General features: G+C 35.9%; 6 protein-coding genes across 11 annotated transcripts in view; 3 read left to right on the forward strand and 3 right to left on the reverse strand.

Annotated features, from left to right (window-relative positions):
- The window catches only part of LOC113506657, a 13150-nt gene extending 11050 nt beyond the window's left edge, over positions 1–2100 (forward strand). For 2 of the 3 annotated variants that reach the window (XM_026889494.1, XM_026889502.1), the window contains one exon: positions 2003–2100. In XM_026889494.1, the coding sequence (XP_026745295.1) occupies positions 2003–2038 (36 nt within the window). In that variant the 3' untranslated portion in view covers positions 2039–2100. Of the gene's footprint in view, positions 1777–2002 lie in introns of those variants that run through there. The other variant, XM_026889488.1, reaches the window with a different exon arrangement.
- LOC113506677 (exocyst complex component 7-like) lies at positions 2059–9692 on the reverse strand. Its single transcript, XM_026889511.1, has 16 exons — positions 9455–9692; positions 8994–9159; positions 8657–8784; positions 8409–8483; positions 8213–8330; positions 7660–7871; positions 7473–7537; positions 7284–7384; positions 6807–7000; positions 4888–5191; positions 4277–4372; positions 3917–4023; positions 3529–3635; positions 3317–3410; positions 2518–2712; positions 2059–2189 (listed from the first exon to the last, which is right to left on the reverse strand). The coding sequence occupies exons 1-16, from the start codon at positions 9500–9502 to the stop codon at positions 2148–2150; spliced, it is 2052 nt and encodes a 683-aa protein (XP_026745312.1). The 5' UTR covers positions 9503–9692; the 3' UTR covers positions 2059–2147.
- Positions 9693–10232: 540 nt separating this feature from the next.
- Positions 10233–12382, forward strand: LOC113506724 (protein transport protein Sec61 subunit gamma). Its single transcript, XM_026889558.1, has 3 exons — positions 10233–10349; positions 10444–10541; positions 12160–12382. Exons 2-3 carry the CDS (start codon positions 10448–10450, stop codon positions 12270–12272), a joined length of 207 nt encoding a protein of 68 aa, XP_026745359.1. The 5' UTR covers positions 10233–10349; positions 10444–10447; the 3' UTR covers positions 12273–12382.
- Positions 12383–12776: 394 nt separating this feature from the next.
- On the reverse strand, positions 12777–20137 carry LOC113506686 (glycine N-methyltransferase-like). Of its 3 annotated transcripts, none has more exons than XM_026889535.1 (6): positions 19989–20137; positions 17212–17426; positions 15578–15705; positions 14841–15100; positions 13954–14060; positions 12777–13587 (listed from the first exon to the last, which is right to left on the reverse strand). In XM_026889535.1, exons 2-6 carry the CDS (start codon positions 17418–17420, stop codon positions 13419–13421), a joined length of 873 nt encoding a protein of 290 aa, XP_026745336.1. In that variant the 5' UTR covers positions 17421–17426; positions 19989–20137; the 3' UTR covers positions 12777–13418. The 3 variants fall into 3 exon arrangements, with proteins under 3 accessions (XP_026745336.1, XP_026745322.1, XP_026745328.1); XM_026889521.1 differs by lacking the exon at positions 19989–20137 and adding an exon at positions 18626–18701; XM_026889527.1 differs by lacking the exon at positions 19989–20137 and adding an exon at positions 17807–17895.
- A 1153-nt stretch (positions 20138–21290) lies between these two features.
- Positions 21291–30265, reverse strand: LOC113506645 (zinc finger matrin-type protein CG9776-like). The gene is made up of 14 exons (XM_026889476.1): positions 29779–30265; positions 29306–29504; positions 28050–28243; positions 27788–27921; positions 26456–26584; positions 25977–26080; positions 25631–25749; positions 25203–25509; positions 24986–25109; positions 24561–24650; positions 24162–24277; positions 23735–23871; positions 23066–23223; positions 21291–22774 (listed from the first exon to the last, which is right to left on the reverse strand). The coding sequence occupies exons 1-14, from the start codon at positions 30133–30135 to the stop codon at positions 22309–22311; spliced, it is 2634 nt and encodes an 877-aa protein (XP_026745277.1). The 5' UTR covers positions 30136–30265; the 3' UTR covers positions 21291–22308.
- A 101-nt stretch (positions 30266–30366) lies between these two features.
- On the forward strand, positions 30367–35165 carry LOC113506709 (bombyxin A-1 homolog). Of its 2 annotated transcripts, none has more exons than XM_026889543.1 (3): positions 30367–31266; positions 33068–33272; positions 34432–35165. In XM_026889543.1, exons 1-3 carry the CDS (start codon positions 31231–31233, stop codon positions 34599–34601), a joined length of 411 nt encoding a protein of 136 aa, XP_026745344.1. In that variant the 5' UTR covers positions 30367–31230; the 3' UTR covers positions 34602–35165. The 2 variants fall into 2 exon arrangements, with proteins under 2 accessions (XP_026745344.1, XP_026745349.1); XM_026889548.1 differs by lacking the exon at positions 30367–31266 and adding an exon at positions 31689–32524.
- The last annotated feature ends 36924 nt before the right edge of the window (positions 35166–72089 follow it).

Here is a 72089-nt window from a genome sequence, read left to right on the forward strand (position 1 = left end):
GATGAATTTGTATCGATTGCCGGGTCACGCAGGCCCGACGGAGAAGATATTGGGAATAACGAGGATGTGCTGCTGTCTTGTAAAACCGAATAAAAAATAATACGATTTAAACAGTCAAATTCTGGCAGAACGAATTTTCAAGTATATTTTTTGGCCATGACCAGTATAATGATGACTATTTTTTTTACTCATTTATATGTCCACAATCCACATTCATTCATTAATTCATTTTCATTTTTTATTATTTTCTTCGTTATGCCAGAACTGAAGTACCAAAGCAAATAAGACACAGAAACAGGTATCTAAGTGACAGTTTTTATGTACTATCCGTTTGAAATACAGTACCTATTTAGGTTTCGATTCATTTTACCGGGACTTCATTTATCTATGATTATTTTTATCATCACGATCATAAAACTTAATGAAAAATAACTTTTTTAAATAAATACAGCAGATGCTAAGCTTCCCGGACTTCCAGTGGCGGATTTATACCAAACAGCGCTTGCATGACGTCTGTGTTGTGGCTAATTATTTTCATTTAGTTTCTTAATTCTTTGGTCACACTGAGATTCAGTCCTCTTGTCAGAAGGAGTAATATTATATCAAATTCACTCCTTCAAATACTTAATTTTCATTTCAACGATTTTTTTTCTACAACTTTGTTTTTGCAATACATTAACCTGATTTTATCAGGTTTAAAAGAATGAAAAAAGGTGTTTTTGTGTAGTAAATTGCTTCATAAAGAATGTTATTGCGCTGGCTTCGCTTCATAAGTATGTGCTCTCAAAATTGACATGTTGAAATATAATTCTTCTGATATCATTATAATATCTTTTACTTCTAACCGAAATGGTAAATCTAACGGCCACGTGCAATAGTTATCAGCACGTACTAGAGAAAAATGACCTTTTAAAACTACTATAAAATTACTCTACGTTCTCAAACCATCTTTAACGTTTAATCTAAATACCACAATAACGACGGTAAAATTACCTATAAGAGTATCAAGTGTAGATGATTTTTTAATACACAAAATATTGTCAGTGTTTTATTCCGCTTTAGTGCATGGCGACAAAAAATTATATAGTACGATGAAACTTTTTGACTGAAACTGTTTTTTATTGAGGCTGATTGACGTTTAAAAAGAAGACAAACTGTAGTCTAGTCTGCATGAAATTTTGGAGGCAGTCACTTTTTATTTAAAAGTAAAAGTGTTTAGACCTTATCTTGTGTTAAGTCTTACAGCCCTCTCAAATATAGTCTCTAATTAAGGGTCCGATTTATAGGTTCCTTTTAATATCTTTACCTTTACTTATATACGTATATCGTATATCGACAAAATAACACGTATCTGATTAATCGGACCAGTTAAATGAAGACCATGTTTGAACGGGGAGTTATATGAATACGAGTGTTCTATATTATGATTTTACTTATGTCTGTGTGGGGCTGTCAACGTTTCTGTAGGTTTTTTATTTTTATCCAGCTTATGCGGTACCTATATTTTTAGGTAGATACTTGAATACCCTCAAAATCCGCCATTGTAATGCCCCATACCTAATATCGGAATCAAATGAATATGTTAAGATTCCTCCATTTCTTGTGTTAGGTAACGATAAATTAACGATAAACTTTGACTTGGTTGCTTGCGTTAACATTTTGCTGCTGAGCAAACTCATGATTTATTTAGCAATATATTATTTGAATAATGTTTAGCACTGTAACATAGTGAATTAAGTAGAATTATTCAAGCTCCTAAAATGGGGGAGTTGAAAAGGAGAAAAAGAATTAAGTAATACATAAAATGTGTGCTTAAATCAATAAACGCACACGACATGGATGGTTATAAGAGGCCTGTGCCCCAGGGGTGGCTTATCAAATCCTATGAAACTATACGACTGGCAATTGATATGAACACAGCATAACAACACATGGTAAAGCAAGCCAAAGTTTATCACAGATCATGGCGACATTGAATGTTACGAAGATATTTTTGTTTCAGTGGCCGGTCAGGAAATCGGGCAGGAAGAAACGGTGAACGAATTAAATAAAAACAAATGTTTTTCAATCCTTTAATATATAAATCGGTGATTAAATAAATAGTGTCTTTGCAATTTATTCCTATTCTAGTTGATACCTTTACATCATTAAGCAGCTTCGTCGAAGTAGCCATCAAGTTGTGTTGCGATCTGTATAAGGAAATATTATTGTCGTAAAATTAAATGGTATCAAGGCAACTCAACAGAGCAACCTACTTCAGTCCAGTCGTAATGACCTGTATGTTTTAAGCATTTTGGAAATCAATTGTGATCTTGACTTATATGTCATCAGTTTTTTTTAATCACAGGATAAAAAGAGTGCCATAAGCAATTACATATTTGAAACTCAAGCAGTTATATAATTATGTTATTTTACCATTACAATACTAGTTCCTGAATATACCATACGCAGCATTACGATAAGTGGGTAGTAAAATCTCAGGATTAAATAAAAATACTTGTAGTAAAGTGTACGTACCTGCAGCGGCGTGTACTTGACGTACTTGTCGGGGTTCTTGGAGAAGGGCAGCGCGGCGTAGGCGTCGTAGAAGGCGCTGTAGCGCGGCAGCAGCGCCTGCTTGTTGTCGCGCTTCAGCGCCTCGCGCAGCTCCGCGTCCGGCACCGCGTAGCCGCGCTGCAGCCGCGAGCACTCCTCCCACTCGCGGTTGAACGACTGTCGCACGGGGACATACATACGACTTTATGGATGACTAGCAGTTGCCCGCGACTTCGTCCGCGTGATTAGAAGATATAGGTTATGACACCTTGGGTTACAATATCGTAATTTTCTTACGGAACCCTAATATTTTGAAATGAATTATAGCCTACGTTCAGCGGGGATAGTGTAGCTTCTCAACAGTGAAATAATTTTTCAAATCGGACCACTGGTGTCAAACAAAAACAAATCTTTTCTCTTTATAATATTAGTATAGATTAGGTACACACGTTCAAAGGCACACGTGATGCACTACGACATCATGCTAAAGCCCAGGTAGAATCTGTTGATCGTGTCAACTATTCCGACTAATCCTGCACGATCGGTGTCGTAAGAGGTGAAAAGTCTTTCAGACAGCTGTAAAACCAGCTTATACATAAATAATCGGTAATATAAGACTGCAAATAGTCAGATTGAACAAACTGCAATAAGTAAAAGTCAACCAAGTAGCTGTTTACACAACTTGGGGCTATTTGGGCCCGAATGGCTGGAACGAGATATTTTGTTTCTTCAAGTTACTTTAAATTTCTTATAGAAACTGAGTGCCTCAAACAATACTTACGGCAAACTTATCCTTGAGTATTTGCCTGTCTTTGTCGCGTAATTTTGCTGGCAGCGGCTCGTCTAACACTGTATGTGCCAGTAATTTGTTCCAACTGCAAATATAATAAAAATGAGTACCTGACAAAGGCAACAAAAAATTCAAAAATCAATTTTCAACCTTAGATCAAAGTGCGTAAGACTCAAAATAAATTGACAATTTTAGAGTCAAACCTCTGTAGGTATGCGTTCTTATGTTCCTGTATCATGTCGCGGTAATTTGTTTCGCACTCCGGTTCTGCCAACATGAGGATGTCTAGGAGGCCGCTGCGCTGCAGACCCTGAGGTAAGAAAACATGTGTAAGTAAATATACAGGGAATGGTCCATTATTGACGAAAAAAGACTTGAATCTTATAAATACAAAATTCCAACATTAAACAGAGAATAATATTTTTTCGGTCACCAGTTACTGCGTGATTTTAGAGAAGGTTTTCACCTTTTTCAGTTGATATATTAATAAATTACCTTCAAAATGTCACGAAATATATAGCAAACAGGTTATAATACAAAATCTTATTCGAAACACCTTGGCTAGATATCGTAAAATGACTGGTTCCTTACTTGTAGCAAATAATGAGTGTTGTTCAACAAAAATATTGCTTTCAAAGCGTCCGGGTATTGCTCGCTTTTGTTTCTAAGCGCGAAGTTGAGCTGAGCCAGTACTTTTCCTGAAGTAAAAAAAAAAACAAACAATTGAAAAAACTTTACGACTTGATGTCAGCTTGTTTGTCACATTAACGAGTATTATTTTTTCTATCTGAAACCGTAGTACAGTCCTGTCGCACAAGTGTTATTCACTTATCCGAGTGTCAAACTTACGTAATAAATTCATTCATACCTTCTATATGGCAGTCACAAAAACCACAAGCTACATATTATCGACTTGCAACTTAGCGTTTTAGATCATAAATATCTACTTACTCATGTAAATAGCCAGCATGGCGGCGTTCCTGTCTTGTACTCCGAGCAGCTGACTAGCTGCGCGAGCATAAGATGGTTCTGTAGCCAATGCTGGGCCTGTTTAAAATAAATGAAAAATCTTTTTAGTGGGACGAATGGTACTAATCGAAGAACATATTCCCATTCGTCCCCTTTTGAATTAGGATGGGGACGATTGGGAACAAATTAAATATTATTTTTGTAAATTCCCGTTCGTCCCCATCGGGGGACGGAATCGAGGGGACGAACGGGAATACGCGCATATTCCCATTCGTCCCCTCTTGAATTGGGATGGGGACGATTGGGAACAAATTAAATATTATTTTTGTTATTTTTGGGAATACACGTGCACAACGACATCCAGTCTCAGAACAAGCATTCGTGAATTACACAAATACTTGTCCTACGCGGGGATCGAACCCGCGACGCGTACTGTGGGTTTGGCGAAATAACATTAACAAATCGGCTATCCATGCAGTCGTTACGCAGTTAGTAATTATTAAAACGTTTTTAAGCGCCTGTTTCAGCTCTATCAGGAAAACTTTGAGTTTGTGCATAATCATTTGTTTAAAGAGTAGTGTGTGTGGTCTCACCGATGGTGTGCATGTGCGCGGCGAGCGCGTGCACGTGCGCGAGCGCGGCGGCGGCCAGCTGGTGCACGGTGCCGTCCACGGGCCCCGCCGCGCTGTCGCCGCGCACGGCCTCCAGCCACTCGTCCAGCGAGCGCACGCAGCTGTGCTGGCAGTGCTGCAGCACCGCGGCGAAGGGCGCGGGCGACGCGGGCGCCAGCGCGCGCTCCAGCTCCGGCGCCAGGCGCTGCAGGCGCGCCAGCACCGCCCAGCCGCCCGCGCCCCAGCCGCAGCGCGCCGCGCCGCGCCGCGACCGCACGCACGCGCGCTGCCGACACACGCGGGGGACACGTACAGAGCAGGCGACACACGCCGAGTTAACGAATTTCGGTTAAGTAAAAGGTGTTCCAAAAGTGGCTACCCTTTAGTGGGGAAGAAACGGTAAATAAAGTGTTCGCAGAAACTGAAGAGAAACCAACGAGGTGCGCTATGATTATATACATACAGCCCTCATCAGACCAATCATCACATTAGGAGTGGCAGTGGTGGCCCAGAACCAAACTAAGTACCGCCATTGACAAACTACAAAGCTACCAGAGACTAGCATGCTGTGCTTTGAAAAAAACCAACAGCTGCCCAGGAAGTGCGACCTTTTAAAGATCGAGTTATCTGCACCCGCGAGTGCGTAGCTATTACCCAGGCGGATAGAGCTATAGAAAGGAGAGGGGTCGAGGACCAAGCCATCAGGATTCTCTCCGATACCATGGCGGTTCTTAAGGCCTTCAATATTACATCGTCGCTGATACAAGAGTGCCACCAAGCTCTCGACCGATTGGGCAACGCTGTGACCCTACAATGTATAAGGACCACAGCAGATCCCTAGGAAACGATGCTGGGATAGAGGATGGGACACGCGGCATCTTTGGCGACAGACCACAAACAACCACAACGAACACTGGGCTAACAAGAGCGGCTGCAGACAGTCAAGGGAGGCGGTCCCCATCATTGGGCTAAAGCGCATCGGCTTACGAACAGTGGTGGGCTCGCTGACCGGCATTTCACTTAACAAACACCTATTCACCATCAATGTTACAGATAGTCCACTATGTAGGGGCTGTCTGCAGTATGAAGAATCAGCGGCTGACGTGCTCCTGGAGTGCACGAGGGTCGCGGAATCTTCGGTACAGGGATCTTCGGTACACCGAGCTCCGTCATAGAAGCATGCGAACGTCCCAGGAGACTTCTGCGCTTCTGTAGGGAGTTGGGATGGCTGGACTGACAGCCTCACAAAGCCACCTGACGCACAATTTGCCGACTTGGAGCCTACGTGCGGAAAAAGGAGCCCATTACCAGTAACCAGTATGGGCAATGAGAGCATAACAGCCACTACAATTTGGATTTAGTTTCCTTATCAAAAGAAAAAATACAAAAGATCATCATCTAAACCCGCCATTCGCGGCAATCTCGCCAAAAGAATATTTTTTATGTCTTATTAAAAATCTGATCAGCAGACGAAATATAACTTCTATGGCAAATGGACATAATTCTTTTTTTCTATCTTTTTTGAAAACGCAGATAATTTCATGCCCCGTCCTTAATGCAACAATTCAGTATTATTATAATTTGGGCCTCTGGTCATAACAGTATTTTTTTCAAGTCTTAAAAAAAATTTCTATCGCTTCACCAAAGAGCTCAAGCGAAATCATCACCTTTTCATAAACGAGAAACAATTTTGAACTCTCTCAAAATACCAAATATCATCATCATCGACCTAGCCTCTTCCAATTGTTGGAGCTAAGCTAAGTACCAGTGTTTTACAAGGAGCGACTGCCTATCTGACCTCCTCAACCCAGTTACCTGGGCAACACGATATCCCTTGGTAGACTACTATGATACCAAATATCCCATAGTCCTTTTAAAACTGAAGGCAGTAGATGGCGTACCTCGACGTCGGCCGCGAGTATGGCGAAGCAGTCCTTGAGCACGGCGGCCAGCAGCGGCGGCAGCCGCGGCAGCGGCACCAGCCCCAGCAGGTGGCGCTGCTCGTGGCGCGCCAGGCGACACACGGCGGCCGCCACGTTGCCCGCCAGCTCCGCCTCCCACTCGTCCAGGGCCTCGCTGCTGCTCTCCTCGGAGTCTACCACACAAATATTATTTTAGATCTTCTGAAATTTTACTATTCTAGCTCAATTAGTATTTTTACACGACTTCTTTGCCTAGAAAAAAGCTTATTATTATTAGCTTATTAAGCCAGGCCACATGATATTCCTGGCTATATCCCAAAACCAGGCAGTTAATAGTTTTTACACTTTTTTTTATTAAAACGTTTTAATTATTCTAGTTAAATAGTCAACTTCTGCTCGTAACTATCAATAGGAAGAACGCGGGTGACAGAGGGTAGGTATTAAGTATGTACTCACATGCTTCAGATATAGACTTCCTTGGGCCAATAGCAAGCCCAGTGGACTGTTCTAATGTCTGAGAGGCCTTCATCATAATCTTGTTTGCACGTTTCTCGATACTAGGTAAATAAAATCGACAACATTTATTCCATAATAATTTGCAAAAAATCTCATTAGTAAGTTTGCTGGATTGCAATAAATACTCACACTTTCTGTAGTTTACTTGTTCTCCTCTGCGTGCTATCCGACCGATGAAGTAAATTTTTGGCTCTCTGAAATATAAATAATACTATTAAACAGGAAAAAAATTTTTTTTCCTGCAGGCACACTTTATTGTAAATTTAATTTTTAAGTTATTATTTTGAACTTAAGTATTAGTGTGATCCCCGCTCACCATGAGTGGCGAGGCGGCCATGGAGCGCGAGCGCAGGTAGTCCTTGAAGGCCACGAGCGAGGCGCGCGCGGCGGGCGCGCGGATGGCCAGCAGCTGGCTGGCGGGCGGCACGCCGGCCGCGCTCAGCCACGCCGCCGCCGCGCGCATGCTCTCCAGCGCCGACACCGACGTGCTGCCGCTGCCCGACACGCTCACACTGTCCACACTCGAATCTACAACATACATCATTATTATTCTCTCGGAATGCGGCCAATGATGTGAACCTGTCACATCATTGGCATTATTTAAACACAAAATAAAAAACTGACAGCAACAGTAGCTTTGCTAAGTTTGTCACACATCAACAACAACAACCAATATCCAGAATGGTTGAATAAAGATTAAGTGCGAAAAGGTCCAAGAAAATTATTCACAGGTAGTAGCTTTAGCATGATGCTGAAGTTGAGCTGCTTTGTTCTATGTATTATTTTTTTGTTATTTTTGAACTTTCTTCTCTGCATCAATTGATTTAAAAAAATTATTTAAACAACAATTAACCACAAGAAAATCATACCTTCTTCTAAAGCTATCATGTCCATGAGTGTAGTGGGTGACAGCGGGCGAGTGTTACGGCTCAACAACTCTTCAAAAGCATTCTCTAACTTCGAAACTCCAGTATTATACAGCTGGTTCTATTTAACAAAATGTATTTTTTAATTTAATTTCTTTATACTTATAAGTCACAAATACAGTTACATAAATATACTTACAATGTTTTCTAATTCAACACTCTGTGGATTATTCTTGTTGAAATATCCTTGTGCATCTGCTAATTTATCCAGTGCCTGTAACAATAGCAAAAGTAAAAAACCCCCTCCAGACATTTTGCAGACTTGCCAGACTTGCCAGATGTCTGTTATATTATTAGATCAGAGAAAATTATTTTGTTTTGTTCCAATATTGTGCTAACTGATAGCATTGACATCAGTATAACATTGATAAAGCAATATGAACTTACTTCAAGATAAACATTGAGAGACTCAGTGGTGGCTGTGTGAGGTCCGGCCTGTATGAGGTCAGCTAGCTCCCGGCTCACCATGTAGTAGTTTATCACATGGTCTAAGGAACGGACTGTGCGCTCCATATCTGAAATAAATACTTGAAGTTCAGCACACAGTTTTCAAGCTAAAGTGTATGTTAAATAAGACAACAGAAGGTTATTAAAGTGTAGTATGATTCTCCATAAAGAACAGGACCAATTTTTATAAATTTTGGTGCATAGCTTATATCACAGATTTTCCAATAGATTTAATCAAGGCTTGTAGGTACATATTATAAGTTATTTATTGACATACTTTGATGTATATGCTGCAGCCTGGCTGTATCTCCATACAGAGGCAGCACAGCTGTCTCAAGCTGCTGCAGGCGCTGCTCGCACGCCCCCAGCACGTTACAAACATCACCAGCAAGAGATGAACTCCGATTTGCTGCTGCCTTCAACTCCTGGATGTTTGTCATCTCCTGCAAATAACAATAATTGGGAGTTTTTAATAAATTTTGATACTGAATATTACAAAAAAAACAACTAGTGCAAGATTAAGATATAAATTTTGATAAAACATTTATTTTACGTAGTAATTAGTGATGTAAACAAAATATTTGACACGCCCCCAATGAAGGTAAAATTGTTATCTCTGTTTTGGCTTACTGCCCAAAGTTATGAGCTTGTCCTAAACAATCATGTGTTTATCCTAACACTGTATAAAACGTAGATCACTAACAAGTAACACTTTAAAAATACGTAAACAGAAAATACCTTTCGTAACTTCATCTCTATTTCAAATTTCTTCTCTACCGCATACATGTTGGCAAAAATTCTGGATGCTACACAGTCTTAAAGAGCCAGCAGCCCTCTACATAAATCGTCTGCTTAGATTTTCGTGATTATATCAATTAATCTTGGAATTTTTGATTAAATTTTCGACTTTCGCCTACGGCATTTGTCATCTCAGAAATCATACTATATAAGTGACACTAATGAAGTTAGTGACAAGACTTGTCTCCTCAGCTGACAGTCAGTTTAGATCACAGAGTACATTCTGTTATTTTCAACCGACTTAAAAGGGAAGGAGGTTCTTAAATCGTTTGTATGTTGTATTTTTTGGGTTTGTTACTTCAGAACTTTGGACTGGATAACCGATATTGATGATTCTTTGAAAGTGAAATTGGAGTCATTTGGTTCCAAAAAAAATTATATAGTCAGTTGTATATTTTTGTTTTCAATACAATATTACAGAATACTAGAGTTAAATCGACTTTTTGCATTTTTAAACATTGATAACATTTAAGTGTTTGTTGAAAAATGCTCAGTGTTTTGCTTAATTCGAGACAAAATTTGCTATCTAAGAACATTTTCTTTAATATATGTTGTACCTTAAAGAAAATTTACCTAAGTGGTTAACATAAATAAAACAATTTTTAATAATCATCAAATATTAAAAAGGTGAAGACCAAAGCGTCTAAATTTTTAGAGCAGAATATCCGAACGAAAAAAGTATGGTGACGTGCCGTGAATCTCGAGACGTGGCTGACGTTTGCGTTGTTTTGTCAGTCTGCTGTCCGTAATTTCTAATATCGGTTGCCGTTGATACTACGCTAAATTGTGATTTGCTTAGTATTACAGTATAAACCTTTATTAAACACATATCAACGTAAGTAGTGAAGATTTATTAGACATTACTTGATAATAATCCAATAGGAAAGGTTGATTTTATGTTCTCTAACTGTACTGTGTCCTATTTCTAGAATAATGGATCAAATCGCTAAGTTCGTCGAGCCTGGCAAGCAGTTCGCCAAGGACTCCATCAGACTGGTCAGAAGATGCACAAAACCAGACAGGAAAGGTGAGTTTATCATAAATAATATACCTTTATTATGTTTGTGTGTTGGCACTTTTCCATCAACTCAATAAATTCTACTTGTGTTTTAATAAATTATAATGACTTAAAACTAGCCTCACAAGCTGAACTTTCACTGTAATTACCAGTTATTTAGGTAATACTGGTTAGGAATGCTGTAACTTTGGGCATATGTTTCAGAAAATTATACATAATTTTCTAATAGGTTATCTTTTGGCAAGGAACACCTACGTTTTACGTTGTTGAATGAAAAGCTGCTTTAATATTTAATATGTGATTTGAAAGTAAACATTTAGGAACTTCATTTTATGCAGAGTGTACAAACAACTTGACACCTCATCATTATTTAAGTAAAAGGTCCAAATCTGTATGTCAAAGTATCAACATATATTGAGTCTTAAAATATATTAAGTACATACACAAAACTTCTATTCATCATGATAAAATTAAGGAGTTTTTATTGTCTTTAAGTATTTATAAAGAAACCTTATTAATTTGAAATGGGGTCTTGAACCATTTTTATCTCATGTATTAAGTACAGGAATAAAATACTTCACCATATTTAAGCAGTATGCGAATGGACTTCAAAAAGTTTAAACATTTTTCATACAATTATTATTTGATTCACAAAAAGATGATCATCGATACAGTATATTGAATCCTAGGAAATTTTATGGTGATTTAAATAGATATATAATTTTATAGAATATAATAGAACGGAACAAGTATTAAACTCTAAGTAAAAAGTGCCAAATCACACTTCACTTTTTGAAATGATACTTGCAACATAGATTATGCATGACTTGATGCAATCAACCTGTTTTCTTAAAATACTTTCAATTACTTGCAAGTCTTATGAATGATACTTTCGCTTATTGAAATCAGGTTCAGAATATGTAGGCTGTTGTTACCTATGTCTTATCTTACAATGTTTGTAGGCATATCTTATTTAAGCCTTTGACTGAAAACAATGTTTAAAATAAACAAATCATTCCCTCTTAGAGAATCTTGGTTATTTTTAATTAAGCATTATTTTTAATATGAATCTGCTCCTGGAGACAAGCTGCTATGTTTCTTTATAATAATTTATTCATGTCCTTTATATAAATGTGACATTTTGTGGTACCTGGCTAAACACCACTCACATATGTTACTCATTATATTTATAAGAAGTTGTACTCTATTCGAGCTAAGTTGACCTTTTTGACTGGTTGTTGAATGGTTCATGAAGTGACAGGCATTTGCTACTGATTTGATTTCAAGTTTTTTTTTGCATTAGTTAATGCATCATAGTTTTAACTAATATGCATAGTATTCTAAATTTTTAGTGTCAAAACACTATTCATCTGCAGCTAAACAAAATAGATTTTCTTATCATAAGTCTTTGTAACATTTCTCACTTCTGTAAATTAAGTGTTTAAATCTGTGTGTTGTCTTGTAAAACAGACAAAGAGAAGAATATAGTTTTCTCTAATTTCCTAGAAAGGTTTTCTCCCACATACTCACTCATTGCCCTGTAGTCCCAAAATAGGAAAAGCCTATCTAGACAAGTCATAAGAATACTATATTAACATACCTAATAACCTTGTTTGTTTATTTCCAGAGTTCCAAAAGATCGCGATCGCCACCGCCATCGGATTCTGCATCATGGGTTTCATTGGCTTCTTCGTAAAACTGATACACATTCCCATCAACAACATTATCGTCGGATCATAATTATAGCATAGTCTTAGATATAAACTACATGTAAGGGCCCCAACAACTCTAAGTTAACTGTCTAACTTCCACATCAAATGTTTTTTAAATAAATTATTTTCACTCCTCAATTTATTTTATTTTTTATTGGCAATTAGTGGTTTTGTTGCGATATGAATGAGAGCTTGTATATTGGAGTTTGTTTTATGTGTAATATATTGCAATAAATTATGTATTTATTAAATATATTAGACTTAATTGAATTGGGTTTTTTCTGCTGTACTGGTTGACCTCTGATGAGCTAATTCATTATTCTAATTAATCCTTAGTAACAATTGATTGACAGTAATTTACGAAGTTAAATACTTTTCAATTAAGTGTAATTTGCAAATTATATGCACTTTCTACCTCGATTTGTTGGTTCAGTACCACAATAATGTGCAACAGCTTAACAAGACCCAGTAGTGCTACCACATATAGGCGACATTATGCCTATTATGGCAGTCAATGAAAGAAGTAGTTTAAAAAAACAAATAACAGTTTTATTCAATAACAAATTATAATTTAAAATTCTATTTTATTACATTACATTAAACAGTGTTTTATTGCATACATTGGTTGAGTACAATTTTCAGAACAATAAATATTTAATTTATAGGTGCCTTAGCACCTGTTCACACCGACAACAGTAAAAATGTAGATAATCTTCTAATTCATTATAGAGAGAGTATAATTGGTATTTTAACGAATTAATAAGTTAATAGATTACTAGTGAAACTAAAAAATGGTTGAATTCCATTACAGGAATTGCATTTTTTTTCAAATAATATTCTATTACCTACTTGTATCTTCTATTTTTACTTTGGCAATAATTGTCAAGTAAAAAAATTGGTCCTTTATTCAGTTTATGACTCGTTATCAAGGATAAAAGAAGACTCGTCAAGCAAAACAGGAATGGTTGACTTCACCGCATAGAACGAAACAAAATGTTACTATTTTCCTGTTCACATTAGTTACTAAACATTAGTAAAATTACTACATCAAACAAAACCATAGTCTATAGGACCTTGAGCTCACATTAAGTCCTTTAACCCTGTCTGTCAAAAATATTTTACTTCGTTTGAGACCAATGTAGGTACGTGATAGCTAAAAATAACAATTGTATTATCAGTTTCTTGCTTTTTCTAAAACGTGTATGTAGAAGCCGGGTACGGGGACCTCACTCAGTGGCTTGAAGTCGGCATAAATGTGGTGTTTGGCACTGTTATCGAACGCTTCATCTAACATTTCCGTGAACTTAGCCAGTTTGTGGGGGTAGTAGCAGAGACGGAATTCACTGAAATATTAAAGTAATTTGTCAAATTCTGATTAAATACATTTAGAATTAGGTTTATCGAAGAACGGACAAAGTATATTTTTTGCAATATGCAGAACTAACAGATATATTTTTAAAATGATTCATATTTTGAAATGGCAACTTTGATGAAAAGTTAGATGGGGAATTACCATAAGAAAGTTTTAAAAAAATGCCACAGATGGCGCTCGAAATGTACAATCTTGATGGAGATAGCTGATGGCGATACGATGATGAGAAAAAAATTATATCATAATCTCAAAACAAAATGTCTTGTTTTACATGCAGTATCACTTGTCAGTAGGTAATTAAGGACAGATTGAAATTACAGAAAATATTAAATCTTACCTTGTCTCCTTGTTTGCTTCATCTGTTATGCAGTAGTCCAATGCGACGAGTTGCGGCTTGCCGCCCACTACCAACACGGAGGTCTTAATGTCTACTGGATATCTGCACTGTAATCAATAAATAACATTTTGATATTAACCTGACAATTCAAAAGTTTTCAGAAATAAAAGAAAAAAAAAACCAGTTATTGAACTGTCAATAGATGGCGCTACGGTACAGTACTCGTTACCACTTATTTTAATACAAACGATTTTGAGCTTTAGCCTTTTAAGAATTAAGTCACAATCACAGTTAATATTGTTAAAGATAAAGAAATCATAAATTACATAAAACGAGATATCCTTGACCCCTACAAGTTCACTTAGTTTATTATAATAGGCATGTTTGTCATCATCCGAACTTGTTTATCGTCTTGAAGAGATAAAATTAAAAACTCAACAACAGTCTATTTGATAATTTTATCTCAAAAGAAGGGATAGATAACCATGCTATTTGTTAAGTATATTAATTAGTTGGTATTTTAGTAAGAGACAGAATAGCGCTTATATGACTGTACAAAGTAGGTAGGTAGAGGTACCAACAAGCCTATAATTCGATTTGGTTGTAACTGGATTGTGAACTTGGATATCGATAAGAATAACACGTTTATGTTTCTAGTTATCTAAGCGTAAACATCGATTTAGTCACACATGTTGGAATGTTAAAAAGAGAAGTCATGAAAGTATTTTCACACTTATCAAAGCCGAGAGTTTCGGGGGAAATCCCTTGGGACTCGGTTTTGGGTAGTTGGTTTTTTGGACTCAAACATTAAGTAATTCTAATTTTTATCCATTAGCCTTATCTGACAGTTTAAAGATACGTTCCATAATATACGATTCATAACTTACGTTGTAATAAATAGAATGTCCGGGAGTTGCTCCGCTGTCAATCATGGCGTCGTAGTTCCTGTGGTCAATGAACAACAGACCGCCGGGCTTCAGACACTTGGCGAAGTTCCTGAGGCACATCTTCTGTACTCTCTGGTCTCCATACTCGTCCAGAAGATGGGCAAATGAGTTTCCGAGGCAGATCACGGCGTCGAACTGAGTTCCCGGCAAGAAGGACTCGATGTCACGTGATAAAGTCTCCCAGTTCGCTTCTTCAATGACTGAAAAGTGATAAAATAATAGTTTGTTAAGTTTAATGTCAAATCGAAATTAAAATAAAATAAACGACCGAATAGATCACATACACAAATCAGAAATCCATTCACCTAATACATCGTTTGTCAAGAAACATGATAGGTCAGTACGAGTAACTACTACAGAAAACCATAGTTACCGTAGGTTTACATAACCTTCAGGTAGGCACTAAGCACAATATTATTACAAGACTTCCGTCGACGGGGTCAATTAAAATGATTCACGGGAAATTTGAGTAAGCAATTTATATTTTTCCTCCTTATGCATTTCATCCTATGAGAAGCCATTTATTATTTAATCCTTTCTTTTATTACCCATTAAAAAGATTATCAACAATTAAAAAATACTTTATATCTATCTCTTCTACGTGTTGAGGGCTACGAACCCAATTCTTTTATTTTTGGTAATTATGCGAAATAAATATCGTTATAAGAAGTACTTACTCCATTCGTCGTATTTGGAGTCTTTTCTCTTCTCCCAGCGAGCCTTGAGGGCGTGTTTCAACATCTTGTCTGACGCGTCCACTGACACCAGCTTGAAGCCTTCGTTCACCAACATCATAGAGTCAATCCTGGAAAATAGGAAACGCAACAGTTAGTTAGGTAAAAAGGCTTCGTTTTTTGAATATATGAGAGGGAATGAATGTGTGAGTCAATTCTTCTTCTTCTTTCCGTCTGCCCAAAGTTGGTAGTTGCATCATACTTCTTGCACTACTCTTGCATACTTATCATCACTTCTTGCAAGGGAAAAGGAGAACTGGGTACCTATGAGTGGATTGGGAAATTCATAATCCACAAGATAACAACAAAGTAGATGAGTATAGTTTTAAACGCGTGAAAAATATCTGTACTTAAGTTTGTTGTTGGGGAATCCCTAATCTGTCTTACAGGTTAGGGTCTAGGTAAATAAACATGAGCTTGTACCTACTGTGGCAAAATTAGTGTACCACATTTATGTATAAGTGTTTATCTATTCAATATAGGCTGTTATCAAACTAAGTACTTGCTAACATGATGCGGATATTTATCTGAAACTATTGTGTGTTATTAAAAGACTCATACATACGGATAGTTTCTTTGGATGAAACCACGGAATTTATGTTATTCTTACTAAAACTCAAACTCTACTATACTGGTACTTGGTAAGTCCAGGATAGATCATTCTTCATAGACGTTTCATATAATATAAAAAAAATATTATTCGGATAATTTTTCTATGATTTGAATTGGGCGCACCAAAATAATTGTCATTGATTTTGTCCATTGCCATTGTTTCATAAATTACCATGCAAATTGATGTACCTAAGTAAATCTAATCGAGTAAAATCAAATTTGAATTACATACATCCGTCATTGATTCAGAGCTGAATAAACCAGAATTCTTAAGTTTTATCTTGAATCAGACCATCCAAAGTCAAAGGTTGGACTTGTTTATTACGTGGTGTAGGTAATTGATAATAGCAGATACATCATATTTGGTAACGATAACAAAATGACGCGATAACACTCGTTACGTGTTGACTGTAAGCAAAACAGCTGAAGAGGGTTGAAACCTATGGATGTTGGCATGCTTAAGTAAGATTATGGACAGAACTTTGCAAATATCAGACAAACCTAAAGCTTTCGATCCTTAATTAACCCGAAAAAAAAGTCCGTCAACCGTTATTTCATTGATATTGGTTTGAGGTAGAGCGGGATAAGTCTTTGCCCCAAAGGTGAGGAAAGATGACTTCGGGAAGCGTTAGTGGGTAATTATCAGTAAAAAATACATAACTTGAAGATGTCATTATCCTTCCTTTTTAACCATTTAGGTCTTCCTTTAATCATATAGTTACTCTAACCATTTAGGTTAAAATAACTGTAGTGGTTAATTGTATTTATTCTTACTATATCTAAGTATTAATAGTCGTCGTACTGTACGAGCTTAGACACAGAATAACATCTAATCAAACAATTTGCATTATCAAAAGTGCAGCGAGAATAATGACGTTCTTAACTTGCGTAACTTTTTTCCTGAGAATTATCCTTGTCCAGCAGCGATAGTAAAACTTATAAGAAAATAAGCTAATGTAACATACCCAGTCCCGCAGGCGGTATCCAGCACAGTCTTGCAGCCATTCTTCTTTAACAGTCCGATCAAGAAGTCCTTGTAGTTCTGGGTCCTCTGGTTGCTGTCTCCGATGAACTTGTTCCAGGTCCTGGCCGCCTTGCCGTCCGCGTACTGGTCCTTCACTCCCTCGGAGGGAATACCCTCGGATCTCGCGTGAAACACTTGGTCGGCTGACATGGTTTACTGAGGAACGAAGAGTTAAGTAAGGTAGAGCGTAAAGGAATGGTTTAGTCACAGGCATACGACTCTCTCCTAGAGCAAGTCTATCGCAGCTGTGCAAGGATGGCAACGCATAGCGTCGTTTTGCTTCTAAAGCCTATCTATTAATTGCTTTATTTGAACCCTAAATCACAGGTTTGGCGAGAATGTTTGAGAAACTATTTTTATTTGATGTTCGTGAATATTTAAAAAAAAATATAAAAAGAAATATGATGATCCTGGGATCCAAGAAATTCATTAAAAAATTATCATCTAAATTGCTGATTATAAACTACTTATAACTGACAAAATACTTTAACTGAAGTCGTCTCTTAGTTAAAATCCAATGACTATAAATTTCTTACCCCAACACCTACACAACTCCCTAACTCAATATAAACTTGTACTATGATAGGAAGATGTTTCTATCGACATGTTATATTCGATTTCATTCACAGCTGAGAGTGACGCGAGATGATGCAAGCGTGTTTTGTTTTTCTCCTGTTATCAACGCGATAACGGATCTTTTACGGTAAACACGAAGAACATAGGTTGATGTCACTTGATAAACTGTGGCATAATATAATGTTTTGGTTGTTTCACTGTTTTGTTATATCACTGGGATCGTGTTTAACAGTACCTACCTACTTGGAGTAAATAGAGGTGGTCAGTATTCTAAAACGAGTGTCCTTCGGTGTAAATAAAACTAAGTTTTTGAATCTCCTATAACATCGTCCACTAAATAAATTTTCATTAATTATAGACGGATTTAACATATTAAACAGTTTAGCAAATTGAATAAATTAATATGTTTACAATCCAATAGACACACATTTATCAATACTTCCGTCTATCAGACACAGACTTAAGATCAATGTATACCTATTAATTACATTAACGTAAAGGTGTATTCACACATGGTACACGCAACATAAACAATCTGTTACATCACTATAGTTTTAGCTAAGTTATGCCTAGCTACAGGCAGTATTTTGGCATTTTGTCGCATAGACATAGACTAAATTAAAATACTAACATATTATAAGTGACGCAAGTATTCAAAAATATACAGAAGATTTTTTTTAATCTTTACGTCTCCTTTAGGAACCTAGTATTCAGCGCTAGAGCAAGAACACACGTGTCAATATCACGTAATATTAATATTATAGCGTCTAATAACTTACGAGTTTGAAATGACCGCTCGCGTTGGCCTCGCGAATCAGACTGAATGCTGTCGGCAGACGACGCGAATTATAACTGCTATAAGTCAAGACTTCAACGATTTTTTTAGAGTATGTGGAGTCTGACTCTTTGTATAATGCCATGTCATAGTATGTTACACTTATAGTTGTTGGTCAGCGCGTAGTTAGCTCGAACGACACTGCAGAAAAGATTGCCATTTTATCGAATGGTATACGTCCTTGCGGGTTTGGTTCCTGCGTGATTTAAGTTAATATTTATTTAACGATTTATGTGCCCAGTAAATAAAGAGAGAAACAAGATATGAAAATATATGTACAAAGGTACTGCTGATGTATTATTATTTTGTATTGCTTATTTATTTAATTTGCAAATGTTCGTTATTGGTATAAGTGACAGTTGCGTTGGTTTTTTTAAATTGTTTCGAGACCTAGTCAAATACCTAGAGTTAAAAAGACTTAGTGTCTACTAGCGATTTTTTTTGCGAATGCATTTTTAACCATCTTTTCGTTTATGTATACGTACGAAGATTTGTTGCTACCTTTTAATTTTGATTCGAGATACGTTTGTTAAAAATCTTACATCACGAAGTATTAATTAGTTTGTAACTTAGAACCTAATGAAGAAGTTAATTTTGTACAATACTTGGTGTTACTCGACATTGAATTTTAAATCTTTTGCCATGAACACAAGGCGCATTCTGCCATGTTATGATTGTTTTCGGGAGATATTGTCGAGTCATATTGTGTGTCACGGAAAACTGTTTTCCTCAGTTTATGCAATTCATTGTACCATAGCTTAGGAAGTTGAGTTAGATGATGATGAATAATCAATATTTTTTTATATTTTCCTTAAAAAATACTTAAGTGTAGGCATCTAGGTAATCAAAAATATTTGCTTGCATCGTGGGGGTTTCACATATACCTACCTATTCAAGTGAATTCATTAATACTACGATTGATACAAAAATACAGCCAGACTCGGATCAGAACAAGCGTTAGTGGGTAACACAAATGCTTATCCTACGCAGGGATCGAACCCGCGACACGTCATGGACGAGAGGATTTTTCTTGATAACACTTGACTATCCAAGCAGACTGTACCTTTATTCAGCCGCACATAATCTTAAGACTAATAATAGCAAATTCTCTTGATCTGTTCGTCGAAGAATTCAGTAGATCTATCTCCAGTTTATAATATCCATATTTAATGTTAATGACACTTAAATAACAGTTATGCTTATTACTTATACTGCGAACCGACTTGATGCTAGCCTTACAGCATAACCTCTATAGAAAATTGCAATCAATTACTATTATGAGAAAAGGCTTTGACAGTTATACTAACCTAGATAAATACTTAAGACGTCTTCCTCTGCATAACAAGGGTTGTTTGCATGATAGGTACGTAAAAACTGTAAACAATTACCCACATTTTCGTATCTGTCTAAATTATAATTGTACCTAAATAATAGGTAATAGGAGTAACTTCAAAACATAATAAAACCAAAGCTAATCTCCACGGCAAATGGAATCCTATTATATCACGATATTAGTCGGGGATTCCCTGAGTTGGAACAAAATTTGAACCGATATAGCACTGAGAATTTAATTTTTCTTTGCTTAAATAATAATTGTTACTTGTCAGGATAGTCAAACATTAATAGGTCAGGTATGGTTCACATTATATATAATTATTAGATTTAATGGCCATACTCAAATAAATATCAGCAGATGATAGCTTTGAAGGGACATGGAAGTGTAGTTTAGTTCTATTTTAATGAATTTTAATCTGTATTATTAATCATCTGTGCAGAGGCATGTTATCAAAATTAACCAAAATAGATTGGTTGATTCGAATCGATAAAATCAAATCAATAATTAGTTATTAGATAAACATAACACATCCACTATCTAGTCTTTCTTTTTTATTTTAAGCTAGATTTATGTCAGAGAATATAAAAAAATACAAACCATTAAGGGCATTGCATTGCGATAACAGTCATAATATATCTCATTGTCTAACTCAGTTCTAATACAGCAAAGTCATTGTTATGACGTAACACGAGATGATATTGCCGAGATGTGTTATCGACAAATATTAGGTCACGTTTACGATTAGACGTGTTTTCGTTACACCGGGGATGCGTGAACCCCGCCTTATCATTATTATAACAAACGTTTGGTACAATTTAGAACATTTTTATGATCAAAATCCGTGACCGTTATTTCAAGTGCAATTTAAATGACAAGGTTTTTTCGTAATACTACATGTATTACGAAAACATACGGACATAGCTAAAATAAGTTTGAGTGCCGATACAAGAAGGCAGCATACCATGGGTCCCCAGTCAAAAACTTTAGCTGTTGTATTTTATATTTTAACAAAAAAATCATAAAACCGCCTTCAAATCAATACTATTAGGCCAAAGCTGATGACATTATTATACCACAAAATAGTAGTTTCTGTTATGTTAAATGAAAAAAGAAAAAATAGACGAATTGAGGACCTTCCCCTATTTGAAGTCGGTTGAACATAGAAAATACGACTATTGGTAGAGTTCTTTTACACTTGGAATTTGGGAAAGGAAGGACATCAGAATTTGTCACGGGCCTCAAATAATTTTACTATCAGAATAAAATACAAAAATATAACCATGATGTTTATTATCATGAAAAAATACAGTCTCCACTTAATAATAATGATTTGTTTGTGGATACAACCACTCTAAGTCAAACTGTTAACAACGTTTTTGTCAAGAAATTACTACTATATAACGCATACAATGTATAGTGCCTATTCATTTTACCTTGTATTAGTCACTTGGTTTAAATTTTACTACTTTTTAACACAATATTACCATAATGCAGAATTGTCCTACAAAAGTAGCACAAAATGTGTTGTGAGAACAAAACATAATTTAATATGTTTCTACTGTAGCCAGCCACGTTATTTTCAGAATACAAACTGTAATAGATGGCAGCACTTAAACAGCACAGCCAATAAGAAATTGTATAAATCATAAATAACAACGCAGGAACATCTACTGTAGATGGCGCCATTGTTGTACCAAATTAACGTCTTTGTAGTTCACAGAAAATTAAATTACAAGTTATATTGTAAAGTCGTTCATTATTCTAGCAAGAATATTGGCACATGGTTAGACCTATGTAACAAAAAACTACTAAACTTGACATTCTTATGTTAATTCTAACAAAATTTATTTATCAGTAGTCAACCAGCTCTGTAAAGCTTTCTTTATCGACACTAAAACCTTAATTTAATTATTGCTTAAGGAATACCTACATAGATAGACGATAACCAATGCAAGAAAAGCTGAAGTGTAAGTGTTTAGACAGAAATTGATTAATTTAGTTAGTCATGAATGAAAAATACAATAAGTTCTAATTGAATAACTACAATACCGTGTGAGATAAAAGCGGCTGCTTTTGATATTAGTGTCCGCGTAAGCACTTGTCACTTCCCGAGGTGAGCTGCAGGAAGGAGGCAAAAACAATGACCAACATCGTGAACGTTTTGTCAATAGTCAACCCTCCCCCTGTCTTACCTCTCAAATACCTTAGAAGGTGAATAGTATTTGCGTGCACACTAAAACCAAATTATTTTAAAATGCTGTATGTCAACTGTCTTTAATTTTTCTTGCCAGTTAGATACCGGCACCAACATCGGACGCGTCGATCCCTAACATGGCTAGGTCATCCATTTCTTCCTTCTTCCGAGCTAACTGGCTGCTATCCTCAGCAGGCTTTGGTGGTTCAGGTTTTGGCCTCACTTCAGGCTTGGGTCTGTTGTTGTTGTTCTTAGGGCGCGGCCTTGGTTTCGGGCTCGGTACTAGGGGCACATGAGTGTCGTATAGCTGAGAGCGCGGTTGGAAGAGAGGTGCGTTGAGGTCGAACCCAAACATCTGCGTCATTTGTGTCTGCATGAGCGGCAGTGGTGGGAATGGGTTCATGAGGCCCGGTATGCCCGGGAAGCCTGGCGGGAGAGGGAACAGCCCGTCTTGTTGCGTCATGTCAGGGTTCTTGACCTCCGTGGGGAATATGATGTCCAGGGCGTCCTGGAAGTCCTTAGGCAGGTTCGGCTGCTGTGGCGGCGGTTGAGGTGTTGGTGGTCTAGAAAGTAAATATTATTCAGTATTTAAGGTCAATAATGTATAACATGTTTATAGTTTTCAATTTGAATCCATATTCCTGTCTGTCAGTCTTGTCGGTATTTTATATTGACAAATTTCTGATTCAGTCGAAGTATTTGTTTTTTAGTTTATCTGAAGTGAACCTAAATTGTGTTGTCGACACCGTCAACTGGAATATAAGCACAATAAGCAGTAGTATTAGTGCTATGAAGAAGCATGTGGATCTAGTTCAGGGTTGTGCGTGTGTGGTCGCTATGCAGCGTGTACGTACGGCGGCTGCGGCTGCAGGGGCAGGGCGGGCGCCGCGTACTGCAGCGGCGCGGCCAGCGGCGGCGCGCCCAGCAGCGAGCCCGGCGCCGGCAGCTCGGCCTCCACCTGCGCCTGCCGCTCCAGCTGCGCGCGGGCTATCTTCTCCTTGAACTCCGCCACCTAGGAAGATCCCACGGACGGTATAAGTACGGCATAAATATCATAACATCATACGGTGTAAATCAACGCAACGCGACTAACTGCGGAATAATTAAGGGCTGCAGCGGCCAGCTGTACGTCAAGAACTATCGCGCAGAGACCATTTACCGAGGCCACGAAACTCAACCAACCAACAATGTGATTAAACGAATAAACTATTAGGTTGAGACAAATGCAACGTTGCAAGCAGGCACTTTGTCGAAGTGTATGAAGGATTGCAACGCATTGCCATATACCGACACAAAAATGCAGATGACGAGGAGTGGGTGTTCGTGAGGATTCCCCCGCCTGAACAAAAAAAAGTTACTTTGTCGGCGGGCGGCGCAGGCAACACGTCACGCGGCCATGTTTCTGTTGAGCACGAGCCGGGCCTTGCCGGGTTCGGCTACTAACGGCTAAGTTACTATTTCAAAACATCAACACAATCAGACACGATCACATTTTTACAATAGTAAATTGATGATTATCTTACCTTTTTCTGTATCTCAGCATCCATTTCCTCCCTCCTCTTCTTAGTAACTTCTTCTTCCTCTTTCTTTTTCTGTTCTTCTTTCTTCTGTTCCTCAGTTTTGGGGTTCTTTCCCAAATGCTTGTAAACAGGCATTTTTCCTATAGCAAATTCATTATACAATATTGTTTCTCCACAAAAAAATGTTAAATTTATCATTTATGGTAAAAACTACAAAGTATATCGTTTAGTCAATCAAAACGAAAGTTCATGGAACAGAAAGTTGTTGGGTGGTTTTGAATGACTTGTTGTTGGGATGCAGAGAGGACTCTTATTAGGCAACAAAGTGCTAATTTGCAAGACTTGCACATTTTCATTATTCGATTGACAATGTTGATATAGCCGATACACATAGTCAAACGAATAATATAAATGCTTGTTATGTAGTTACCGATGAAGGGCATCTTCCGTATCTCTGGCTTCTTGGCGTCGAGCCTGGGCGTGGTCTCGCGGTCGCGGCGGCGCGACGAGCGCGACGGAGAGCGCGGGGAGCGACGCTCCGGCTCTCTGCGAGTACGGACAAATAGACCTCAAATTTTACATTATGTAATTAAAAATTATGAATACACATAACATGCTTGTTTAATTGTTCTTCTGGTGAGCACATGTAGGAAAAAAATTGAAGCAAATCACACGCTTTCTGGGTTAGTAAATAAGGCTGAAGACATTTAAAATCAAGTAAACTTTTGGATTAAATTCTTAAAAATACTCCTTGGCAGACTAATTCCCGTCGATAATTCCTATGTCACTTTTCTATTTAGCCAGAAATAGAAACTGTATTCGGCCTTACCTCGCTTTCCTCTGTTGGTCTGACGAAGAGCGTTCCCTTTCACGCTCCGGCGATCTGCGTTTTTCGTCTTCTACTTTCTCTTTCTTGATCCTAGGAAACAGATGTTGATTAAAACCTTGTCTCAGGTAAAAATGAGATTGGGAGGATCAAATGAGATATAGAGACAATAAATGCAGGATGAAGGACGCTACACCCGGTGTAGCGTCGTTCACCAACAGGACAGTCCTACAGCCAGCAAATGAACAGCGCCGTCGAGTCTTGCTTTTATGGCGAGACGAATTAAACTGACACAACATGGATGAAGGACAGTACAAGCTAGAGAAACAAACGAAACGGAGCGAAATAGTGTTTCAATGAAATATATTATTATGCATACCTTAGATACTACAAAAAAGTTTAAAAGAGTTATAATATAAACGAATTACCTGCTTTTAAGTGTATCCAGCAGTTTCCTGTCATTATCATTAAGCCTGTCCATCTGTATGTTGGACATCCACTCAGTTAGCGACTTGTCACCACGAACTTCGACTTTGCCTCTTTGTTTCTTAACTGTCAACAAATCATTCATCAAATACAAGATTGAGTACTAAGAACTTTTCTGTAATAGACTAGAGTTTTGTTTATATTTTTAAAAATTCTTACGTTTAATAATCTTCTTCTTTTTCTTAATAGGCTCACTATCCGAGCTGCTGGAGTCGCTGGACGAGCTGCTGCTGCTTTGCCGCTTAGCTTTCTTTTTTTTATCCTTTTTCTTCTTTTTGTCCTCCGCAGAGGGAGGGGGGGAATCCTTCCTCTTAGTGTGGAAGCCATCTTTGTTGAAAGTGATAGTATGAGCTGTGTATTGAGGTTTGTCGTCGGACTTGCCCTTGTTGGCTCGAGTTTTCTCAAATGCCTTTTGACGGTCCGACATCCAATCTGTTTCCCAGTGTGGGTTTTGTTCTACAAAGTTCTAGAAAAATAAAAACAAAAATTGATTTCGAATCTCAATACAGGCCACTTATAATTAGATAACATTGTCAAACCATAAATACGTGAAAACTAATCCCTTTACGAATAAGGTGGAAACTTACGGTGTAGTTCTTGGAATGTACGACTGACTTCAAATGCGCGGATGCACAGTGCAGGTCTCCAATAAACTGATCACAGAGCTTGCAGTACCACGCTGTCGACGGCACAAAGAACTGGAGACCTATTCAAATATAAAACAAAAAATTGCTAATAGCTTATGTTTTTGATCCATGCATGTTGATAGTCTATCATTATTTTTATTTACATATCTGATCTGATAAAATTGCTATGAAATGAGTACTTATATGACCTAAAAAGATAGCTGGAGTGGATGCGGAAGGTGGAGGATATCGACCAACAGTGGACATTGAAAGACTTGATTGAAGTTCTTATATTAATTCAACATACCTTTAATAGGTGTCCGCTTCGTGGGAGCAGACGAGAAACTGGGGAACCCCTCATTGACACCCGACACAGTGTGCCATGGAGCCTCTAGGTGGGCTGCTGCCATCCTACAAAGAAAGTCACATTAATAATTTTAATATTTAAACTGTCTAACTACCATACATTTTGCTAAGTGAGTAACCTTTTGGTGGTTCATAAATATATGAATACAGTTTTAACCAGCAAATAACCTTTGACAACTTCAACATAATATGTATATTTGGATAGGATATTTGGCACAGTTGCACCTATGATTTACCTCCGACGGCCAACTGGCCGTGGTAGGTAAATCATCCCTTGAGTATAAATAAACATGGAATTAACTTGAAGACAACCTAGAATGTGGTTATATGTGGGTATATGGCATAAGGAAATTCATTCGCAAACGTGCAACTGAAGGTCGTATTCATTATGCTATGGAACAGTAATTGAATAATACAAACTTGTGATGCGCCGGCGAGTGCAAATGGTTCAGATAATCCTTAGCAGTCGGCGGGAACTCGTTACAGACGCGACACCAGTGCATCTCAGGGTCGTAGTACACATAGTTGAACTTCTTGTTGGCGGGCGACCTGACAGATAACAATACTCATAACTAGCTGATATTTACAACAAGTACAAGAAAATATACGGTCGCATCGGTCTTAAAGTTTAAGTTGTATAATTACTTCAATTATAAAGACGAAGAATGTCGAGACCGCCGATCCAATGGAAAGAATATCGTTTGTCGGTCACCGGTGACCGAAACCGCGTTCTTTCTTTTAAAAACGGCGGACACGTTTTAGTTTTATGTTAAAAAATAAACAGCTTCAGAATCATTCACAAAATAAGTAAATATACTTATAAGTGCACGTTACGTGTACGCGTACGTTGTTCCCCCATTGTCCCATACCCAAATCTTTGGTGTCACAGTTAACATAATTCAATTTCAAATCAATTAAAGTTTCAACAGTTTTACCCGATTACATTTTACTTTTTAGCCGAAATAAAAAGTACATTACAAAATAATAACATTACATTGTTTTAGTCAACATCGGAAATAAGGCAAATGCCCACACAAAGTAAAAAGTTAGGTACATAATCAAGTGATCAATATTATTTTTTACATTACATTGCTTAGAAGGGGTACTTACTATTATACTATTGCAAACAAATAAAAACAATTGAATCAATAAGAATATTTAATGTAACAAGTACATTATTAACGAAAATTGTATCAAAACAAAATTATAGCTATTTTGCAAATTAAAATTATTATAAATTCAAGAGCAACATTACATTATAAGCTTATTCAATTGGTGCATATATTTTATTAAACTTAAGAAATAAACCATACTTACAAATGTCATCAAATTATTCAATAATAAATACAATAAGCAATTCTTAATTGTTTCAGAGTAACAGAAGGATCCAAATAAAATGCAGAAGTGGTTTTTAATTCCGGTGTTGTGCAGAATCCTTCGTTGTCGCAGCAAACATGTTCCCTTGAAGACAGATCACTAATGAAAAGCGAATAGCTCTCAAAGGCACGCGAAAGCTGTGCAATCCTGCTTTTGGGAGGAATATTATATAAACTAAAAATTAATTCTATATACATAATCTTAATAAATCCATTGGCTTGGAAGTTCATTTCTTTAACAAAGACGATGCAACTTTTAGCTAAGCGATATCATATTTCTGAGATTTTTAGAACATTTGTTTGGAAATGAACTTCCACATAATAAATGTGGGTATTAAGTTAAACAAGTGTAAGTATGTAAGAGTGTAGCACACACCTAGACTTCCGCTTGGCGGTGCGCTCGGAGGACTCGGTCTCGGAGTCGTGCAAGTCGTGCGCCTCCTCGCCGATGATCCCGTTCAGCATGTCCACTACATTGTAGATCGTCTTCAACTTGTTCTGAATCTCCAACTATAAATAACGCGTTGATGCCGGACATTACCAATTCAATACAAGCCTTATGCTAGCAAAAGTATACACAAATATGAGCTGTAACTCTTAAACCATAGAATACATTTTTGTGAATTGCAAAATCAAACCTGCAACTTGGTGTTTTCCTTCAAAAACCTCTTGGTGTCCGGGCTTGGTGAACGTTTCGCGTCACCGCGGAGTTCGTTCCGCTGATCTTTTAATGTGTCCAGTTCTTTCTTGAGAATATTTGCTTTCTTAATGTAGTCTTCTCTCTGTTTGGACAGAGCTGCTTTCTGGTGACGCATTTCCGATTCAATCGCAGCTGTGAAAACATTTTGTTACTTAATTAACTATATTAAATGTAAATTAAGTGTAGTGCCATATTTTGAACGGTTACTTTTTAAATTAAAACGTAAAATATTTTGTATTCATTCAAGACTGTCCTTCAATATGACAATACACTTAATAAAAGCAAAATAAATGTAAACAAGATTTTTTTCTTAGCTGTTACGGACCCTTCTGCTAACTAACATCTAGATGCAGTTCCAAGCATAAATACCTCTATAGTGGAACATGATAACTCAATTAACAATCATGCGGGGTTTGCAAGAACTAGCAGAGTGTGGTTGTAGGCGAAAAATAAATTAATAGTTAAGCAGCATTATAATATTTTCTAATAATGTTGATTTCTTCACAGCTGTTTACTTGGCACTTCCCTATATATGTTTATACAAATTAAATGGAAACAGGAAAATATTGTTTGCCTGAAATAGAACATTTGCATAGTAGGTTTTTTAATCTTCCTAGACATAGTTACAAAAACATAGACTGGGGAAAACAATATCAAAACTCTTTGGGTTCAAATGTTGTGATATGACTTATAAACGGAGTTATTTTACATTGAATACTTTCAACAGTGGTTGATATCTGAACAAACTTTCACAAAGTAATATGAAACAACATACATTACAAATAATGTCTTATGAAACTAGTTAGGATATGAAAAGTAGGTTGTGTTATCAAATGTTTATAAAACATTCTATAAACAGCAAAGATAAGGATAGGAGAATTGACTAAGCTTAACATAGTGGAAAATACATAAACATTGAACAAATAATCAAAATTCAATCAAAACAAGATCTTTTTCTGAATTAACAGAATACATAATATAAATTCTCAAATACCTGTATTTATTCTTACACATCTGAACATTAAAACTGATTATTTATATCACTTAAATTTAAACACCAATAACCAAAGATATTCAACAAATTTAATAAATACATATAACTTGTTAAATTTTTGTGACACTTACACTCTGAATAATCTTGTAAAAACATCTGTAAGAGACGAGAATTATTAAAAATAGGGAAAGATATCATACCTTCTTTCTTGATCTGGTCTTCAACGTTGTTGAGGAATGGTGCCGGTGCGACTGCCAGTGGTGGTGGTGGCAGTGACATTTGGTTCCAAGTAGCCATTTCTGGAGGATGAGATGGTTGTGGTATTGGGTCAACAGATGGGAAGTCATCATAGATTCCAGAGTATGATGGCTGATATGAGGAACCATAGTTAGCTGTAGCCTGAAATTAAACATAGAATTTAATGTTTACTATTGAATGAATATAGGTTATTATGAAAATGTTATAAGATTAAATTGTAGAAGCATCATTAATCCATCCCAAGTTAAAATGTTATTTGAACAAAGTTTACTCAACATAACACTATTTAGATTTTTTCGAGAACAACGATATGCAATAATGTATACAACTGGGAAGACTGTGAAGTTTTAGACATTACAGAGCCCAGTAGAGGCTTATAGTAGTTTTAGAAAATAAATATGTACAGGTACGATACCTCTGCCGGCGGAAAAGCGGGTGGTGGTGCAGGGAACGCGTTCTCCTGGAACTGATTGTCCCAGAGCTCACTCGGCTCCGGCAGTTTGGATATCTCGCTTAAAATATTCTCATCTATTAGATCTTTCGCTGATTTCCTGGGCGATCGACTTCGGCGTTTGTCGTCGTCCCGGCGAGGAGGCGTGCGGCTCCGCTTCCTTATCGGCCGGCTTCTGTAATCCCCATGATCACGATCGGCACGATCGCGGTCTCGTTCGCGGTCTCGCTCGCGATCACGATCCCGGTCCCTATCCCAATTCCTATCCCTGTTGTTGTAATAAGGTCTCCCATCTTTCCTATGGTCGCGGGACATTTTCATTGGTTATTTTTTAACGGATAACTCATTAATTACCGAAGAAAATATATTTGTAACACTGAGAATCACAAAAAAACAAGGCTCACAAGATTCACGCTTTGTTTGACATTAGCGTCGCCATTTTAGAATTGCCAGTTTTTAAGGGATTAGGAAAAGTGAAATGTTGCTATATGAAATAAATATTTTCTATTTTAGTCTCCATATTTTGTGACTAAAAACATTATTTATATAAAAACTTTAAGATTATTGAATTCATTATTCAAGTCCTCGCTATTCTTGTTTAGCATGTTATTCAGTGACTAGTACGAATTGGTTACGGTTTTGTAGGACGAGGTCTACAATAATTTTTTTCTAAGTAAAGGTTTTTCTAGTAAGGACGCAATAGTTTATAGAAAAATAACTTACACGTAGGAATAGTTTAAACGCCTCAATATACAAATATGAGAAGCGAATGACAAGCAAAGTATAATCAGACGTTAGGCGGTCACCTTAATTACATAAAGGATCTTATACAATTACCATACCTATCCAATTTGTCAAAGGCAGTAGAACTAAGACAAGTTGTGGTAATTATCTTGTGGTTCTAGAATAGCAGTCATTCTGTGTCAAATAGGTATTCAACGGCATCTGGTTTAACTGGCAGACGACCACAACTTGGCTGGAGTCCAGACTGAGATGATAATGAGCATTAAGTAATTCTAAGAACGGGCCACGTTATCTCTTCTCACGTGTGTAGCGAACAATGAAAGACAATGGCCGTCTTGGCATTAATTGAAATGGCGTTTAACTAAAGCTATAATATAGCTGACTAAAATATTGTAAAATATTGTTTCGCTATTTTGTGTAAGTTTCTTGTTAGTTTTTTTTAATTTAAGCATTTAGAATTATTGTATCAACGTCTATATCCCCAATGCGTGTTTTAGCTGATAAGCAATTTTCCAGGAATAGGTGCTTAGTTGTGTGGGAGTCTTCAAAGCGCTAGTCCTTTAATGTATTACAAGGCGGAAGCCTGTGTAACATTGTTGTTTACATTTCATATACGTCATACTCACTGATCTCCATTAAATCGTTCACCGGAGCGGAATAGACTTTTAACAAATGAAGTGTGCGCGACAGCAAACGTTGTGTTTGGGGGTACGTCACATCCAATGTTCCACTCGGTTTCATCTTATTTGACGGCTTAAGTGCGCTCCAGATTGGAATTCGCGCCAGTGCGACGCCATTCTGAAATTGGAGTATAAAGCAAGGCACCTGATGAATTTGCAACGTTTATTTAGGCTATCGGATAAATATTGCCCTTCTTATGTAGTCTTTGGAAGCAATTTAGGAGTTTCGCAGGCTGTAGTTTCAGATTTACGTTAGGCTTTTTGTGCTTAGTGATAAGTTGAAGCAGTATTTTTGGTTTATTTATTTTATAGATTTGAAAAAGAGGTAAACTCATTCAGAATTACGCTGTAGAAAAACAATTGCATGTATGCATTATTTAGATTTCTATGCATGTATGCATAAGCAATGGTATCAAATGTCTAGAATATATAAAAATCTTAGACCTAAATTTAGCTAAGTTAACGACCTATCTTAAAGCTAAATCGTAACGTCCTAACGTACGATTTGATATAGGATTATTTGGCGATGACAGTTCTACTCGAAGCGCCTCAGCCTGGCCACAGGCAATGCGTCTTGAGATATTGAATCGGCCGATGCGCGATGATCTGTAGGCACTTGCGTGATAGATGGACACTTTGCTGTGACTAATGTTCATTGTTCCCTGTTTAGGCAACGTTGCAGGTTCACGGATAATTTTTGGTGATTGATAGTGTTATTCATTCGGAGATATTGCTTTCTAGTCATTAATTATCATATGGAGAATCGTTTTCATGTGATACAATGTCACTCTTCAGAATGAGGCTAAGAAGATGTTAATAAATATTTAATTTATGACTCAAAACGAAAGTTAAAAAAAGAATGTGACCGATTTCAATTAAAACTAAAATGACTCGTAATTATTTCATCCCATAAAGTATTAAGGTTGTACCTAATAAATAAGTTCACGTAGATACCAATGTCACCCTACCTTACTTCTAAGAGAATGTTGGCTTCGCAGCTAAACAGCAGCTATTTATTCGACTTCAATACTCTTCCGAAACAAAACTTAGAAAAAATCCTTCTTTAAATCTAAGTTTTTCTTTAGGCATCTGATGTTAAGAAGGTAGGTACAACCCTACAACACTTGAAGACACAAGAATCAAGGTCATACATCTGATTTCGTTAAGCAATGTTATCTTAACATGTATTGAATATTAATTATAAGGGATGAAGAGGTATATAAGAAGAGGGATGTTTCAGATACTTTCATTCAAGCAAGGTGTGTGGAGATCACAAGGTGGTAAATGTAAGTGCTATTGTAATCATGTATGTTATTGATTATTTTTAAGGGTGCTTTTATCGTCACGTCGATTAATTACAGTCGTGATTATATAGGTATAGTAGAAACGAGGACATTACAACTAGAGCATATCACACTACTGTTATTTCTGTCCAGTAAGGGAGATATTCGATAAAAATTACACACCGTAATTTTTACACACTGGTATTACACCACAGTGTAATTTCTTTGTGTCTATTTCTTTCTTTTTATACTGTTATCTGCATGATAAATTGATTTTTACTTTCACAACGGTAACATGAGATCCAACAGACAAACTATGTGGAAAGTCATTGTATCACATGAAATTTCTTGAGCATTTAAGTATTGTTGTGATAAATAAATAAATAAAATAGAATAATGTCTGTTTTGCTTTAAAAGTTTTCAGGAATCGTATAGATACATTGAAGGTAAAAGTCTGTAAATATCCTGGTTTTAAGCTGTTTTTCTTTTTGATCCCTCAATAAATAAAGGTACAATATAAAGCAAATATAAATTTTCCTTTACCAGATGAATTCACACCAGGGTATCTTCTTGGCGATGCTATGCACCATCACACTCAGTTCAGCTCACATCGGGGGCGGAACCCTGGCGCTGCAAGAAGCGAACCAACACGTGTACTGCGGCAGGTCCCTGGCGAGGGCCCTGGCCTTCCTATGCTATGAGGAGAAAGGAAGTGGGGAGAGCAAGCGATCTGACTCCGGAACTATGTACAGTAAGTTATTGCCCTATTTTCTTATCAAAGACTTACAAACTCAAAAAGAGAAATTTAAGTTATAGAGGGAATTTTTTGAGATGAATAAGTTACAAATTACTACACCTATCACACTTTTAAAGATATAGGTTTAAATATTTACGAAATTTAATTGGTTGTCGCGGACAAAGTCATAATAATCTTGAATAAAGATCACTCTTTAAGTTTGAGATCTTCCGTGATGGGACAACAAACTTTCACTTCATCTTATTCCTACCAATAAGTCAGAAGTGTTATTTTCGACTTCAATTAATTGGATTCTAAACACGCTGGTGGCTAACCACTTTCGATAAACTCGAAAGCTTGATAGTTCACGTTTTAAACTAGTCTTAATCAAATAAATAAGTATTTGAAACCACCATCAATACTCAGATAACTATATCCTTAAAATCCTCGCAATAAAAGAAATCTGTTTTATAGTGTACCAGCTGCTTATCTCTCGCTGCAATTTGTAAAAGTCGACTAAGGGAACGATTTATTACGCAAGCGGTCTAGCGATCCGTCAGCATTTAATGCAATCTGAATGAATCTCCATGGTATATCGGCTTACATTTATCTTCCTATTGAATGCAATTGAGAAGAAGAGTAATTGTATCAATGGTGATTTTGAAATAAATGGACCGCTTTTTACTTTGGGTTCAATAAATTTTAGTGAAGAATAAGATAGATTCGGTAGATATATTTTCTGTTTAACGCTTTTTTATCCACTTGAGAACTGAAGGGTAGTTTAAGTCTTAACTCTGGTATTTAGTACTATTACGGATTTATCGCGGTTTAATTTTAGATTTTAGTTTCCGACCTTTGCAGGTATCATGGTCACGGGCAGACTGATGAGCGATAAAATCCGTAAAAGTAGTTTCATTTAAATGTCTATCATTCGCGTAAACCTAAGAAACCACTCTGGTATTTAGATTTGATTAAAGGCATGTCTTATACTACTATTTACGTATGATTCTAAGACAAACCCTTATTATTTTCTTTTAACGGTTTACTTAAAAGTATTTCTAATCTATTTTCTTACTTGTTATAATTGTATTGTTAAAATGAATTATTTGTCAACCAAACATAATATTGTCTTCGGATAACACTTTAAACAATAAAATTCTTCCATTAATTTCAGATTCAATTCTGTCTCCATACTACAAGGACCAGGGTGACGTGTACGGCTGGTCATGGATGGCTGCTCAGAAGGCCAGGAGTATGTCCTTACCATCCAGGGGCAAGAGGTTCGTGGTCAACGAGTGCTGTGACAAGGCTTGCAGTGTCAGCGAGCTACTGTCTTATTGTTAAAGGAGATTGTATGCTTAGGGTTAATGACTAGGAAATACTGTTATACAGAATATGTATGATTTAAAGTGAAACCAAGACAGTAAAATTTGAGAACGTATTACACCAGCTCTCCTTTTTAAAAAAGCTATTAAAATATTTCACTCACCTTAAAAAAATATGATAAAATTATTTAAAGTATAGTACACCTTAACAAAAAGGATACAACTTGGTATGATAAATCTGTATTTAATTTCGTTACAGCAAAAAACGTTTACGAACTTTTTTGTTTCACTTTTCTCTTATTTTTTATTCACTCCCTTTCATACTTTTATGTCAGTATTGTACCGTGAACTCCATTTTAATTTCCACGTTTAAATAATAAATGTGGTAGGTATGTTGGCAACACAGGGAAGAGCACTATCTTTCTATATTATTATTTCATCTCGATGGATGAACATAAATCATTATAAAACGGGTAATCCCCAGGTAGACGATCGTTGCTCAGACACTCATTTATGTGGACTTTATATTTTTTATAGTAGATTAATGTTATTTATGAGTAAATATATTTCAGAGATAATAAATATATTGTTGTTGCAATATTTTTGTTTTATTTTACCAAAGAGCGAAAAATTCAAAGTTTCATAATATTATTTATTACCAATTTCTCAAAACAATTTCTTCGCGTATAGAATTTTTATGCGGTTACTCATTAATTCCATAATAGAGTTTTGGTGATCGCTGGTCATAAATATTAACAAGAAATTTGCTCTTTAATTCGATAACTTTTAAGATTAAAACTGATCTGTTTACCATCAGAAGGATGGAGGGCGCTTATCGAATCGTAATTGTGAGAACACCAAAAATCTCGTGGACTAACACCGCGGGCAAATATTTGAAGGCCATTAGTACAAACACTATTTCTATAAAAGGATCGGATTCCATCCTCTTACGTAAGCCCGCAAACACCCGAGCTCTTAGCCGCAGCGGCTATCGTGTCGTAAAAAGAAATTTGTTGAAATAAATATAAAAAAAATCCTATAATTTTGAGATCTATAAGCTGTTTCTACACTTTCGTGCTCTAATTTCGCCTCCTCAGTTTTTATAGCGGTATTTACTCATAAAACTTTTAAAGCCCAGCTTCTTTCATTGTATCTTTTTGATGTTAATTGCATCTGCTCGTAATAATCTCTTTGTTTACGCCCATTACGAGCTGCGAATTCGAAATGGGATCCAATCCTTCACAACGAGGCGGTACAGTTGGTGTTAAGCTGTGTTATCGTTGTGTTTGCGTTCCATTGCCTGTGTCGTTAGTAATCTTTACATGTTCGTGTTAACTTTGCCAGCAATGGATGTGGAATTGTTGGAAGGTGTGAATGCGAAATGAGTTTTTGCGGTTGCATAGTGTTGCAATATGGTAGTAGGTATGCATTTGTTAGTGATTCAGTATTCAAGTCACGACGTACTCTAGGCGTTTGCCGGCGACAGCGAGTGCATTCGGTTTAGCATAAAGTTTCTTTACTGTATCTGGTGTTAGTATACGAGCGTTCCGAACGTTCTTGTTAGATGGAATCTGCCTAATGACGGATATGAAGACGGCAAACGAGGTTTTACTACAGAATGGAACCACTATTTAAGAGTAATTTTTGAAAATACTCGAAATAATATATGAAATGGGCTCATTGAGACCAATTTTTATTTTGTGACATGCATTTTTTTTTAGGTATAATTTTCCATTCACGTATTATTTACGACTAAGTACAAATATCTCAAGTTCCAAGTAGCCAGTTACTTGACTCATGTACATGATTAATGTATTCTCAAAATCTGAAAAGAGGTTTCACGAGGCTTACCGTATACGAACTTCTCTACATAAAATCGAACGAAGATTTGAATTCAAATAACAACTGCAACCGAAATAAAACCTCCGTCGTGCCGTCGGTCTGCACTCCTTAACAATAACAAGACAACATTTCCAAGCTTCCTTTTTGAAAGAAAACTCTTCAAACTCGGTACTAAGATGTTGCACTCAACATACAAATTAGGCGCTTGCTGGCCAATATAACGGGACTTTACAATACCCTGTAGAGGGAAAATGGTTGATGCAAGTTTGTAATGCTGCAAACTTGAATAGGTGTACTTGCCTATGTACAATTTGTGGTATTGCATCTGATACCAGCCTATACATGGGTAAGGAAGATTGACCTCGCTAGCTCACTGCGGGCAATCATGATTTGCTCAAGATTCTTTTCTTCATATAATGAAAATTCCTAAATATAATTAAGAAAATACATATACTTAACTTTGGCAAAGATACATTGGTACTTGTCTGCGGTGGGTTCGTACCTGTACATCGTGCTTAAAAAATCATACATAGAGTCGCCACAAAGCCCACGGCGATGGGATATTGCATTTATATTATCTAAGTATTGCAGAATTCATCGTGATACTTTTGATTTAAAAGCAAGATAAAGAAGTATAAATAGAGGTTACTTACAAAACGATTCGAAGAAGACAGGTAATATTGAAAAAAATATAGCTCTTTATGTTTTAACACAAAAGATTACTTTAATTTTTTCGTTGAACAATTGATTATTTCTATTTCTAGTGAAGTAATATTGTATAAAGGATATTTTACAAATATTGAGTTGGTAACCATTTTTGAATTCATTATTTTTATTACAGCTTATGATTTATTCATAGATCATTATAGGAATTTATCAAAATGTGAAATGAAAATTCACTGAATTTCGTTATCTAAAATACTAAAAATTTAGACGCATATTTTCGCAGCAAGTTTTTATACATTATCTTAAAAATATATCAAGACAAATGAACCAACGACGACTCAATTTTTCATATTTTTACAGATAAAATATTATCTCGGTAAAGTTCAAAGCTTTGGTATCGTTTACGTTATTCATATTTTAGAAAAATACGAACTTATTATTGATTATCTTTTAATATCTTTGGAGACAAATTTTCCAGGTGATAATATTATTTTGTTCTATTTGAAAGTAGGTACTAATTTATCTTAATTGTATAATAATTATTACCTTAACATATTGCAATAGCTGATCAAACCTGTCTTGAATATTCGCATCTTTTCTTTGACCTAGAAGAAGAATGATTTTGACAGATGACAAGTCACTTTTTGTGATGAACAGCCATGCCGATACCGGCATTCGGAAAGGTGGTAGTAGGAGATCAATAAGTTCTTATTATGCTTTCTCGTAAATAATCATGCCCACTGTGAGGGACTTGTCGCGGGTTCGATCCATGAACATAGCAATGGTTTGTGAGATCTACTTAGGTATGCCCTAAGTCTGGGTATCATTGTGCATGTGACTTGAATGTTTAACACCTCGTGATATAAAATTAAATTTACTAAGTGCTTAATTCGTTGTAAAAGGCACATACATAGCTTAAGCTTGAATATTTTCGACACCAGTATGACTAAACTTCCACACGACGACTGAAGCCTGTAAAATAAGAAAAACACAAGCCTTTAACTACAAAGAACTTGTGTTTACAATTCGATTTACTAGTTATAGATTAGTAACTATACACACAAACATACATTCATGTGTTTCAAGAGATTAAACTTCCTCGACCCAAGGATCACCACATTCGCCTTCACAAAGGGATTCCTTTGAAGGCCCAGCTTAGGAGCAGGGATCAATACATCGTCATCAATATTATGTAGGAAGGCTTAAGGTGGACGCATAAAGTGCTTCCCCGATGCATCGTCAGGGCTCGAACCTGTATCTGATGTCTGCGATCTTCGGCATTCGTGGGCGATGAGCTACGAAATGGCGAAGGTGGCACAAAACTTTTTATAAATCCAAGTAAGTCACTTATAATATTTATATGATTTGGATTTCGGAAAGAGTAAAGTACGAAATTGAAGAATTTACAAAGACTCATTATACCTGGTTTTTCTTTTACTATAATTGTTCATGTAGTTTATATAACTCTGTCTATTTGCCGGTAACTTTGCATCCACTTAAAAATAAAGACGTTGTATCAAACCACAAAAAGAATTACGTTTTTTCAGTATGTAAGTGAAACCGATACGAAAATGTACCCTTTGTTCTTCTTTACCGCATCCAAAAATACTCGGTCAGTTCATCTTAGTGAATTCTGTACATCTACAGAGTGAAGTGTTGTCACTAGCCGTCGGGCCACTTAGGGTCGTGCTTTATCTGTAGATTTACAGAGCCTCTCCGAGATACACACAGGTATAGATAGCCAGCATTCTGATACCGAACGCTGAAGTAACCACTTCACCAAGGTTGGCGCCAATCTATAACCAAATTATGTTGGAACCAATGTTTGCTATGGTGCTTTAACTTCATTGATTGAACTTACCCTCTGGCTTTGATTGCGAATTGTAATAAAGTTACTACGTTTTGTATTCTAAATAAAGATTTTTAGGAATACGTAGAAACTCTGAGCCAACAATAAATCAGTGTTTACATATATTACTGTAGCAGTCCTCTTCAATTTAGATATTGGCAAAGAGCTTCGTTGTAAACAAGTCACCAGTACTTCAATCTGTACTAATATTATAAAGCTGATAAGTTTGTTTGTTTTTTCACTAGAACTACGTGTGAAGGCTACCAGATATAGATTATCACGCTTGATTCAGTCGATTCGTGGATGGGTGACCATTTACGTCATGACGAGTTCCTCCGTGTGTCGGAAGGCACATACATCTTTGACAGTCTTTACGGGTTGTCAGAAGCTAGACAGTTTGATTACCAGTGTTACTAAGGGTTATCGTGTTTCCCAGGTAACTGGGATGAGGACGTCAGATAGGCCGTCACTCCTTGTCAAGCAGTGTATTCGCTTAGACTGGGAGGCGACCTGAATATCGTTGGGAAAAGGCTAGGGTGTTGGTGGTGGTGATCATCACTCAATGATGAATAGGAGCAGAGCAATTATGAATATTTTAGGACAACGGGGAGAAGATGCGTGCGCTCGAAAAACTTTTAAGTAATCCAATTTGAATAAAACCTAACCTTAATCTTCATAACTACGCGGATAAAGTCGCGCGCAACAGCTAGTAATAAATAAACTGTAATCCTTTCATATGTATTTCCTTCAGATAAGGCTGGTCTAAATCGTTTGAAACAGTGAGCATGTTACTGTATTGCACAAATCCATATTTGTGTGTTCTCCGTCTCGTACCAATCTTGATACATGGAATACACTCAGATGCGAATGCTTCATCGCTCTCGAAGTAATCTTAATACAACATCGTATGGAATCCACTGGAATGTTGTATCGCTTTTGTTATGATATTGTTTGAAATCGCTTAGTTTTGTGGCTGCGGAATATGTTTTGTGCTGTACCTGTGTATGATTTTGCTTTTAAATATAAAAAATACAGTTTTGATGGTATTGGCATGGCATATGGAATTTTTCTATGGTATAAAATTTTATACGGGATTGTAAAAAAAAAATCCTCTATTGGTGTATTTTATATTACCTCTTTCATAATCGTCCAAATCTCTTCATTAAACAGCCAGTTGCTACCCCATCAACATTGCCTAATCCCTTTAAAATTTACACTTAAAAAAGTAAAATTTAAAACTATTAAGATAAACAGAAGCACATGATTGATCGCCGCAGACGGTACTTAAGATCTAGGGAGGACATTAATCAAAACTTCTTAAGCGCTATTAAAATAACAAACCCTTTCCCTGATGGTTACCGGTCAGCTAATCTGGTACCACTAGCATAGAAGTCACGGGGAATTCACTTCAATTCATTCATGGAGAGAGAAGACACTGAAGAAAAACAAATTATCAAACAAAATTGGTCAAGATCAAATTTATAACAGTTGTTTAATTTATTTTTTGTTATAGCGGCCACTGAGATAATATTATCTTTGAAAATTATTTGAAGTGTTTAGCTATAACGGTTCCTGAGGTGTAGCCCGGTGACTGGCGGCCACACAATATATAGTGTTTTAGTAACAGGGCTCTAATAATATATAGAAAAATGATTGATGTTTTTAATTAATTCTGGATTTCTACATGCATGGAGAAGAAAAGTACATGTATATATGTATTAAAGAAAATGGGCGCATTTATTCTGCTAACTAAAAACATTATGTGGTTAAAGATATTTATTTTATCAGACAGAATTATTATTTTTTTCTTTGAGTTTTTTTTTTATTTAAGCTCATGTTTATTCCTCTCTTTATATATTATCCTTTAGATGCCAGATGTTTAATCACGCTAAGGTGTATCAATCAACTATAAAAGCATGTAGGTCCAAAATAAATTACTCAAGAGGTTTACAGTACACTTCCTTAAATTTATTATCCACCATTTTAGAGTTAAATTTCGTTTGTTTAGCCGTCGAGTTGCATCAGCGTTAGTGGTCCGTCCGACATTTTTCTTGGAGCACACAACATATAATAAATCATTGTCAGGCGGGCTCAGTTGCAGGAGTTCTGTCCATCTTCTTAATGCCAACCCCTTTTTTCCCCTCACCAAACTACCTAAGTTAATTAATTTCAGAGAAACAAAGGTATTACGGACCCTTTGTAGGTCCTTAAATGTCGAGTCTGTAGCTTTTTTGTTTATTACTCTATTGTAGAGGAGTTATTTTAGTGTCGGCTCCACTGCACTTGTGTTTTGATGTTCGTTTTATCATCGTTACTGTTTGGTAATAAATACAAATTGTATGATGAGTTTTTCACATTTATTATTCTGCTTTACTTTAATGATTGTATAATTTATATTAGAGAAGTAAATGAACCTAAATACTTAAGTACCTAAGTTCAGGAATCATAAAAATATCATCCTTTTTGAAATGAAACTACTTTTACGGATTTTATCGCGGTTTAATTTTTGATTTTAGTTCCCGACGTTTCGACACCATTTTTCATTTCAATGTCTAACATTCGCGTAAACCTAAGAAACCACTATATATATACTCAAAATGAAGCGTTGTCGAACATATTTTGTTTACTATTCATAAACGATATCATTTAAATGGGTAAATAGGAACGACTTAAGAAGTTGTTCCCGACTATATCCCAATTCTCCTCTGTTTAGAACAAAACTTCCCCAAGATGCTTATTTAAAAATAGGAAACGTTCAGAAAATACCTTCTAAAATATTCGATTCAAGTACTGCGTAAAAGGCACTACCTGAAAAACTTATGAAGGCCTAAGTAAGTATCGGTTCCTATTACATTATTCAGATATTATACATTTGGCAACAGTTACAGGGTGCCCATCTAATTCTAGATGTAAAATAACTTTCAGAATTCAATATTCCCAAAACAATATAGCAACACCTGTGGTATATTTCCATTCGGGCCGAGGCCCGTATAAATATTCAATTTAGACACTTTCCCATACACTGTGTGTATAGTGATGGGTTTTTAGACGATCCTGTTGATATTGATAAGCTATGGTTTGCTCTGGGGCTCTCAATACTCAATGACGGTCAAATTGTTGTAGCTTTTTGAGGTTGAACGATGTTGCTACTTTTATGAGGTTTTTATCGGCAATCAGTTTCCGTTCTTTTATTATAATAAAAATATATTATGGATTTCATTGTTAGGATTTTACTGCGGTGCTGGCTGTGTGTTTTCTTAAATAGAATACATAATTATGGTTTCTTATTGGATTTTATTAATTTCTGACTACTTATGTAGATGACACCTCAGTAAACTTTTCAACTTCATCTATGTGTCTGTATTTAAGAATGGATATTAAGGCGCTCTTGAAAAATCGAACTTGATGTTTAAAAGTAATGATCATTTGTAAAAGTAACAAGCTAAATAAGTTAACGTTTTTCAAGCACTAATGTTGTAACTCTTCACGATCCCAAATGCTAAAATGATAAAAAGTTAAAATATCGAAGTAGTAAAATTAATTCTGGTAACAGGTCGTTAACAAAAGTGACTTATTTAAATAAATCGTATTATACAAAACAACCGAAACCAGGGGGCTTAGACAAAGTAACATCGCTTTGTAGCGAAACGATACCGAATTTCGACATCGTCTGTGAGATAACGACAATCATTTCCTAGCCAATGTAACTCTGTTGTCGTGATCGTTGTGACGAATCGAACATTCGTTAAAAACAGAAATATTGTTTATGGTATCGAACATTTTGCTGTCACCGTTGTCCGCGCAGTTTCATTTTACATAAACAGTTTCAATGAAGTTTGTTAACCATGCAGTTTTATATTATGATTAGATTTGTTTGATTATAAGATTTATTTGATAGGATAAGAATAATATTCTTTTCTATTAAAAAAATGTAATGTGTGTGTGTACTAGTGCACAAAGGTAAAAAGTGAAACTTCTTTATGACCTTATTTTTCGAAAAAATATTTAAGTAGGTACCAACTATATCCAACTCGATATAAATTGGTTAAATAAAGTTAAATTAGAGAACGTTTACCAAAAGGCTTTTATTATTCATAGACATGAGTACAAATAATGCAAATTTAATAATATAAAAAATAAATTTTATCTTATTTTATTGAGTATTAAATATTTTAGAAAAATAAACACCATAATCATACCCAAGTATTAGAAAAAGAGATTTAATTACTTACTTTTTTTTAGAAATAAATAATTAATATAAATATTTAATATATTATTATCGAAACGATCCGACAAGATCCACCTCCCAACTCAATAATAATCTGAAAAAACGATTGAACCTTCTTTCAAAAAATAAAAATGACGGCTCGACTCCGTTTGCAAGGAAAAAACTTATATATACGTAAACACTTCACATCTAAAATCAGCTGTTCAATGAAATCCGGCCATCTTGTATGGATAACTACAACGTTTGAACGTTCGTTTCGTTATCTTTTTTGTCGATCACGATCGCGACAATAACGAACACCGAAAGTGCTGCTTGTCTACGCATTTGTATGGAACAAACGCGATGACGATTCGTTTCGTTATGATTTCGTTATGAATTATTACATTGTCTACCAACTTGCGATAACGATGACGATTGACCACGTGATTTAACGCGGCTTATGTCAATCCCATACAGTTGAGTCTTGTCGAACTTCGTTATCGTTTTTAAATTGTTACTTTGTCTAAGCCCCCAGAGCTTCCTTTGTCAAGTCACTGAAGGCAGCGAAATGAAAAAACCTTTCTACCTGATTCGTTTCAGCTGCGGTCGCTTTCATAATACCGATACGAATTCATTTCAAACGTGCAACATTTGTGGTTTTTTGTTTACCTTACAATATTAACCAAAGGCCAGTTATTATTTATAGCAAGAGGCTTTGATGCGAGTGTTCAAACGATGAGAAAGTTTTAATACTGTTTAATGTGGTTTTTTTAACGAGGGTTGGTATTTATTTTATTTAGTGAAGGAGAGTGGTCAGAGTATTTGTAATGTGGATTCATTTATCATTTATATGTCCGGCTAAGATTCAGATGTTAGATGTATGATCGTATAATGTAAACTAAAATCATACCATTGAAAAATGAATAAAGTCCACTTTAATCGAATAGAGGTGGTCAATATTAGGTACGTAGCAATATAATACTAGAAACCGCACTGTTTCTTCTGTTTTTGATATATCTGTCTTATTTAATGCACGCTAATCTGGTCAATAATTCTATTGACTGATATATCAAGTAAGAAGTAAATATATTAACTGATATTTCGTTTTATGGTCACATGGTTTTGACTTGCCATCTCCATGCTTTCGAAAGATGTATACAAATTGCCATCAAACAACTCTTTGGACGTTTCGACTTCAACAAAGTCTATAAGCCGACCCCAGCAATATATTTGAGTCCAATTTCAAGAGTGATGCCTCCTAAATGAATACAACACCGCAATACCAAAGTGAAGCGATCGCATTTGTAAGACAAAACGTTTTGGTAAATGACTTGATATTTCTCAAACAAGATTAATACAAGCTAGTTAATAAATGAATAGGGATCAAATGTCCGCGGCTTGCTAACGACTGCAAAATGATAAATCAACTTTAGTAAAACAATAAGACGGACTTAGTTTGACGTAAGGTGTGTTTCGTAGAACTAGCGACGCGATGATACATATAAACGGATTTAATATTTATTTCTTCAAAGAATAAAAAATTATACCGTTCTTTTTGTTTGGTCTTGTAGCAAGCAAAATAATGTTGTTTAGACTGAACATTTCTGAGAAATTAAGTGGTAATATAAAGTTCAGAATAAAAATGCCTGACAGATAAAAAAAGATCAAAACATTCTGGTTCTAAGAAATGAAGTACCTAAAAAGTAAATAGGGACTTAACTCCTTACATAATAATTAATATTTTACTTTAGCAGGACACTAACTTCCAGGATAGTTAGTAATATTGTGAGGCAAGTAGTTATCCACAAAATGTATCCCAACAATAATATTTCCATAGACCGAGTACGCGACTAGCCGAAACTTGGTTTTGCTTGCTGGAAATTAATCAAATACAGTGTAGTTATGACGGCACGGACATTCCTTTAGTTAGATTGATGGGCCTTCGGGAATGTTGGGTATCTGGTTCGATCCCGGACGCGGGCATTCTGCCTTGTTCAAATGTTAATTGATTAACTGTTGATTTTGTTATCGGATATTGCAACAAGGCTCTTGTTTGGGGAGATAAGGTTTGTGGGCAAAGTGGTACAAGTTTCGTCGATAGTTTATATCTTGTATTAATTTAGAGGAGAATTAAATGAGTTTGTGTTTTGTTTTAGTTTTGAATATTGAAGACGATCTTGTTTTATAGCTTGGATAATTCCATTAGAGTTTTTTGTTATTATTTTTTGTTTGAAATATTCTGATACATTGTATCGCAATTGTGCATAAATGACAGTAAAAGTTCTTCACTTAATTTTTAACCCCCTATAAAAGGAAAGGTCTTATAAATTGGACCACTATGTGTGTCATTGTATCTCCTAAGGTTTTTATCTTCATGTTGTGACTGATATTCACGATCAAACACTAATCAACAAAATCGAACCTAGAAAATGATATCTAAATAAAAATTAAGCATTGCGTGAAAAAATTATCAAATTAAATTTTCAATAGTTCTCTATCTATTTCGAAATAGCTTAAAGTGTACAAACATCTCTTAACTAAGACGTGGAAATACGTTCGCAGCACACTAAGGCGCCTCATCATCAAAAACATAGTAATCTCCACCGTGTGTATGAAGACGCTCCACGCTGCACATTTGGCCGTGTTTGAGCAAGTAATTGGGTTCTAAAGTAGGGGCTACACGATGCTACATCACCTCAAGACACGCCCTTTCGCTGTTCCGTTCTCTGCTTCCCCGCAAAGATGATGTCTATTACATACACGACTTTTAGGGCATTGGTATCAATGTTTTATTGAATGAAGATGTTGATAAGTATTTGTAAGAACTTAGAATTAAATAATTATAATTACTTAAATTCTCATTTGATGTTAAAATTATGTCAAACTGAAGTCGCCTGGGCATCCTTCAGTATAAGAAGATGTATGATGGCGTTCTACGAGAACCATTACGTTTTTTCATATTGATACTTTTGTTCGGAAATAAAATCATTTAGTCTGTAATTTGACGTCATCACTTTTACACATTATTTCTTTTCTTACTTCGGTCATATCATCTTAAGTAGAAAACCGAAGAGTTATCGATCTCCTTATATCGGACAAAAATAATATATCATATACAAAAGCAATTCATTAAGTATGACATCAGAAAAGACAAATGAAGGTCCGATACTCTGGCACATTGCTTCGTAACGCATCGTTTCGCACCATCGTAGTGTGTCGTAATGTATCGCGGTGTATCGATGCGACCGGCCACCCATCCGTCACGGCCACCCAATGTAGCGTATCTGACTGATACCTCCATCGAATACACAAATTGTCTACTACATCATGGACTCGCACTGACTCTGAATATTTGTCATATCGAGGTATGAATTATTAAGTCAGCGATTTTCTTAGTCGTATAGTGTTCCTTTTATATTACCTTGCTATGTAATTTGTATCTGCCTACATTTTTGAAAACTTAATCCGTATAAGTTTGACGTCGACATTCGATATTTCTACAATTGTAAATGAGATTACGTTTAGAAAAATTACTTGATTATCTGTTATCTCCATAATTCAGAACAGATCTATTTTAGGAGGGAGGCGTTTACAAGATTGTTAAAAGCTAGAAGGGGAAATAAAATAATGGTTTACAGATAACGTAGGACTCTGGACACAGCCTACACAAAAACAAAATTCACATAGTTCGGAATAAGTAAACATCTAATTTTAGATGACTACCTAGGCCTTCCTTTCCAAGTAGAAATTCTTGAAATCAGGGATCGACCCACAAAGCCACGTGAAGTAAACAGAGCAGGTACACCGTAACAGCATTTAGCGAACTAAAACTGAATAACACTAAAAGCTGTTTCGGGGAAGTCGTTGTCCGGTGTCGAGTATGTAAGTAATTCATAGTAAACGAGTTAGGCGGACGGAAACTTGCTCGAGTCCGACTAAAAACTACGGCCGAGTTGCACCGACACGAGTGAACTGTGGTTAACTGTTGGGGTGAGGTGTTTTTTGTTTTAGATATATATATATATATATATACATAATTTCATTGACAATATTGTAAATACTTGTACAGCATTATGGTTGTATTTTTCTTACACATAAGTATTTTTTTTTATAAGGGGATTATAATGTTAACTATAGACTTGGCATACCAGATTCGAACCAAGACTTTATTATTGATTTTATAGGAAAAATTAATTGTGATCTTGTGTTTTTTTTGCTACTTAATTCTCAATTTGTTGCCACGACTTTTTGCTATAAATTTTCAACCTATTAAATATCTGATAAGTTATTAAATGGGGATTGATTGACTAGTTTCGGACCCAACTGGAATCTTTAATCATGAACTGATGTGGTAATAATATTTGAACCTAAAAACATTAAAACCTAAAAACTGCATAGGAATTTTCTTCGTTGTTAACTATACTCAAAAGATGCAAAGCAAACGCAAGGACGACTAAAAAGAAGGCAAGTAAAAACGAGATCTGCTTCAAAAGAGACGTTTTCACGTGAGGCGTTGTAGGAAGCCAGGGGCTCTCATTAGCGTAAGTAAACACACGAATGCGGACATCTTGTATGAGTGTCATAGTTTCCTTGTAAATTGTTGGTCTAACTATCTAACGAGTTGTGTAATTGGCCGTAGATCTTAAAGTGGTCAATTAAAATAGTGAATTTGTAATGTTTTGTTTGTCATCTTTACATAAAGTTGAAAATTGAATGGTAAGCCTTAACAGTGTTTGCATAAAAACAGTTTTTGGCAGTTTTCGATACTACCACGACGATAGTAAAATTTCAATGACCAATATCTCTAGGATACTGAGAATAGAATACTGAATATTACAAGTTTAAATTGGGCAGGTTCCATGCGGCCCGGAACAGAGAATCGTGGAAGGATTTGGGGGAGGCCTTTGCCCAGCAATGGGATACAGTGGACTAGGTAAAAAAATAAATCAATATATTATGTACACTTTAAGTAGATACAACTTTTGTCTAGATAATATATGTACAGCAAAACATCCCAAAATTCTTCTTGATTTTTACCTATCTTCTTTAAGTCAAGCAAACTTTTTGGCAGTGATACAGTTGAATTTAGGATAGTAAGGAGATCGCAAATGGTGGATTTCTACTCCTGTCCGTACCTACCTATGTATGGACGAGCGTGCTTTGATATTTACAGATTTCCTCGTCTCCTGGGAGACACGGCAAAGTTCAGTAAATACAAGATATTTTAGGTCTCGTCAAATAGCATTTAAATTCGAAGTAGCTTGCTCTATTGGGATTATTGATGTTTCAGTTTTGTTTCAATAAAGTGGCATCAATTGCGTTTGTTGTTTTATTGCTTGTGGTTCTTAGTGTTGATAGTACTGCATTATTTGGAGTTACTAAGTTTAATAAGGCTTTCTGTGCCACTGGATTAAGCTGAAAATATTTTATTTGAGTAATAGTGCTGCATACGCCTTACTATACATTATAATTGCCATTATAAATAACACTAACCATTACCGCCATTTACTGTTCAACCTTGACCTCGCCTAAAAGCCCTATCGACTTAAACTTAGTTTAACTAATCCCTAGTCAACAAACCTAATACAGTGCAACCCGATCGCTTAACGAATTTATCAGGAGTTAGCGGGCGGGCAGCTGGTGGTACATTGTTTTATTAGTGAACACGCACCGAACTGTAGTTCAGGGGAACACAAGTTTCTTACAGGTTAACTGTTGTTCAGAGTTGAGTTGTTGGTAGTTGCAAGTCAATTGTGTTTGGACGGTAGATGCGTTCAGATCGATAGAGTTATGTGGAACTTGTAATGATAATGGGTATCTCTTGTTATATAGCATTCAAGGCTTAAAATATTTAGTTTTTGTTCTCATTTGAGTAAGGTATAATAAGAGCGATTCAGGTTTTCTTTATGGGAACAGGCATTTGTGACCGAGTCACTTAGTACTTTTACAGTCCATGCTGTTACCAAAATTATACTAAGTTAAGATGATATTTAATTATTATTATTGTTTCTCCTGCATTGGGGAATCAATTCTTGTATCCCAGAGTGCTTTATAGACATCCACACGATGATGCTCAGATACATAAAAAACATTCAAAGATCACAAAAATACTTTTCCTAGGGATCGAACCCGTGACACGTCGCTCAAGGTGGGTTTCGCGTTTTGACCACTCAACTATCCAACCATCAATTGCAATTGACAACTATTATCACAAACTCCACCTGAGGTTACTACTACCGACCTGTAGACAAACAACGGTTTAGTAACGAAAACAGTTTCCATCGCCACTAAATCAAATTCAAATTTCGATTCATTCAAACATTCGCACAGCTGTCAATATTGAATGCAGGATATTTAGCGTCGAGGGAATGGAATTACAACGCGTGCATGTAGTTAATCAGAGGCGCGTGTAGCTGATACCGCCGGTCCCCGCGGTACTTGGCCGTCAATGTATGTCGACGTGTAGCGATGTATCGTATGCTGTATCGGTAAGTGACAAGATGGGCTAAACGGGTAATAGAGTTGATGTTCATTTGCTTATCAGCGTTTTGCGATAAATTCGTGCTTTAGTTATCGCAACATTATTTATTTTTATTTTATTCATTAAAAAAACTATCAACATAGTTTGTCTTTTGGATCTTACCTATATCATCATTGGCCTAGCCTTTTCCCAACTATGTTGGGGTCGGCTACCAGTCTAACCGGTTTCAGCTAAGTACCAGTGTTTTACAAGGAGCGACTGCCTATCTGACCTCCTTAACCCAGTTACCTGGGCAACACGATACCCCTTGGTTAGACTGGCTGTCAGACTTTTTCAAGCTTCTGACTACCTGTAACGACTGTCAAAGATGTAGGAATAACAGCCGGGACCCACAATTTAACGTGCCTTCCGAAACACGGAGGAACTCGTTATGACAAAGATGGTCACCCATCTACGGACCAACCGCGTCAAGCTTAGCTTAACCTGTGATCGAATCACTTATGCGGTTATAGCTTAGCCACGAGCTCCTCTTCCATCCGTCTTTTGGATCTTATAAACATTTGTAAAACATAGATATTTAGGTATGTAAATACGTCAAGGTCTTGCGAACAGGCAATTCATAGCAACAGTTTTATTGCTGATACAAAAAAGTGCCTAGGCTGTGAAAAAGTGTTTAGAGCATAACCAATTGAGAATAATCAATTTAAATTATTTTCGAGATTCGACGACCACCGTCGTTTAAACAGATCAGAAGTGATAAAAAGTACTTTTAGTCAAATATTATTTAATTAAACTACATGTAGTAAAACTATATATTCTCTTTGCAGCATGCTGTCTTTGAACCCATTGCGAAATAATCTTCAGGGCAGCAATTTCAAGTTTGAAACATTCAATTTTATTACGTTCATTTAGACAATACTTAGATTAAAACATTTGTTATATTTCTAAAGGTATTCAAGATGTTTTAGAATGACGTTTGTTAATTGTATTACTGTTTAAAATTTAACTATCGTTGTTCTTAAGTACATAATATATGTAAACTATTTTGGTACATGTATAATTGATAGTGTGATCGTCATAGTGTTTGTTTATTCAATCATCATTATGAGAGAGAAAATAAATGCGAGGATTGAAAAATGAATTAAAAAACCATGAATGCCATTAGAAGTGAAAGTGGTACGATGTTACAGGAGCGTGTCACAATTAGGAGCTGACGATCAACCTTAGTTTTTTCACTATCTGATTTGTTTGTCTCTTTATGTCGTCGATGTATTAAATAAAATGTTAATAATAACCAATGATTGTTGCGAGTGGACCCGCTACACGGAAGATTCCGTAAACACTTCTCAAAGAAAACCAACCATTGCTTTTTTTATTTTCGTTATTTTTGTTGAATCGACAATAGCAATACATTATCTGTAAAATCATTCACTCAATATTGAATAATTCAATACAACGGATCACCCACCTGTCTGGCCATAACGGTTCATAAGATGCGGTTACGTGTAAAGATTAATTGGATATGAAATACAAAAAAGAAAACACTTTGACAACGTTTTTTTATTTATTGTCCCGCAAAACCTTGATCCAGCTCTCACTATTCTTAAAAATCTTCCCGCTACCGGTAGAAGTTATTTATAAATTAATATAATTTTAATGCTGGTATAGGAATATGTAGGAAAACTGGCTTCGACTAAAATTCAAATACTAGTATAGGCACTTCCCCGCTTTTTAGTTACAATTGTCAAACTTACGTTCACGACAGTACCAAATACCCATTTTAATTTGCCTAGCGCGGGTACAAACCGCAACCTTTTCAGTTTCATTGCACTTCGTGAGGTGTTTCTAATCTCGTAAACTCAGGCCCAGCGCTGCGGTTAAATTATATTAAATCTAAATGCAAATGTAACAGCTTCGATACTGCGTCGCTCTTTTGTAAGTAACTACGAGATTTGTCACAGATGTCTAAAATCTAGATGTGATTGATATTTTTTTTTTAAAGTGATTGATATTTAGCATCATTAGGTTTTGTGTTTTTAGCATTAAATGGTCCACCTCATAACATAATTGCTATTTCAACGTATCTACTAACTTTACGAGCAGCCGAAGGTGGATCTAGATAGCGTGCAATCAGAGAGGCCTATATCCAGCACTGGAAGAATATGGGCTGATGATGATTATGAACTTAAGTACATATTTTGATGTTCATGAAATCTTTTAAATAATTTAATATTTTTATTAATAATAAAATTCCAAATCGCTTTTAAATTACTGTAGAGTTAAGAGTCACCTGCCATTTAATAAGCACCACTTACGCCGCCCAGCCATCGCTTCCATGCCCCTCACATCCCGAAGACTGCATTTATTCGTTGTGCAGGCGGGGGAACTAATCTGCTAATGCATCTATACTTACTGCGGACCGGTCTTCTATTTACAGGCTTTTTGGAACCATTTCATTGCTCGGACTTTGGTTCTGGTCGTATTAGACCTCGTATTGGTGCAATACGTTTGACATGTGCGATGAGAGATTGGGTTGACTGAGGCGAAATATTTTCTGCCCCATTTCAAGGAGTGCTATGGCTTATCAAGTGATGGTATCTTAGTTTTGGCGGTTTAGGCCGGCCTGTTTGAAGTCCTTTGATTCAGAATGTAAGGCTGCATTTAGAATGTTTGACTTTACTAGGATCTAGGATTCAAAATGTATTTAATGTAGGCGGTAGCAGAACGTTAGCCAATTGCTGAGACGCATGAAAAGCTATTTCTTTCATTTTTTTAATCGAAATAACTTAACAATAACACACAGAACTTAATTTTTTTTCATTTTTTTTATTATACTCAGCTAAACTAATATATTAACAAGTTAATCAAGGTACTTGTTTAGTGTCAGGCTAGCAGCAATCGGAAATCGACTCTCATAAGTTGTTTTATGTTAGCAACCAATAAGATTATTCCCATAACAAAATAAAACTACAAAACAAACGAACTACGTCAGCAAGTAGTTCACAACCCTAAACGTTTATAAAGTCACTTACGTCGATTGACTACACTCGAACACATTTTACTACCTGCAGCCACTAATGGTAGTTTTATTGTACCTTGGCTGGTACAATGAGATTTCATGGGAAAACTAGAAACGTGGTGAAAGCGAGACAGAGCACTGCACTATGTGTTGGCGTCTCGCTTCCTCAACAGCAACAGTTTTCGTTTTCAAGTTTCATGGTACCAGGATACCTCGTCTCCTACTCAATGTCGATCAATAATGGACGCACGTATCTTTGATTAGTCACTTTAATGTATTACTTCAAGGGTTTACCGCGTATACCTCTATTTCTGTAAATCAACACGTGGTTTCGAACTAGGCGTGTCTCGCGTGGAAAATTTCGATTATCTGAGACATCAAAATTGATTTGTTTTGTTGCATTAATATAAAAAACATCTGACTTATTTACTCCAAATTAATTGTCTCGTTAAACTGTTTAAATTTTGAATAATAATAACACATTGTTACTTAGAAATGAATTCAAAATATCTTTTGTCCAAATTAAAAAAAAAACATTCAGAAAAAATCTCAGCACGTAAGGCGGCTGTTTTTTTCATAACAAAAACCTTACGTTTTCTTCCTAGACTAATCCTAAACACACAAGTCTTTCTATTTGTCGGACAATAAAAGAGACAAAACGCTGACACGAACAACGATTGTTCACAGAAGTACTAGGATCACAGCCACATACGGAGATGTTTAACAATTCAGCTGGCCGCCGCCTTTGTGCGCCATCACGGCTGGCTGTTTGCTTTCAATTAGACAGTGCAATTGCACCGTACCCATGATTCCCTGGTACGTCTGTGGATTTTGGTTCGATTAATTGGGACAAAGCGATCAAAGAGACGCTGGATGGCGAGTGTGCATTGTTTTACGCCATTCAGATTAATTGTTTCTTAGTCGAAATTGGTTGCTATGACGTCATAATAGTTTAAGAATTTACGTATGAAATGGCTTGTCAATTAGTTGTTAACAGTACAGTGATACTCTGTATTTCGTATTTAATCTAAATAGTTGAATACAAAAGCATGGTCTGCTCTCAAGATGCCTTTCCTTCATATTTCGAGGGGTCTTTGAGGGGGTACCAAGAATTACTCTTAATTGCATTGGCTGTCAAAGAGACTTGTCCCTGCATCCCTCGGGTGTAAAGACGTGAGTAGCTTAAACGTTACTACATGAGCTGATGGTTTTTTAAACGGACTTAAAATTTCAAAGTTTTATATTTATTCATGTTTTCTTGTGAATACAGTACGTAGGTAGACATTTTGGCATCGAGTAAGTAGTATTCCGGTTCGGAATAAATTTATTCTAAAAATAAGTAAGATACTCGTTGATTTTTGAATTGTCAGAATTGGGTTGAGATTTCAAAATGAAAAAATTTTCTTGTCTCTTCATTCGCGGACCTTTTTGAATGAAAACGCAAAACAAAACACAAGGAACGAACATAGTAATTTTAGCCTTGTTTCTTGTAAATTTTAGCAATTTATCCATCAATAAAGTGGAAAAATCGATGGAAAACAAGACGTTTATCAAGCCGGTCTAGTAACTGTCTCTTAATTGTTGCCCGGGGCCGAGGTAAAATGGTTCCCTCACTAAACTGATCGCTATCTACAGCCGGCTTGTTTCTTAATTGTTTGCTAAGAGTTCCTCGTTAACGGATTATTGTAAATCTTAAAAGCACGGACCGAAGGACAAACAAGTATCATCCCAATTCAATTACATTACATTTTGGTTTTGGTATTGTAATTTGTAATAAGTGTAGTAACAATATTTGACAGGGGTAATTTTTCATTTTAATGATTTGGTTTGGTTTAGTTAGCTTTTTAGGAGTTTAATTACAGTTTTTATGAAGGTTTTTTTTAAGATTTGTTAATCAAACAATATAGGTTTTCGTACACTGCGAAACGTCTGTCTTCAATTTTCTCACCAAAACGACAAGAATCCTGACGGCGCTATAAAAGCATTACTTAACATCAGAAGAAGATCAACACAACTGTAATGAAAAACGTTACTTTAACGGCAATGAGTGGAATCTGACCAGATTTGATAAAATGTCATTAAAGAGTACAAAAATAAACTTTTTACGAATAATATTGTAACAAAGGCAGTAACTACAAGTGAGTTGGTAAAGTCAGTGTCCTCTAAGTTCTCCGTAGGAAGTTAAAGAATAACGCAGTAGGCGCCGCAGCGACGCATTACGATGAAAACTTTTAAAACATTCCCATTGTCAATTGTTTCCCTTCAATTTATTATGTTAAAAAGGCAATATAAACAAAAATAAAAGACAAGTCAAGTGCGTGTTGGTTAAGTGACAGGGTTCTGTTTAAAATGTATATCAAGTTAAATACAAATCCTAAATTGGATATTTTTTAACCGTGTACAGGCTTCGAACCTGCGATTCTAGACTTCGCTTTGCAATTATTATTTGCTGCGCAGTGCTTTGGTTCAAACATCACAGGTAATCTGCGTGGATATCCATGTTCAACTTCAATGTTCTGTTGGTGTCTAATGACAATTTTGAACATTGATCGACACTCGTATGATGTTATCCCACATGTTTTTTTCAGTATCGCATATTAACTATTGCTTAATATAGAAATTTGTTTTTGTAAAATGCACTTAACTAGTATTTAAACAATGATCAAAATCGGTTTAATACCTTAACAGGAGCGAGTTGCTGGTAGGAGCAGTGTATGTCGCTGTTTCGCGAGTTAGGCTAATATAGATGTATCTTTTCATGCATATATGTATTCTTACAAACATTATATAACTAATGGTGTATGGCAAATGGAAGAACGCTGTCTTTTTTAAAGAACTCCAAAATGTAAGAAAATGTAAAAAGACAATAACAAAAGCACGTCTGCGTCCCGTTGTGAGGGCCACCAAAACTTCTCGTCCTAAGTTTTAATTGCGTTTTTAAGTAACTCCCAGCCGATGTAATGCTGTGTAATACGATTCAAACAACTTCTGCGAATGATAATTGTGGAGGATTTTTTGGGGGTTTTTGTGACTTTAGAAGCAAGTATGTCAAATTTTCAACAAATAAATCGAGGGATTAGAGATTTAGGCAGAAATCATCTAAGACTACTTATGGTTACGTTGTGAGTTTCGATCTTAGTCAGTATTTTTTTTCGACATAGTTAAATGTCAACAAGTTGCGCTTACCTATGGGCTATTAAATACGATATAAAATATTTATTATATTAAATAACAGGATGACATTATGAATCTCACGAGAGTTATTATAACAATATTTAAAAAAAAATATTTAATTTTAATATCAACAGTAACAACATTACGAAACCCTGTTAAACACAAACAAAACAACTCTCCATACCTGACCTGATAATAACGCAGTGGAAACAGGAACAAAACACGAATAAAAAGAAAATGGAATAATAAAAGGCGTGGAGATAGCCGGGGGCTCAGTTAGCGTCGCGTGGTAATCATTAACTTGCATACCTTACTCGATCGTACCCTATGCGTACCTTTCCTTGGGAGGAAGGACTATTAACTCGCTCTTTTGAATAGCTAACGTCTTAGGGCTTGGGCAGAGGCGACTTTACACGCGGGAATTTCACAAAAACTTTGATCTTGCTCTTGATGCTTGTCTTAATAGGATTGATGGCAACACTAAGTCGAGGCTGGAGATACCCATCATCATCATCAGCCCATATTCGTCCGCAGCTGGGCAAAATATTGCACGCCATTGAGATCTAACTTCGGCTGCTCGCATTTGGGTCCTACTGGCTATCTTTTGCGTGCCCATATTTGAAGAATTTATATTTGCTACGTATTGCTATGCACCGTCAACAAAATGCGGATGCTGTAGCACGGCGCTTTCGTAAGAGTCTGTCACTACCCGTTATAGTTGTAGTCTTGCTCTTTCATTTCATATTTATAAATAGTGATGAAAGCCGTTAAGATTGTTGAATGTGAACACATCCTTACAAAAAGTTTTGCAAACTTACCTGGACCCTAAACAGTTGTAAGTCACGGACGAAACGCACTAAAGCTGTGTACGGTTCACAAAAAAGTCACCAAACAAGAGAACTACTTTAAGTGAAAAAATATTTACATAATTTTGTTAAAGTAATTTGCTAAATTTGGGGGAGGCCTTTGCCCAGCAGTGGGACACAGTGGGCTAGAGAAAAAAAAATTTGCTAAACGAAAAATCAATAAAAATACATAGCCTCAAGTAGAATTTTTTCCAAGATTTTGGGTCCGATTCACGTCAGAAACAATACTTAGTTTGAGAATAACCATGAAAAATAAGCTTGTCGACTGCAGTCATTACCAAGCTGGTATGTTAAAATAATTTGTCTATTCAATTAATTGTTTGCTGTTTTAAGAGTTCATTTTTTTTTGAGGGGGGTTATTTTTTTTGGCATTATTCTTGTTTCATCAGCCAAAGCCGAAACACAAAAAATAAAAAATAAACTTTTTACATTCTCTCGCAGTTTCTGACCCTACTACACGGGGTAACCATGAAATATAAATCGGAGGGGCATGATTCAACGAGTCCCGCGCAACGGGCTTACCTTATTCAGAAGCCTCTTCCCATACTTTTGATTTTTTGATAGCTTTACCATGTACGCTACTTTTTTTATTTCTTCGCACTTAGTTCCAATGTTTTTGGACAAATCTTTATATTTTCTCTTTGGAGATAATGGTTTCTAAATTGACTCGATAAGGAGTTAGGATAAAACAATTTAGTGTGGTTGTTTTGTTCGTTGCTATGGTGACACAGAAGAGTTTTGTTTTATTATTTCGTTACTTCGTTACGACCTTGGAAATAACAGAAATTGTAAGTTTTAATGAAGCATGTAAAAATATTATGTTGAAAAATGATCCAGAGAGTACAAGAAAATGGTTTTCAAGTTACAACTAATTTTGCTTAATTTACGTAGTTATTTGTTCGTAAAATGTGCTAGACACTTTTACTTTAAATTCAAAAAAGATAAAAGATACGAGTATTATAAGTAAGATCAAAAGCGTGGTTAGGTTGTGTAATTATACAAATTCGGTAATCAATTGATTTGAGCTTTGAACTGTGGAGCGTGTGAGCTCAAGCTTGTTTGGATACGTTGCTATGAACAACGTTTAAAACGCCATAGTAGGCAAGGTAATAAGTATCTATATACATAGATTTGAATGTTATTAAGAAAAATGAACTCCTTCTTGAAAATTCGAATAGATGGAAATGTTATAACTTAAATTTTATATGACACTGATAGAAAAAATATGCAAGAACATTTATAAGTTTGTATACTGGTAAGTAGCATTAAAATTGTCCAAGGGACCTACCGCCTTGTCTTTAAGTAATATTATAGCGGGTGTAAAACAGAGGTGTTGTATTGCGTTGTCACACTTTCACGTTAAAACGTGGTGGAAGACACTCCACGGCCTCGCGTACGAAAGGCCTTAAGTGTAGTTCTCTACATTTTAGTTTTTATTGGTGTTAAATCAAAGGATAACGATAGCTAATATTGTTTTTTAGGTTGGACAATTGAATCGTGACTTTCAATCATAAAATATTATTGTCGTTTTCGTTTCAGCAGTTAAAATAAACGATGAGATATACAATGCAAATATTGCAAGAGGGGACACTAAAAGATTCATAGCCTTGCTTGGGACCGGCAATCAATTTTCTATTGCGAACTTAAAAATCATATTTTAAAAGAATTATGTTTATTATCACAGGAAAGTACCATTTATCAAATCAAAGTATCGACAGTAAAAAATCTTTTATTGTCCTGAATAATGGTTGCGACTGTGATACAATAAGGCACTGTTGAATTCATAAAGTTACTAGAATCAAACTTCATGTGTTGTCAAACAGTCAATGTAAACAAAATTCTAATATTTGTGCTTACTTATTGATTTTATTAATGATTCATGCACTAGACTAATGAGTTTGTAAAACCCATCGATGAGAGTTTCGCAAATATTCCATTCCCAAATCTACCTAAGGAACATTTTGATTTTCAACAAACATGACTAAGTTGTTATAATAATAATTTAATTTTATAATGTGACGAAAATTATAACTCCGATATTATTATTTTTTGAAAGCGACACCCGCATATTGGAATTTAATCCTTGTGTTGCGGGAGTTTCATAAACAAACAAATCACATGCCCAAAGTTACCCAGGCACAGAACAAACATTCATGGACAAACGCTTGTCCTAAGCGGGGATCGAATCCGCGACAGGTCGTGAACGGTAAGTTTGGCGTGTTGACCTCAATCACTCGGCTATCCGTAAAGTCTACAATATAGGAAAATCAAAAACAATATTAACACGGCGTCTAAATATAGAATCTGAACATTGTAATTGAATATTATTCTTTTTTCATTTTTCTGGGTAACAACGAGTATTATATTCAGCCAGCAACAACACGAGAAACTCCATGACTCCCCAACTTGCACTATAAACAAGCGAACTATTTTCACTTGTACAAGCAGAGATGACACGATTTGTGTTGTAATGTGTTGATGTAACTTTAAACGGTTCAAGGAAACAAAAGAACAAAGTTCGAGAAAGGTCGAACAGTATAAGAAGTGAAACTTGTGATAAATGATAAATAGATTAGGTATAACACACTGTATTTGTCACGTATTTTTATAAACAAAAAGTTCTTTGCTTTCGCTAAACTCTCGATTGTTTTTAGTTAAGTTTGAATTATGGTATTTTTTGTTAAGATGATTTTAGACCGTATTTGAAGCAATGAGTTTGCATGCCTGCAGTTGCTTAGAGAGAGTTGTAGAAGACTTGCATTGCTTTCGTGTTTCATTGCTTCGTGTCGTGTCGCAGGACAAGTATTTGTGTGATCCACAACTGCTCGTTTTGAGTCTGGGTGTCATTGTGCATGTGATTTGTATGTTTGTAAAACCCCCCACGATACAAGAATTAAATTCCTTAGTGCAGGAGTCGTTTATAAAAAAAGGAAAAAAAATGAGGCATGGGTATAGGTGGCTTTTTGATAAAAGGCAATGATTAAATGACTCATGAAATATTATATTTCTGTTTTCATAAACGAATTTTCAAGTCCTTTGTGTTACAAAACGTAACGTAATTCGGACAACAAATGTTACGAGATATTACATGCACGTTACATACAGCACGTCGTGAATAAATACCTTGTTTCCGTGGCTTTGAAATGCATACAGCTTCGCTAACCACGCGGCGAGAACACGCCATTTCCGAACATTCCTGTCCATTCGAATAAATTCCATTTTCGGAAAAGAACCTCTTCTCGTTCTGTGCCTTCCCTTTTTCGAAATATAGAAAAGAAAATCGTATCGTACGATTGTTTTGTGTTCTTTAACTTGGCTTTTTTCTTTTTATTTCTTTTTACTTGCGCAGAATATCGGTTGTGTGCCCCTTTGAATATGATTTTCTATACTTTGCGTCTTTGTGAGTTATATCTTTGTATTGTCGGAGGTCGGAACATTTTTGCATGGCAAGATACTTTTATTGTTCGCTTTTGAACGTTGGATTGCTATCAGCACATAATGCACAGTCTTAGGTCGTTTTCGAGAGTTATTGCGGTCCTTCTAGTCTTTTAGTTTGGTTGATAATGTTTTTTTGATATCGCCGACGTTATTTGTGGCTTTTATTGTGTTGCTATTTATTTTTATGCTTATTTATGAATGGTTTAGATAAGGGTGGAATTGTCTGTTGTTGCGGTTATAAATACGGTGACGTTAGAGGAAAAATACAATGCCTGTGTTGGCTTATCGTTATGAGCTATGTTTTTTTCAATTATAGCTCCATTTACGATCCCTTTTTTGCAATAATTATGTTTAAAGTGGTTTCTACTTATCCTTTTATTTGTTGTTATACTAACTTAGCCAATTTTAAAACTTGTAAGCAATTATAATCCGTCATCTACACAAAAACTGTTGCATAAACAATGCTACTTCATCACACGTGCATACCCAGAGCACAGGCGCGGCCGCAGGGCCCGCCTAGTCCGCCCGAGTATCTATCGCTCTCTATTCACAAAGGCGATTGTTGACATTCGATTACGTCAGGCCTCTAGGCGAGACGCCGTGCATAATTCAAGCCACAATTGTCCCCTCTCTGTTTTATTCAAAAACTCGTTTTGTGCCTCTAAGCGCATGTTTACGGCTGAATTTTGAATAGGATGGACGATTTGTTTGTGTTTATAGCTCTTTTAAAGTGTGAAATAGGTTTTGTTATGGTTGTAATAAGTTTACAAGTCTTTTGGTTATTTCACAGTAATACTAATTAAAGAAATTGTGGCTTTGTAAAGATAAGGTCTCAAGGTATTTGAAAAATAATAATAAATAATGATAAAGACGTAGATCATAGATAAAAGTATACGCACATAGATAACAGTCGCTAAAATCAAAATTTAATCGGGTGAAGCCTAGGAATATGTTTGAAATAAAGTTAATAAAAAGGGTTTGAAAAATAAAGTTTTTTACATGGGTTTTGTACAATGATATAACGCTTTTAAAACGCCTTTTAATCGTTTTGTATTAAGAAATTAGTAAAGCTTGAGTCGGGTAAATAATACAGTTCCGTATATGCCATAGGTACAGCTTACAAGCGTAGCAAAAATTAAAATACAAAACCTAATATTCTGTTTCTTCATTGGAATACATTCACAAAAATAAGGCATTCATTGTCTCACTGATAACAGTAAATACATGTTACATTTGTTGATGTAACGGTTTACTCACGCGTATATATCGAGGTAGCCCGACTAGTTTCGGACGCAACCGGAGTTCTTTATCATGAGCAGACGCGGCGCTTTATTTTTTTACTATTAATATAAAGCGTGGTAAGTTCGAGTGGTTTGTTCTACATTTAAAGAGAATATTCATATGGTCGTTGTTGAGAATTACTATAGTATTCAAACAATTCTAACTCAATATCATCCTTACCGACCAATCATGAACGGATCCCTAAAAAGGCACAGTAAGAACAGTGGAATGGCTTGCAGCCAAGCCAGTGTCGTGGTTACGTACGTACCAAACGGAATCCTACTCCATACATTATTACCATGTATCATGTCTTGGCGAATTTATGGCCGCAGCCGATACCATTGGCGTCTCAAGTCTAAGAATTAGAGTTATTGCCGGCAATGAGATCTGCTCCTAGAATTTGTTTTGTGGACGGTACTTGCCAAGGGTTTTGAACTGTTGATTTTGTTTTAATGGGTGTTGTTTAAAATCTATGTGTATCGTACACTTTATTGAAAATGAGGTAGAATTCTATATTAATGTATTTTTTGTAACTGCACGGATAGTAGAGTGGTTAAGGTCACTTCGAATCCCACGTTGGACAAACGTTTGTATGATTCACGAATGCTGAGTCTAGCTGTAGTTTTGCATGTGACTAGAATGTTTGTAGACACAAGGATTAAGTTTTTTAGGTTGAAAAAAAATGAGAACCTGTGGACTAAAATCCTTTCTCACCTTATCTTACGAGGAAACTGAGAGTTTTTTTTTTAATTTATAAAACATATATTATTCCTATAAAACCTGCATAATTGTAGCTACAAATCAGTATATGTATATCTTTTCACAGATTTGTTCTTAAAACTGCGACTTTGTATGCACACATGTTGTATCTTCACTTCAATTAATCAACTTAGCCCACGCTCCAGACCACTCGCACTGATCAACATCGAGTGATTACATAAATGGACGATTACTTAAGTTTAATGAAGTAACTTAGTTTTATTGTTTTCCGTCCATCGTGGAGGAGCGATCGTGAAGCGCCAAAATCATCAATATTCATAGTAATGGGAGACGATTAATTTATTTTAGGCTGTTACTACACGACAGATAGTACCGAAATACGTGCTCCTTACATATTAAATAGTATTGTTTTCAGGTACTTACTTGATAAGGTCCAAGTTTATTATTGAGTTTCGATGCTTTAATACCAAAAAAAAAGAAAACAATTTGGCTGACAAGGCAATGTATTTTGGTATAATATTACCTTTATGAGACAATTATGGAAGGATGACAGTTGCATTGTTTTGGTTTGTTGTTTATTTTACCTTCTTCTTCCAAAATCTACCATTTTACATCAAGAAAATCTTTCTTCCTATGTAAAATTTCAGATAAATTTTAAATTATAGAATGGTCCATCAAATCGAACCTTGATACTAGAAATTGATACTCCAAATTTGATAAGTGCGTGATGAGGCATCAATCTCTATATCGGTGATAGTACAAACAGAAGTATACACAACTAAACATTGAGGCTTACGGCTCCAGTGTATCCCAGCGTTTGCATAAACCATTTGTAGCGCGCACCTATTCTGATCAACTATTGTTTAATGTATCTCGTGTAGTTATGTGAAGCGAGATATCCTTCAAAGGTATATTCCGTTGTGTTTTGCAAGGAATATAGAAAGTATGTTTGTAAATATAACGCAAACTTGGGACAGATATTTTGTCTAACGATCTACTTTTCATAAACCTTTTCTACACTTTAAAACCCAATAAAAGTGGCTTTTTCTGATGATAACCTTCTAAAAAAAGATAAATCTATTTTCATCTGGCTTAGAAGATAAAATCGTAATTGATCTGGCAGATTAATTCTGATTAGTAAACGAGACATGAAACTCAATTTATTAAATAAAATTGAGTCTTTAAATAAAGAAAGAAATAATTTATCAATAAATATTCAATAGCTACAAGTAAACAGCTAGAATAGGTCACCGTATCGCGCAGAGTGCAATACGTCAGCGCTATGCATTTAATAAATCATGAAAATCGTCTGTCCGTCTGTCAACGCGCACGGATGACAAATTGCGAAACTACCCGATACCGCCCGACACCACCCGACGCCGCCCGAAGTTACACGATGTCACCCGATGTCAGCCGAACCCCCGAACCAAACTCCCTGGGTAGTTTGGATTGATGACTACATAATTGCATAGTTTGAATTTTTCATTGCGCTATAAATAAATACTGAAATTTTATGTTCGGTAATAAAATGTTCGCTTTTTGATATTGCTGAACACTGTTTGGACAACAGTGTTCAGCCGCGTTCTTTTACAGAAAATAAAAATATATTGTCACCACGTTTGTCCTATCTCTAATCCATAATCTATGCGCCATTAAACGTCTTTGGATTAATGGAACGGAATTGTTCGTTACCTTTACTTAACTTAAGAATTTGTTCCGAAGGAAATTCCGATTTAAAAAAAATATTTATGACTGACTAGCCATAAAACCAATACACATACGTTGCATATGAATACGTTTTTAAATTCGTGTTACTTTACATGACCAATATTTATTTATTGAATAAAATCTTCCCCACAAACGTTGGGCCCAACCCAAACAATACTATGTAATCGTTTAAATATCAGACATAGATCTAGATATCTGTTACCGCAGGTACTAGATGGTACCAATTACAGTAATGTGTCACATATCGAGTGAATCGGAGAGCGATGTATCACCGCGGCTGAGTTACTAAATCAGTCTACAATATCGGCGGCGGTAATACGTTGCCAAGTCTAATGTTAGTCGCGACTGCGTTGTGTCGAGTTCTTAGTATCGAGTCCTGATTGCCTTATATTACTGGAAATGTTTATAAACGGGGTAATTGACAGGATGTATGAACGGACTTAAAGGAAGAACTTAATGAGTCTCGTTGTGTAGTTCGGTGAAACAGGCAAAGCCTTGCCTTGTGACTTCATATTATTGAATATTGCTGAAAGGGAAAGGGAACCTGTTTTTATGATCGTATGGTATAATGTAAGGGTAACAAGAACAGATCACTAACTAGTTTATATATGCTGCCAATTGGCGCTTAAAAAAACAAAATAAGTTGTCAGAAGGCACTTATAGGTAAATGAATAATGAGATTTCCTAAAATAGATAAACTTTGTAGCTCAACTTGGTTAAAAAAATTCGATTTGATCTGATTGCAGAATATTATTTTCCTAAAAGACCCTGAAATTATAATAAAGGACAATAAAGTTGTTGAAACCTCCGACGCAGTAATCAGCTTGCTTATTGGAGTATTGACAACACACTCTAATTATCTTGAAAATATGAAATATAATTTTCGTGATACACAGTGTTCAAGAGCAAAATGTATTATAATAGTAATTTGTTAAACCATAGCGCGATAGATGGCATTGACGTCGAATTAGATCGCGCTATGGTTTCGTTACATGAGTTGACATATATATTTTGAAGTATTTTCAATATATGACTCTCTCGCAGACCAAACAGTGTTGTTTTATTTTATATCAGTGCAGTTCTTCAGCTCGGTGCTTAACACACAGACTATTTTAAAAACTCTTAAAACAAACGCATACTAACGGAAAACTATACTGTCATATAAATAAATTCACTTATGCAACATAGCACACGCTCACAGCCAAAAGAGCCCTTGTACAAAAAGAGCAAAACGTGACAATGCATTCATTCACATATAAAAATATTCTCAATTTAAATTGCATTTGTTTCGTTTTATTTTATTGGCAAGTTTATGCTATTTTCACACCAGCCTGTTATAATAAATGGCCGGAGTAATTGTGGAGGCTTGAGACAACTGTAAAATGTCACCATAATTTTCTGTGTACTGTTATGGTTTTAATGGCACAAGAATGGCTGTGAGAATAAGGTCAGGTCGTCGTCACAGGGGCGGGGGGGGGATTGTTAGACTATGAGTTCAATTTGTGAGTTAAATGTGACTGAAAATGTTGTCTTGTGTGATAATTTAGTTTTTGAATAACCAGTCTTGTTGTGAAACTAGTCAACATAAAATCACGTTTAAAACTAGTCAACGAAACTTATGAAATATATTTAATTTAGTTGGGGTGATCTCCTTCTGCCGCAATAAGTATTGTACTGCATGACGTTAAGAAACTCATCTGAATTTTCTCAGACCCATTATTTTACATTTCAAAACCAACAACATTAGGCACTATTTTATATATGTAAAGTATTCAATGGAATCAAAAATCTCTCTTACCGTGACTCACCCCTAACCCGTCACCTTGTTCTACTCTATATTGCACAATTCCAGCAGTTATAATTCTTCAGAGCGTTTTCTTCAAATGGCAGCAATATGTTTGTTTGCTCGGCGTCGCTGCTGCGGTGACGGTTATCAAACGCTAGACGTCGCTCCGTCTCCATCACCTGCAAGTGTTGCTGCTCCATCCATTACTGGTAAACTACTGCTGCAGGATACACACAGGTAATGCTGGAAAAATGGGAATACTTATGAATATCATATACTTATTATAAAGGCAGAAGTAACTTTATCTGTCTGTAACGCTTTCTAAACAGATTAACCCCTCAACTTATCTATATCTATACTAATATATAAAGCTGAAGAATTTGTTTGTTTGTTTGTTTGTTTGTTTGAACGCGCTAATCTCGGGAACCACTGGTTCGATTTGAAAAATTCTTTTTGTGTTGAATAGACCATTTATCGAGGAAGGCTATAGGCTATATAACATCACGCTGCGACTAATAGGAGCGAAGATACAATGGAAAATGGGGAAAATTCTAACCACGTGGACGAAGTCGCGGGCAACAGCTAGTTTGTTATAAGTTTAATAAGCGGATAGTTTCGATGCTAGAAAGCACCGAGTTTTACTACTTAAGTTAATAGTTGATGCTGTCAGTCAGTGTTTAGTGGTCGTTGTTATTTTTATCATTCATTTTTGGTACGCTTGCCTGTTTGCCTAATAACAATAATCATAACCAATGTTGTTTACAAGGGTTGTCCGATTAAAAAAATACGAAAGAAATAGTTTTATACCAATACTAAATAGTTAAAAGAAAAAAGAACTTATTAGAATCGGCTTGAAAATCCGGCCCTACATAAAACAGCGGACAAAGAATCAAGTCAAGGAGGTCAAAACAAAACTTCTTTAAAACCTTTAACCTAAGAAACAGAAACAGCTCACATTTCTCCACCATGAGAGATAGGAACACGTTAAACGAATGAGTTTCACTAATTTCTCAACAACAAACCTCGTGTGTATTCCTTGCTGATCTCGGCGTAATATTTCAGCGCTCGCTAACATTTGTTAGTGTGGCCGCCGCCTGACGCGTTCCAACACCTCCGTCCTTTATGCTTACCTGGTATTTTGAATCAACATTTGTGTGAAATTTGCTAGTTTTGATCGATGTTTTCTCTATTGTGAAATTTGAACTTGTTTTTACTGATTTTGAACAAATCTAGTTCGTAGTAATGTCATAACTGGCTGTTTGGATAGCCCAAGGGTTGCTAGAAGAGGCAATTTGATCTCCACGTAGGACAAACATTCACGAGATCCACAAACAATCGTTCTGAGTCTTAGAGTCTGTGATATGAATATTAGCAAATTCCCTGCGACACGAGAAATTAATTCCCATTGGGGACCTTACAAATCTATACTAATATATAAAGCTGAAGAGTTTGTTTTGTTTGTTTGTTTGAACGCGCTAATCTCAAGAACTACTGATCCAAATTGAAAAATTATTTTTGTGTTGAATAGACCATTAATCGAGGAAGACTTTAGGCTATAAACCATCACGCTGCGACTAATAGGAGCGAAGGTACAAAGGAAAATGTGAAAAAAAAATGCAGGTATAAATCATAAATCATAACTTATATCTTCTACCCACGGGGACGAAGTCGCGGGCAACAGCTAGTAGAAAATATTTGGTAATTGAATTAGTTGATGCAATTGAATCGTCTTAGGTCAAATAGAAACCAGGTATCTACTCGTATTCAGAGATTGACAAGGAGATAGTCTAGAGCAGGTTTTACTACTTTGTCGGCTACTTTTTTTTATTTTGTAGTTCGAAAGGTCATATTTTTTTTGGTGGTTTCTACATATTTTTTCTAGCTTCGCAGACACACTTAAAGTCTACTTATATAAAGTTGAATTATGATTTATGAAATGTTTTTTATCGACGTTAAGAAACCACTAATGTGTCTCTAAGCATACATTATGTAAAGGAGTGCTTCTTTCGGTCCATTACATGCAGGTGACAGGCTGTCAGATTATGTTAGAAAGTTTATTGAGAAGTCACATTGGCAAGACATAAGGCTTTCAAAAGTCAAAGTTTAAAGATTTATAGGAATAATTTTGACACTTTGAAAACATCTCTTAAAAGGTGAATTAATGGAGATTCTCATATGGGATTGTATAATTTATAAGCAAAATTATTTGTTTAAAAACAATGCTAGCCTGATAGTGGCATGACCATTCTACTGGTTAGACTGCTTGCATAATTAATACGAAAAGAAAAAAACTATTGGAAGTTTAGATTTGGTGAATTTTTGCTGTTTATCAGAACTTGTAAATAATCTTACTCTTTTTTCTCTAAGACTGTTTCTATTGCATTTTCGCATAAGGTCACTCATACTTAGGCTTGGCAGGCATTATAAAAAGGTAGGAGGAAGTAGAACATGCTGGTTAAAATAAACGGCACCCCATAACTGCTTTCCACGTCTAAAAATGAACCAGTGTCATTTTTTCTTTATATCTTTTACTATGACGCAGTGTATGATAACTAAACATATATTTATACGCATGCTATATATATATTAGGTAACAATAAACAGTATATCCAGGGCCTCGACGTGATCCGCGGAGTCCTACAAGCCCAAGGGATCGCGCACGTACTGACTAGACGGAGCGCTAAAATGACGCTTTTTGCTGCGTGGATAACTAGAAAACTATGAAACGCATTTTAAGAGAACATCAATCGGTACGTATGAAGCCTTATATTTGAACATATTTAAAAATAATATTCCTTTGATCAGATAAGTCATTCATAAAGGTACGTATATTTTTCAACTCGTATTATCCTTATACTCTCGCAGTGACGACATGTAATTGTTAGGCTTTTAATATTGAGCTACTTATTCCATTTATTGGAATGGTAGAATAATGAAACAAACAATCAATTTGTACTGGCCCCCGCCTGTCATACAAATCAATCATCTTCGAGCAGCATTTTAGTCAAAGCAAAACTCCAGTAAATTCGCTTATAGCGTCACTAACAGCAAAACAACTCGAGGGACCTACGTGACGTGAACAAATAAAAACTACTTGTTCAACTTTGATAGCAGGAAATTGTTTTAAGCTACGTTCATGTGAAGATTTCGTAGGTGGACTGTCCCAGATGTAGGTAACTTTCAACCCCCTGTTTTCTTGAACGGAAAATAAAATAAAGAGTTTGCTGTTGACTCTCTGTTTGTTGTTTGTTTTAGTTAGTCTTTGGCAGGTTCGTTAAGCTGCTCTTTAGGTATGGTTAGTTTGTGACAGTTCTGTGCTGAATGTTGCGTACTCGATCATGTGGGTGGAGTTTGGTTCGAATCAATCTTATACAGGTGTCAAACAAAATTTGTAAAATATAAAAATACTAGCCTAGAAATAGCTCGTAAGTAAAGTAAATATTTTAGCGTGTTTTTGACTGCAATTATAGCAAGAAAGTGCTCATAATTAGCAAGTTGGACAGCCCCAATGGCCTATAAGGCGCTAAGGATGTCGTCCCTAACAAAGCTACGCCCACGCTTCAAAAGTAAATAAGTACTAATTCTTTGGACAGAGCTATTAAATTCCATCTCCAAAAGCTGTAGATACCTAAAATAACCCTCTTTTTCCGAAACACGTCGTATATTTATAAACATACTACACACGTTCACATAGAATACAGTACATACAATATTATGTAGTTTTTCATCTACTCGGTATTTTGAACGAGAGATGTTTACAAACACAATTCCAGCGCCATGCATGCATATGTACGTCATTGGAGAATCCAATTTCCTCAGTACGTGAACATTTTCCGTTAGACTGAGGCATCGATAGCATGAAGACGTGTCAGCTATCATATCACATGTATCTACCTCATCAAGTTCAATCATGATCTAAAGACTCAGGTAAGCTAGTTCAAGTGTGGCATCATACATGTCATGTGAAATAAATGAAAATGGATTCTATTGTAATTAAAATAAATTTTAGTTTTGAAAAATGTAATAGCGAGGTTTTTTGTTAATAAGTGATAAAAAGTCAAAAGCGAAAATGAAATTTCTAGAAAAAGTATCTTGTAATTTTTCTATGATTGATAACAGATCTTTTTTATAAAACTAGGTATGCAAAAATATTTAGGTTCATGCAAGTAGAAGAAAGAGGAGAGAAGTGAATAAAACAGTCTCTCTTTTTTTATTCCGATATCTGTTAATGAACTATATTGCCTCTCTCTAAGAACATGGGAGATTATAATCGTAAAGTATTTCGTTCAATTATAATTTTGAACAGCGATAGGGTAGTATCAGCGTAAACTCCTCATAATTTAATTACAAAACATAAATACGTTGACCCAAGCGAAGTATAATGCGGATAAAAGGACCAACTTCATTATACGCTAATTAATTTGATTTTATTATCAAAGAGTTATGTTGTTCCGCTTTGTAATGAGATGAACCTTCAAGGGTAATCAAATTTCTCTGCCGGGTCACTTAACAGACATTTATATTGTCGTAGTTAAAATTTAATGTTATTGTTTGTGTTTTAAGGGGTTTCATTTCATAAGCTTCATGACAGAATTTTCGACAACTTTTTCCAAGAAAGTAACAAACATTTTCGAAATTAATAGTGATTTACCTACTATTTTCTGTCATCTGATCACTATTTTATGTTTGAACTAGCTATTGCCCGCGACTTCGTCCCCGTGGGTAGAAGATATAAGTTATGATTTATACCTGCCCTGTTTTTTTCACATTTTCCATTGTATCTTCACTCCTATTAGTCGCAGCGTGATGGTTTATAGCCTAAAGCCTTCCTCGGTGAATGGTCTATTCAACACAAAAAGAATTTTTCAATTTGGACCAGTAGTTCCTGAGATTAGCGCGTTCAAACAAATAAACTCTTCAGCTTTATGTATTAAAAGTATAGATAAACTTTACCAAAAATGTCTGGAATCGCCATGATATCTGAACTAGTTAAGTGCTTTCATATACTACTTGAAACTAAAGTGTGAATAAAAAGGGAATAGCCACAGAGCATAATTATTTAAAGGCTGCCAATCTTATCAGTGTGATTTCACCCTCTCGACTCGTCGCCATTGCATACGCCACTGTACTGTATTCGGACAGTAGGACAACGTTACAACGTACTGAGGTTTCACATTCGGAGAGAACGGTAAGCTAGTATTTTGATTTTATAAAATACTGAGGAGGTGTTATGCCTTAAAAAATGTCGCAATAAATAGAAAATTCGTAGCAAATTAGTGTAGTATATGGTATGGATATAATATACATTATAGAAAAACTTGGTAGACAAAGGAACATCGACCATGTTGTTCCAATGATGCTGCTGACAACCTTAAATGGACCAGAAATAAATGTACTTTAATACAAGAACCTATTATGCCAAAACAAACAATTTTTTTGCGATACAATTTTGGTAGCACTTGTATCCTTTAAAATGGGCTAAAGAGATTGATTTACAGGTATATAACCACAATTTCACACAAATATAAATCAAAATTCACCTACTATATTGGCTGTACTTGGTTTACCGTCTAGCACAGTAAGCGTAGATAAGTTAAATTGGAAAAGCGATCATCTTCGCTCCACTGTCTCCCTGGTACTCAGCCAGGAATATTATAAATTGTAAAGTGAAAATATAAAGAGACAATGGGTAAAAGGTGCATTTTTATTTGGATTTGTGATAGTGAACCGAGGTAGCTAGAATATATTTATATTGCTCTTTTAAGTCGTAGCTTGAAATGAAATGAAATACTAGAATCAAGTGGAAAAACTTTGGTTGGTTGTCGATAACTTTAGCGTAGCGAATAAATCTAGTGGTAGGGACACCCGACCATCATTGTAATTTGGGACTAAATGACAGCTTTAATGTTAAATGAAAAGGGTTAACAAAAATGTTTATCCAGTCCAAGGCGAAGAGGTAAAAAACATAAATAAAACCTCCTTTTGAAGTTGGTTAAAAGAGTCCCTGTTATATTGTTTTCTTTCCTGTCATCGTCATCATCAGCCTAGCCATTTCCTTACTATGGTGTCAGCTTCGTATCTAACTGGATTCTGTTGAGGATCAGTATTTGACTACCTCAACCCAGGTACCTGAGCAACACGTTACTGCTAAGTGGGACTGGTCGCCAGGCTTTCAATCTTCTTCTAACGACGATGATGAACGTGCTTTCCGAAACACAGATGATCTCGTAATGACAGATGGTCACCCATCCACGGTCCGATGGTATTAAGTATAGCAAGGTATAGCATAAGCTATAGTATAGTATAAGGTGTTCTTATCAAATTTGGTTTTTGGTTTTGTCAATAAAAAATCTTAATGAATGAGATCCATTATTTAAATATTAAAAGTAGTAACCTTAAAAGAGACAGGACAAAAAAAAAACATTGTAATCTTTTTGTAGCGGAAGAATC

This window comes from Trichoplusia ni, chromosome 2 (genome assembly GCF_003590095.1).
Source record: "Trichoplusia ni isolate ovarian cell line Hi5 chromosome 2, tn1, whole genome shotgun sequence".
In the NCBI taxonomy this organism is placed as follows: domain Eukaryota; kingdom Metazoa; phylum Arthropoda; class Insecta; order Lepidoptera; family Noctuidae; genus Trichoplusia; species Trichoplusia ni.

Excerpts from the sequence above, each read along its gene's own strand:
- LOC113506677 (XM_026889511.1), bottom strand. The coding sequence starts at position 9,502 with ATGTATGCGGTAGAGAAGAAATTTGAAATAGAGATGAAGTTACGAAAG. Across the intron at positions 8,484-8,656 it reads CTCTCAATGTTTATCTTGAA|GCACTGGATAAATTAGCAGA; the intron begins GTAAGTTCATAT and ends CTATTGTTACAG. Across the intron at positions 3,411-3,528 it reads AAGAACGCATACCTACAGAG|TTGGAACAAATTACTGGCAC; the intron begins GTTTGACTCTAA and ends TTATATTTGCAG.
- LOC113506724 (XM_026889558.1), top strand. The coding sequence starts at position 10,448 with ATGGATCAAATCGCTAAGTTCGTCGAGCCTGGCAAGCAGTTCGCCAAG. Across the intron at positions 10,542-12,159 it reads CACAAAACCAGACAGGAAAG|AGTTCCAAAAGATCGCGATC; the intron begins GTGAGTTTATCA and ends GTTTATTTCCAG.
- LOC113506686 (XM_026889535.1), bottom strand. The coding sequence starts at position 17,420 with ATGTCAGCCGACCAAGTGTTTCACGCGAGATCCGAGGGTATTCCCTCC. Across the intron at positions 15,706-17,211 it reads GATACCGCCTGCGGGACTGG|GATTGACTCTATGATGTTGG; the intron begins GTATGTTACATT and ends CCTATTTTCCAG. Across the intron at positions 13,588-13,953 it reads GAAGCAAACAAGGAGACAAG|TGAATTCCGTCTCTGCTACT; the intron begins GTAAGATTTAAT and ends TTAATATTTCAG.
- LOC113506645 (XM_026889476.1), bottom strand. The coding sequence starts at position 30,135 with ATGAAAATGTCCCGCGACCATAGGAAAGATGGGAGACCTTATTACAAC. Across the intron at positions 25,750-25,976 it reads GAAGCGGACACCTATTAAAG|GTCTCCAGTTCTTTGTGCCG; the intron begins GTATGTTGAATT and ends ATATTTGAATAG. Across the intron at positions 24,278-24,560 it reads GACCAACAGAGGAAAGCGAG|AGAGCCGGAGCGTCGCTCCC; the intron begins GTAAGGCCGAAT and ends CCGTACTCGCAG.
- LOC113506709 (XM_026889543.1), top strand. The coding sequence starts at position 31,231 with ATGAAGTGTGCGCGACAGCAAACGTTGTGTTTGGGG. Across the intron at positions 31,267-33,067 it reads AGCAAACGTTGTGTTTGGGG|ATGAATTCACACCAGGGTAT; the intron begins GTACGTCACATC and ends TTCCTTTACCAG. Across the intron at positions 33,273-34,431 it reads TGACTCCGGAACTATGTACA|ATTCAATTCTGTCTCCATAC; the intron begins GTAAGTTATTGC and ends CATTAATTTCAG.